We start from the raw sequence: 72,089 nt of genomic DNA on the forward strand, positions 1-72,089 counted from the left end.
TTCATGAGTTAATGCTTGGAGTCTTCACAGACCGTGTGACAAAACACTGCCTTTCCTTCCTTACATTTAAGGACATTTATGACAGTGTTGAATTAGAACATTGAACTTAAACCCTGTACAAATCCTGGATCTTGGAGATCTCTGAAAATGCATTGGAATAAAGGCACAGGCTATTTTTATCAAGGACGCATGGCAAACAAATGGCGAAAGTTAGAAAGTACAAAATAAAATCTATGCATAAAGGACCTAAACTGAGGCCGAAATTCTATGTGGACAGTGCTGCCAAATAGAAATAAATAGTTTAAACCATGACAGTGAGGTGGGGGTGTTTGTTTAATTTGGAAGCTTTTTTTTCTTCATATTTACCACTGTAAAAAATATTTACCACTACATTTTAAACAAATAGGAGAATGGTTAAATTAGCATTATTTAGAGACCCACCCAAAATGTAACTTTTGTTTCATTTAGGCGAGCTAACGTCTCTTTCAGGGGAGCTGGGCGCCCCCTGGCTCCCCCGTTATTCACACCTTTCTCTTGCACCTTGCTCTCAGACCCCAATGTTGTGCATATTTAAGTCCATGTTTATATTTAAACAAAAATAAGGGCCTGCACCTTGCCTCCCTAATCCCGCACTGCACACAATTTATAGAGGGATCCGGACATATTTTAACCCAGCAGATTGTGGTCTTTTGGGGTTGGTCTACATATTTGTATTGTTTCTTTGGGATAGGAACCCTATACCAAAATAGGTATACTTTGTCATGGTCCATTGTTTTGTTCCAATTCTCTTTGTCTGTGGTTTCAGCTTCATGGCCTTCCACTGCATGGCCTTTCACGGCATTGATGAATCAACTGAAAGCCACTATTTAAAATGCATTACATTGATTAACCCATCAGAGATACAGGCCATTTTATGGCTCATTTTGTCTTCCTGTAAATAAGACTTAAACTGTTAATCCTCCCTGCCCTTTTCCTGTTTTAGTCATCATGGTTTTCCCAGAGAATGGGATACAATTCAATGATGGCAGTCTCTAATATTTAATTTCATGCTCCAAGACATCCCAATGTCTCTCCAACTGGATAGGGAAAAGGGACAGAGAATGGAATTCAGCCTTGCCTGTCTTGTTTAACCCAATCCATTAGAATTATTTTGGAGTTTTTCCCCAAATACGTTTATTTCCTTATCTGAGTCTCATGACTTTGCTCGGTTAACTTTTGGGTTGCTACCTCCATTGTTGTCTGCATTTTGTAAAAGTCAAAACATTGTGGCAATTGCCAGAAAACCACTGGGTTTATAGTTTGCTTACTGGAAGTTGATCAATGAGAGTTCGTATTGAATTATAAGTCATCAATAATAACTTAATAAATTATCATTTAAGTTGTGCCTTGAATTGTATGTACTCTTTACAAGCACCGTGTTGCTAAGACTTCACTTTGGATTCAAGGAATGTATTCTTATATGTTGTATTTCTAAGTCATTCAGAAGTCATTGCTGTTGATGCCCAGTCTTGAACAGAGCACAAGCCCTCCATTGCATGGGGTTTTAGGTCATATTACATTTCTTTTCCAGAACTCATTTAAGCAGATTTCATCCTGGCTTGGACATGGCTTCAGCATCCATCTGTCTCCTCGCTGTAGCCCTCAGGATGCCTCTCTATAATGACTCAGAGAGCTGTGCCACCTTCACTGCAGCGATCTGGCAGCCCAGGCCCCTGTCCCTCTCCTTACTGAGGCCTAGATCAGCCAGTTTCTCCATGGCATTCAAGTAGAAACAATAGGCTCCAGGCTGACCCCTACACACACATACACCACCAACAGCTTGCTCTCTTTCTCTATCTCTCTTTCTCTCTCTCCTCTCTCTCTCTCTCAAGCACAAAACACCCAAACACACACACCCATTTTCAAGGCACGTCGGCTGGGATTGATGTGGGGAATGGAAATGACAAACAGCTCAATCGTGTTTCTGCTTTTCCCCCAGAGAGAGCGGGAAGGCTTGTTGTGACCATGTAACCTGGGAAATGTGTGAATCCTTGGATCCCTCCCCAGCCGGAGCTGTGTGAAAGGGCATATTTCAAGATTCAAGGCTCCACTGTCAACTTGTGTTGATGGAGGACGGGCTAAGGACATCAGAGCGATGGGCCCGTTAGTGCCTTTAAGAGGGCCACTGGACTGGCTTTGGAAATCACAATTTTTCACATTGTTATGGAATCTCAAACTACTCCTTCCTGGGGGGAAGATTCAACAGCCATGGGTGTCATGGAACATGAACCGGCAACGGAAATAATGGCTTTTTCAAAGTCACTCTTGTGCTGTAAATGTCGGCCAAGTTTACACCTGCCAGTAGCCGATGTTGACCAAGTCAAAACAATATAGAATCAGTTTGGAAACCAGTATGATTGTATTTTTTCAGGCTTCTGCTTATAGCTATTTATTGTTATTGTTAGATATTGTGTAAAGGATTTCTCATTGAGTGATATTCATTGTAATGATTTTTAGCAGACACTTTTATCCAAAGCTACTTACAGTCAAGCGTGCATGCATTCTACATGCAGGTGGTCCCAGGAATCGAACTGACTATCCTGACCTTGTAAGCCTCATGCTCTACCAACTGAGGATCAATCACAATTAAAGTCTGCTTTCATTTTAGAAAGTGTACACACAGCAGCAGAGTTGACTGTAAAAATATCACACAGGACTTTTTCACCTTTTATTGACGTAAATAAAAATAACCCTGTGTACGTTGCTGTTCTGTGTACAGGTGATGTATTCACCCTGGAGAAAAACATTGCCTATAGCCTAGCCAATCTTTCTCCAACCTCACCTCTAGACCAGCTTTTTTTAAACTCTCAGTCCAGGTCATTCCCTTTCAATTCCCAGACAGCATTCATATGTTTGACCTTTTCATGGCAAAAGGGCCAGTCTCCTGTCAGCTGACCTTACACCCTGCCTACATAAAAACCCAGAGACCATCACTGTTTGTCTTTTGCTCTGCTGGGTTCCAATCAGACAGCAGGTGCCGTTTCAAAAGTTTACGCTCAACACAGACTGGTGGTTGCTAGTCTTTGAGCTGGACACTCCCAGAACGCTGCCAAAACGCAAACACACATACACGTACATACACAAACACACACCACATCAGACATGCTGCACGCATAAAGTACATCTGCCCAACAAGAAGCCAGAGATGAAAAAACAATTGCTGTTTTGAAATGTGAAATGAACATAATAAAAGGCCACAACAATGTGAATATAACACGCTGTATTCAGCAGTACAGCATAGAAGAGCTAGAAGTCTTTGTCCTTGAGAAAATCTCCATATTCACTGCTGCTCTTGCCTACATAATTACCTCCCCCAATCCCTACTATCCCACACGTTGCTAAGACATCCTTCTCCTCCTTCTAACCACATCAGTGTGGGGAGAATTAACACAGTGTCTCTGGGCCTGTTGGCTTTTACAGTGATCCATGGGGCTGTCGGGGTCTCCAGCTCGATCTGAGACACTCACGGGACAGATGTTTCCTCAAAGGTCTGGCCGGTTTCGCCACCTTCTGCCAATGAGCCTGGCCTGCTTCACTCCAAGGTTCTGCAGGGCTTGCAGCTCTGTTTCCGCTGTAGCTTGCTTAGTGGGTGTGAAGGTCCCACACATACTCAATAATAAGAACATAAAAAAGAAAGCATGCACACCCTCCAGCGACAGTTACGTACTGTATGGTTGACCTTGTGCAAACACATCCAACTTTCACTTTTCTTGTGTGTGATTTTTAAAGGTGTTTGCCTATATCACGCTTAAACTATCATCCAGCATCAGCACACATTGAACAAAGACATCTACTTTTCACTTCAGTTTAAATGAACACATTGTTCTTTAATTAGGTTGTTGGATTTGAAATTGATTTATGTTATTTTGAATATGTAGCTTCGTTGCCCATTGCACTTTCCGTGACTTTCCATGATATCCTTTGTATTGGTACAACATGAAACTGGGGGCAAAGTAATGACATGAATTGCTTTTTGTAAACAGAATAACTTTTCTGAAACCGAGAGGCGACATGCAATGATTGAAGGAATTTGTGTATATGTGTTGTGGGTTTAGTGGTTGGAGGCCAGGCTGAGAGCCTTGTCATTTCCAGAGATTCGTCACTTTTGAATTTAAACTAGCAGACAACAACACCCTTGATGCCTGTTTGCCATTTATGTTGGTTTGTTGTTGCATATTGTTTTGTATGTTGGTGATATAATACAGCACTGGTAAATGTTACTCAATGTTTGAATCTAAAAGACAGCATCGACCGAGGTATTTTAATGACAAGCTCTGACCTCTTCAACAGTTCCCGGCAGAGGACGTGGTTGACCTTGTTAACATTTCTGGAGTAATTAATTAATCCACACGAGTGCTGAATCTCTGCCGATTCCTGCCAGCACACAGCCTATTGCCTCAAAGTGAGTGATATATACAGTAGATTGTCTGAGTAAAGCGGACTGCTGTCAAACTCTTAGGTCACCAGCACGGGGCCAGTCTGACTCTGACAGCAGTTGGCTTAAGGCTTAATGAGGGACATTTTTCAATTCAAGTTTCCATATGCTTCTCTAGAAGACCACCACTTTATCTTTTGCTATTTGCTGCAGGGAGAAGAAAGAGATTCAGAGCAAAGTTTGACTGTTGCTGGTCATTTAACAACGATACACTTTTACATGGCACTCAACTTCATGTTAAAATAAGAAAAAGCAGACGAAGGGGAATAAAGGGAAAAAACTACAGATTTTGATTAATTGCCACCTTTTCTGCTGGGCACAATGGTCAAGCTGTTCATTCAGCGCTTTTGCCTGTGATATTTTTGGCCTTGGATCCTTAGAACATGAATAACGAGTACTGAAAAAACGCTGCTGTAAAACCTGAGAGACTAGCAAGGCTGCTTGTCATTCTGCACCCCTCCTTCCTCTCTCCCACCGTCTCTCTCTCAGAATGCAACTTGAGTTGGGTGATCGTGAGATGTCTTGTGGGATTGTCCTTCTGATCTCCCTGGCGACAGCCTGGACCCGCAAACCCTGATTGGGCCCAGATGGACTCTGGAACCTTCACTGTGGTTCTCACTTCAAAAAGCCCCTGGTGCCCTCACAAATCTCACCCCGACATCATAATTTCTGTCGATGTCATTTCTCTCAGCTCATATGTGAATGTGTAATGTTTGTCTGTTGGAATGCTTGAATGTGTGTGTGTGTGTGTGCGTGAGTACAATGGTATAGTGTTATTTATATATGTATCACTGTTGAAAGACACTTTTTTGACACCTTGGAGAAAAATGTTGAAAGCAGAATATCTAAAGCATTGCACATTTTGGCAACACATGCTAGAGACTCTTTAAAATGTGTTTTAAAGAATACCAATGAAAAGCCCTCTCTCATCTGGTCATATTTGCTTTTTATAGGAAAACCACACGGCTTGATTGCTTTTCATTGTATGTTATTAAAGATGCATATGTGGCCAGAATAATTGCACAGCAAAGGGAACTCTGATGGTTGGATTCTGTAAAGTGCGGTATGAAAAACCAGACAGTTTTATTGCAGTAGCTGTAAGACACGAAGTAAACAACTTGTCTTTGGGTCCCTAGATGCCACTAGATTCCCAGGGAAACCAGTGTGTCAGAAATGTTTACAATGTGATGGTAAAGTGAACCACCCTGTCTGACATTTTTAATCTTCTACAAATGAGATGTCACGCACCTTTTCTCCAATTGGCTCACAGGAGAAAGGGAGATTGGAGAAAACCCTTGAACTGGAACCTCACTTCTGACCTCTGTCTTTCTGTGGTATTTTCAGTTTGCTACCTTGCTCATGTATCTTCATTTGACTAAATGGGTGCACATTGCATCCCCCAGTAAACAGCACTTATAAATTGACACTATTGTATAAACAGCTGCAGCCGTAATGTGAGTTGTTGCACCCGCACAGAGCCTTGTATAGTGATCGATTTAGACACAGACAATTTAATATACATCAAAACACTGAGTGAGGCGGTGTAATTTATGCTTATGACATTTTATGACAAGAATCTTACTGATTGCTGTCGGTCTAGGAGACACATAAGTGTACAGGCAATCTGGAATGGAACAGAATAACAAAACTAAATTGATATCTTAGATATGATACATTTATACATTTAGGCTTGAACATACTTTTTTGGATTGAGTCCTTTTCCTGTGGACCTACTTATTTAGTAACTAATCAACACCTGTAGAATAGAAGTTTGGATGTTTTCCCCCAATAATATGAAATATTATAAACAATTATTCACACTGAAAACGTGTCTGTTGTTGGTAGCAGGGAGTTGTTCTTTGAGCGATGCCCTCTGGTCTCCTAGGGGCTGACTGGCTGGGGTAGTGTATGTCAGCAGAACTGTGGGTGATTTGAGTGCAAAATGTGAAATGTCAGAGGGACAGGATAGGATGCCTTTCATATGAGCTTTGAGAGGCACTCCTATCCATCCTACTGGCCCTGCTGAACTTGCAAGAACTCCAGCTGCGGACCAATGCTTCATCCCTGACCAGCCTGCACACAGAGAATGATGGAACATTATGATAGAACTAAAACATCACTACTACGGCTGTGTCTTGATAGGTGAACGTGTGCAAAGGGACTGTAAAACACCTACCGTTATACAACAGAGCAAATCTCCACAGGACATATTTATACAGCTAACGTAGAGCCTTTAAAAAAACTTTATAGATTCTTTATAACAGGTAAAGGTTTAGCAGTTCAGGAAATCTGCCTTACCTTCAGGGGAGAATGACTTCCCCCTCTCATTGAAACCACGGAAGTTCAAGGACCGACCGCAGTACTGCATGCATTGTTAAGAGGAAACAGGATCCCCCATTATAGTGAATGGAACAATGGCAATCTTCATGTAAAACTAATAAAAAATTCTAAGACAATCATTGTACCAATAATTGCTTCTAATACACCAGATGTATGTCCTTGAATTGATTATTTTAAAATCACACACAGAAGATGTTATAAGGATTGTGCTGCCATCCTGTTAGAAGGTAACAGATTATTTTATTACAATAGTTAAAATGGATTTTCATTGTGTTCCATGATGTTATTTGCCCCCTAGTGGAGCTTTCTGGTACTTAGAGTGTACACAAACAGGAAGTAGAGAATTCGTTCTGCACGCTTAGAAGCAGCTAAAAACAACGCTACGGTGCAGGTCTTTCAGTGTAGTTATTTCTTGTCACGCTTCAGCCTTGGAAAATATTTGTTTGTAAGTTCGATTCAAGCATTTAGCTAATGATGATAATCTTGTTATTGATAGAGTTTCTTACATATCAATGTTGGTTGGTTGCATTTACTCACAAATTGCAATGCCTTTCATGTATGATGTTAGCTGTATTACTTTGCTCGTGCGTCATGCAAACGAATTGGAAAATATACAATACTGTATTTTTGTTACTGTTTCTAGTGTAATATGCCTTGTTATTCTACATAGATGGTTGTACATTATTAGAGTAATGAAAGGAGTTAGTCAATTACCATATGAGAAAGCAATTAGCTATATGGTTTGGCATCATGCCAGATGCATGGTACCGTAGCACGTGCTTTGTATTCATGCAACTTCAAATGTATAATGTACAGCTACAGTATGTTGGTGTGAATTGAATACTAAAGTATATTCTTTTCTGTGTTTTGCAGTTTTACAACATAAACGTTTACAATATATTCATTCAAGAAAAGTTACGCCTTGGGAGTTTTATTGAAGACTTAGTTGTTAGCTATCTGTCTAGTTTTGCATGGGAACGCAACTCAAGGGCAGAATAGTAAAAAAACATCATCACGGCGGGCTCAAGCTCAAGAATAACCACACACGGTGGTTTTGTTTCTACATTCATCAGCCAACAAAGCCTCTGTTCCTATGGAAGACCAGCAGTCTACGGTACAACAACCAGAGCCAAGAGTTCGACAGAGAGAGATGGAGGAGCCTCTTCAGCACATTGGGACCAAGTCTCAATCTACAAGATCAAGGTCATCAAAACAGTCAAGCAGATCCTCAACGGCGAGTTCTGCAGCCATCAAAGCACGCGCCAAGGCAGACGCAGCGCGTGCACAAGTCTCCTATGCTGAGAAGGAAGCTTCTGTGATGAAACAAAAGGCAGAAATAGAGGCCAGCTTGTTGAAGCAAAAAGCTGACCTCGAGGCAAGTTTATATGTTCTCCAAGTTGAGAGAACAGCTGCTGCTGCGTTGGCTGAAGCTGCAGCCTTTGAAGAAGCTGTAGGATCAGAACGCAGAGAACTTCACAAAGAACTAGACACAGGGACACAGCCCTTAAGTCCAGTTCAGCGTACCTGTGAGTATGTGCAACAACATGCTAGGCCCTACTTTGCTGAACTTCCATTTGAAGTGGAGAAACAAGAGCTTAGTGTTGACCCAGCTACATACTATAATCCAGAAAGTAGCAAACAACAGAACATGAGCAGAGACTCTCCGTTCAAAAGAAATGAACAGCAGCATGGTGTAAATGGAAAACAAGCCCACTTCCAGTCACACACACAAAGCGTCCCTGAGTCACAAGTGGCACCAGACCTCATCAAGTACCTCCTACGCCGTGAGATGGTGAGTTCCGGACTCCTGAAGTTTGATGATCGCCCTGAAAATTATTGGGCATGGAAAGCATCCTTTCTCAATGCGACCAGAGACTTGAATTTATCAGCCAGGGAAGAGTTAGATCTAATTACCAAGTGGCTAGGGGCAGAGTCGTCTGAGCAAGCAAACAGAATTAGATCTGTCCATATTTTCAACGCAACAGCAGGGCTTAACATGGTCTGGCAACGACTAGAAGAGTGCTATGGTACACCTGAAGTGATCGAGAATGCACTGTTGAAGAAAATTGATGATTTTCCAAAACTGGCTAACAAAGACAATCACAAACTAAGAGAACTAGGTGACATTCTTCTCGAACTGGAGTGTGCTAAAGTAGAAGGGTACCTTCCAGGCCTCGCTTATCTGGACACATCTCGGGGGGTAAACCCTATAGTAGAGAAACTTCCATTCAGTTTACAAGAAAAATGGATTGCACAGGGATCCAAATACAAGGAGGACTATCGGGTAGCATTCCCACCATTCTCGTTCTTCTCGAGATTCATCAGGAACCAGGCGAAAACTAGAAACGACCCCAGTTTCACCCTCTACACCTCAACTAACCAGGTGTCTATGAAAAGTGAGAAACCTGCCAGGTACAGCAGCAAGACACCTGTGACTGTATACAAAACCGATGTGTCATCTGAGCCCTCAGACCACCAAACCAAACCCAGTAAGACAAAGATTGAAAACCCTGACCATCACTGCCCGATACATAACAAACCTCATCCTCTTAAAAAGTGTCGTGGGTTTAGGTACAAAACTCTAGATGAGCGCAAATCATATCTCAAAGAGAATGGAATTTGTTTCCGATGTTGTGGGTCAACTCAGCACAGAGCTAAAGACTGTAAGGTGTCAATCAAGTGCTCAGAGTGCGACAGCGACAGACATCTTGCTGCTCTGCATCCAGGTCCAGCCCCTTCAAATACAGACACTGCTACAGCAGAGAAAGAGCATGGCGGGGAGCAAGGTGACGATGCTCTTCTATCTGTCACCTCAAAGTGTACGGAGATCTGTGGTGAGGCAGTTAATCCAAGATCATGTTCAAAAATATGCCTAGTTAAAGCTTATCCGGCTGGGAAAAGAGAGAAAGCTGTCAAAATGTATGTAGTGCTTGATGAACAGAGTAACAAATCTCTGGCCAAGACAGAGTTTTTCAATCTCTTCAACATCAATGACAACTCTGCTCCATACACCATGAAGACCTGTTCTGGGGTAACAGAGACTTCAGGCAGGAGAGCCGTCAACTTCATGGTGGAGTCTATAGACGGACACATGCAGCTATCTCTCCCTACTCTGATAGAGTGTGATATGATGCCAGACGATAGGACGGAGATTCCCTCCCCCGACATTGCGTATCATCATCCCCATCTGCAACCAGTTATGGACAAAATTCCAGCTGTGGACCCAGACGCTCCCATCCTCCTGCTCTTAGGACGAGACATCTTAAGGGTACACAAGGTACGAGAGCAAATCAATGGGCCCCACGACACTCCTTATGCACAGCGACTCGACCTCGGGTGGGTCATCGTGGGTGAGGTCTGTCTGGGAACGGCTCACCGACCAGCCAATGTTAACGTGTTCAGGACAAACATACTTCAGAATGGTCGCACATCCTATCTGAGCCCTTGCCCTGACATCATCCAGGTAAAAGAGAACTACAACAGTGTAGCTCAGAAACACATCTCTCCCTCTACAATGCACTCGAGAGATCCAAACACAACTGTGAACACAGACAACCTGGGATGTTCCGTGTTCGACAAAACACAAGACGATGATAAACCAGCACCATCAGTGGAGGACAAAGCCTTTTTGGACATTATGGACAAACAGGTTTTCCAGGATGATGGAAACAACTGGGTGGCTCCACTACCTTTTCGCCCCACTCGACGTCGCCTTCCTAATAACAGGGAGCAGGCCATAAACCGTCTCACATCACTTCGCAGGACTTTAGACAAAAAGCCTGACATGAAGCGTCATTTTATTGACTTCATGCAAAAGATGCTGGATAACGACCAAGCCGAACCTTCACCGCCACTAGAGGGAGACAAAGAATGTTGGTATCTACCCATATTTGGTGTTTACCATCCACAAAAGCCTGAACAAATAAGAGTAGTATTTGACTCCAGTGCTAAGTGTCAAGGCGTGTCACTTAACGATGTTCTGCTCAGTGGTCCAGACTTAAACAACACACTCTTGGGTGTCCTAATGCGCTTCCGCAAGGATTGCATTGCACTAACAGCAGATGTGCAACAAATGTTTTACTGTTTTGGTGTACGTGAGGATCACAGAGATTACTTAAGGTTTCTCTGGTATGAAGACAACAATCCAGATAGAAACATAACTGAGTACAGGATGAAAGTCCATGTATTTGGGAACAGCCCTTCACCAGCCGTAGCCATCTACTGCATGAGACGAGCAGCGCTACAGGGTGAGAAGGAACATGGATCAGAACCCAAGCAATATGTAGTGAGGAACTTCTACGTCGATGATGGGCTGACATCAGTAGCTACAACAGAAGAAGCTATCAACATTCTAAGAAAAACACAAGCAATGTTGGCGGAGTCCAACATGAAACTACACAAGATTGCATCCAATAGCAAAACAGTTATGGAAGCCTTCCCTATGGAGGACCGTGCAAAAGACTTAAAAGATCTGGACCTAGGAGTGGATCCTCTCCCCTTTCAACGGAGTCTGGGACTTTCCTGGAACCTGGAAACAGACAGCTTCTCATTCCAGGTGTCCCACAATGAGAAGCCTTTTACGAGGAGAGGCATCCTGTCCACAGTGAATAGTCTTTATGACCCCCTTGGGTTCGTGGCTCCAATAACAATGCAAGGTAAAGCCTTAATCAGAGAACTCTCTTCTGATCAGAGTGAGTGGGATGCCCCTCTTCCCCCAGAAAAAGAAGAGAAATGGAAAATGTGGAAGGATTCTTTGATGGAGTTGGAACATATGTATATTCAGCGGACCTACATCCCAGTCTCCTTGTCTACCACTCAAAGAAGAGAGCTACACATCTTCTCGGATGCCTCTACAGTAGCCATAGGAGCGGTAGCCTACCTGAGAGTTATTGACTCGGAAGGTCAATGCCATGTTGGATTTGTCATGGGGAAATCAAAATTGGCCCCTCGTCCGGCCCACACTATCCCACGCCTAGAACTGTGTGCGGCTTTGCTAGCTGTTGAGATGTATGAACTGATCAGAGACGAAATTGACATTGATGTAAATGTGGCCAAGTTCTACACAGACAGTAAGATAGTTCTCGGTTACATCCGCAATGTCACCAAAAGATTCTATGTGTATGTTGCCAATAGGGTAACTCGCATCAGGAAGTCTACCCATCCAGATCAGTGGTGTTATGTAAACACTGACAGCAATCCAGCAGACCATGCAACCAGGCCTATACTTGCTGCGCTCTTAAAGTACACCAGTTGGTTCTCAGGTCCACCTTTCCTGACCCAAACAAACTCAAGTGAGCCTGAGAACATAAATTTTGACCTTGTAGAGCCTCACGCAGACGCAGAGATTCGACCAGACGTCACTGTCTTCGCCTCTAAGGTTTCTGGAGCTCAACTCGGCTCTCATCGCTTTGAGAGGTTCTCAAGCTGGAAAGCTCTCAATCGAGCCACAGCACGACTCATTCATGTTGCCAGATCCTTCCATGAAGGTGCGGACAACACCAGCTGCAGAGGCTGGCATGACTGTAATAAACCATGCGGTACAAGTGAGTTGTCACAAGCCAAAACAGCAATCATTCACTGTGTGCAACATTTACATTTACATTACATTTACATTTAAGTCATTTAGCAGACGCTCTTATCCAGAGCGACTTACAAATTGGTGCATTCACCTTATGATATCCAGTGGAACAACCACTTTACAATAGTGCATCTAACTCTTTTAAGGGGGGGGGGGTTAGAAGGATTACTTTATCCTATCCTAGGTATTCCTTAAAGAGGTGAGGTTTCAGGTGTCTCCGGAAGGTGGTGATTGACTCCGCTGACCTGGCGTCGTGAGGGAGTTTGTTCCACCATTGGGGTGCCAGATGAACTTCCAACATGAAGCCTTCAGAGAAGAATTCAAATGCCTTGAAAAAGGAAAAGAGTTCCCAAAACAAAGTACACTCAAAAAACCTTTCCCAGTACTGACAAAAAGGTTAGGAAAGTAGAACTAAACATTGTCAAGCAAGGAGCTGCTAAGGTGTTTCTGAGACCAATCTCAGAGATTGTTGTTCTTCTTTCTGAAGCATCCTAGAGACAAAAGATAATAATAGAAAGGACATTATTTGTTTCTTGATATGTTTTATTTCATAGTGGCACAATTTCATTATACCAGGCGGGGAGTGTGCTGCCATCCTGTTAGAAGGTAACAGATTATTTTATTACAATAGTTAAAATGGATTTTCATTGTGTTCCATGATGTTATTTGCCCCCTAGTGGAGCTTTCTGGTACTTAGAGTGTACACAAACAGGAAGTAGAGAATTCGTTCTGCACGCTTAGAAGCAGCTAAAAACAACGCTACGGTGCAGGTCTTTCAGTGTAGTTATTTCTTGTCACGCTTCAGCCTTGGAAAATATTTGTTTGTAAGTTCGATTCAAGCATTTAGCTAATGATGATAATCTTGTTATTGATAGAGTTTCTTACATATCAATGTTGGTTGGTTGCATTTACTCACAAATTGCAATGCCTTTCATGTATGATGTTAGCTGTATTACTTTGCTCGTGCGTCATGCAAACGAATTGTAAAATATACAATACTGTATTTTTGTTACTGTTTCTAGTGTAATATGCCTTGTTATTCTACATAGATGGTTGTACATTATTAGAGTAATGAAAGGAGTTAGTCAATTACCATATGAGAAAGCAATTAGCTATATGGTTTGGCATCATGCCAGATGCATGGTACCGTAGCACGTGCTTTGTATTCATGCAACTTCAAATGTATAATGTACAGCTACAGTATGTTGGTGTGAATTGAATACTAAAGTATATTCTTTTCTGTGTTTTGCAGTTTTACAACATAAACGTTTACAATATATTCATTCAAGAAAAGTTACGCCTTGGGAGTTTTATTGAAGACTTAGTTGTTAGCTATCTGTCTAGTTTTGCATGGGAACGCAACTCAAGGGCAGAATAAGGATCATTTTGTTGCTAATCGCAGCCTGCAGAACCCCGGTCGGCAGTAAGTTTCAAGTTTCATGTATTAATGTCACGTGCAGAAGTACAGTGAAATGTCTTTCTTGGATGCTCTAAACCCCAAAATGCAGTAATCAATAACAATGTACTACTAAAAATAACACAAGGTAGAGCAATAACACATGAGATATAAAAGTAGGAAATGAGAAGAACACGAGGAAGTAAGTAAGTAAGCATACCATATACAGGGTCAGTCAGTACTAGTACCATATTTACAATGTGCAGGGATACTGGTTCTATCGGTAAATATATATATATGGGTAAGGTAACTAGGCATCAGGATATATGATAAACAGAGTAGCAGCAGCGTATATGATGATTGTATGTGAGTGGGTGTGCGTGTGTAGAGTCAGTATAAATGTATGTGCATATTATGTGAGTGAGCAAATTAAGAATTGAGTGTCAGTGTGCGTGAGTGTGTAGCAACCTGTAAATGTGCAAAAAATAAATAAATTACAAGGGTCAACTCAGATAGTCCGTGTAGCCATTTTGTTAGCTATTTAGTTATCTATTTAACAGTCTTATGGCTTGGGGATAGAAGCTGTTCAGGCGCCTGTTGGTGTCAGACTTGATGCACAGGTATCGCTTGCCGTGTGGAAGCAGAGTGAACAGTCTATGGCTTGGGTGGCTGGAGTCTTTAACGATTTTCCGGGACTTCCTATCACACCGCCTGATATAGAGGTCCTGGATGGCAGGGAGCTCGGCCCCAGTGATGTACTGGGCTGTCCACACCACCCTCTGTAGCATAATGCGATCGCGAGTGGTGCTATTGCCATACCAAGCAGTGATGCAGCCAGTCAAAATGCTCTCAATGGTACAGCTGTAGAACATTTTGAGGATTTGAGGGCCCATGCCAAACCTTTTCAACCTCCTGAGAGATTATTCACGATTGTGCGCATGTGTGTGGACCATTTTAAGTCCTTAGTGATTTGGACACAGAGGAAGCTCTCGACCCGCTCCACTGCAGCTCCGTTGATGTGGGCGTGCTCACCGTCTCATTGTCTCATCATCAAAGCACTTCATGATTACACATGTGAGTGCTACAGGGCAGTAGTCATTGTGGCATGAAGCCTTAAGAGTTATTGGGAAAAGGAATGATGATGGGCATCTTAAAATGTGGGGATTACAGACTGTGGCAAGGTGAGGTTGAAAAAGAATGTGAATATGCCTGGAATACCGTTGGGCCTCGCGGTCTTGCCGGTGTTGACCTGATTAAAGACCTTACTCACGTCGGCCTCGGAGAGCGAGATCACTGAGTCCTCTGGGTCGGTGGCAGGCCCTCACACCCGGTATGATGTTGTTATTGTCGAAGCGTGAATAAAATGCATTTGATTTCGTCTGGTAGAGAGGCATCATTGGGCAGATCACGGCTGGGTCTTCCAATACGTAATGGACTGTAGCCCCTGCCACATGCTACGGGCGTTGGAGCCTGTGTAATATGATTCCACCTTGTTCCTATATTGTCCTTTTGCTCGTTTGATGACTCTGCGGAGGTCATAACGGGACTTATTGTATTTCTTCCTGGCTCCAGCTGTAGCCCTCTGTGTGGTAGCCCTGTACTTTAGTTTAGCCGGTGACGGAGGTGGTTATCTAGTGGCGAAGGAGATGTGTTATTGAAGTTGGGCATCACATGTCTTAATGACGTTGAATTAAAATTGCCGGAAACTAGAAAAGCAGCCTCCAGATGTAAGTTTTCCTGCTTGTTTATAGCCTTGTACAGTTCATTAAATGCCAGTTTGTTATTTTTCTTGGCGTGAGGTGGAATGTATACAACAGTCACAATAATAGCTGAAAACTCACTGAGCCAGCCTGCAATGTCACTTCCTGGAGTAGCTCAAACTGCGCATGTGGTGTCTTCATGAAACGCCATCTTAACCGACTTCATTTGGCTTCAATGCGCTATTGAGTCTTCAAATAGGAATGAATAGTGTCACGTGATCGAAGGCTTTGTCCATTCATATATACAGCCATTGCTTACCTAACATGCAGCTGGCAGTAATGACTAAAGGACATAGACAGTGCGATACCGTCAAGTTATTTAAAGAGCCCTCAGGCATGCCATTTACAACAACAATCATCGTCATACTTAATTGTCGTAATTGGTGCACTTTCCTATACAGTATGTTCTGAACTGATTTGAATACATGTAATGGTTAACATGCTCACATGCAACATCGTGTGTAAGGGGCTAAGGGGCGAGGCCTGTAAAAATACATGCTACTGTAAAATGACAGTAATAGGTCAGTAGAGGTCAACATGGTGTGTGTACAGCCTCTTCATTAGCTTTGAATAGTGCTGGACCCAATTGATTTTGTGCTTTTGTTGGTTGTAGCATAACAAATGGTACCTGTCCAATCTAACACGGTCCATGCCAATTTCACAGTTATTCTGCTTGTTAGACAGCACAACTGGCAAACAAAAGACAAACAACAGGCATTTAGTTCTAGAGGGCTCGCCGTTGCTGATCGTGCACAAAGCTTTTGCTTCTAACTGAGTAAAGCAAACCATTGATTTACTCTAAAACTCTTCCCTAAAATATGTAATGCAACTTCAGTGTTTATACTACCCACTACTCAGTTATGGATACTTACTTGTGACAAAAGAACAGCATTAGCCATGCAAGTTGCTGAGGTCAATACAATAGACATGACTTAGTATACTTTTGAAAGCAAGTGTTTAGTGAAAGGGAAGAGGAAAAAGTGAAAAGTTGTCTTACAAAAGAAGAAAGAAAAATATCCTACGATTAATGGGAGGTCTGTGGATAAAAGCTGCGGGGAAAAAAGGTTTTGATTGATTGGAACATAGTTGGAAAATGTCCATGATATTAATGGTCCCCCACTGGCATAAGAATCACAACCCCTCAAAGCTACAATACTGTTAGCGCTCACCTTTCTATTGCATTGCCCCAGTATTGCATTTTAAGCCATCATTGCAGTGTACATTTGTACAATTCCATTTGGACCCCCTTTACAAACTAACAAACACATAAAAGTAATGCCCAGTGCTTGAAGGAGACCTTCAATTGCTTTTCCCCTTCTCTCGGCCATGTGTTGAGGAGGATGTCAAAAATACTGCCTTGCTTTTCTGACAGAAGTAGAAAAACTCAATAGCACACATCGATCTTTCAGTTCCCCTACTGCTTTTTCTCTTTGCACTTACAGGCAGTTTATGATAACCTTTTCCTTGTTACCTGCTGGGGGAACATATAGTTTTATCAAAACCCACAGTGCAAACTGAATAGGTGGGTGTATGCATTTAGCCTTTTCATTCTACAAGTTTACTAAAGAAGAGTTGACTAGCAACACTTCTGAGTGTTCATCCTAGCTATGATACTGACTGGATACTGAAACCAGCAGATCGAAAAGCAAATTATACGTTTCTGACCATTTTCATGGGAATTCATTATCATCCAATTAATATCAAGTTAACTAATATCACATCAACTAGATGATGTGGAACTGACCTACTAAACGACTTACTCAATTGGGTGAATTAGATCATCTTTCATTATTGTTGTTATTTGCATGCAACATTTCATACAGAGCTGTAACAACAAATGCAAAAGTTAACTTCTTTTCATTTTAACCTTGTGAGGACCTGAGTGGTGTGGGCGAATGCAGTTTTCTTCAGCCTGTGCCTGATTCTATTAACGTTCTGGCCTCAAACTGTGCTGCCCTCTTGTTTGGAGGCAGCGTTGGGAGGAAAGGTGTGGGGGAAAGGTCACATTGAGGTGCAAATAATGTCTCTCCACATGCAGGCCAAAAGTTTGCCTTTCAGACTCAGAAACCATCAACCTGATTGGAGGGAAGCTGGCGAACCAGATGAGAGGTTCAATGACCTGAGCATGTACGTAGCAATTATAACATGCATTCAAATAATATTTTATTCTTCTCCATGGCTTTTGCCCTTTGTCTGGCTCTTTTCCCATTCTGATAAATGCAACTGACAATAACACACACAAAGAACCGCACCAAAGTAAAAATTGAGAATTCAGTATGGGTAACACGTGTAATGTGAGTAATATGGCTTGTCATTTTCAGTGCAAAACACTGTTGCCTGATTTTAGAACATCAAACAACAGCGTATAGTCTACATCTGAATGGGAGAAAAATGCCCTATCTTTGCGCCATGTGAGGTACCAAATACACAAGGACATTATCCTAAATGATTCCTCAATAATTATGTTCTAAAAAAGGACATTGACATATCATTGTTAATGGTATGAATTGGGCCACGACAGTCAGAGTATCTGCAACCCAATTATCTAACATGTTTGATCATAGACTCTGGCGTCTCTTTTAATTCTGAACTTTTTGCATGACCCTAGGCCTAAGGCAAGGTTTGCTGTAACTAACAGTATGAGTAAGTCTGTTGATCTCCCCAATATGCTGCTGTATTAGGGCTTGTGGCAACTCATTTCCGTGAAGGATGTAAGTAATTACTTTGCAAATGCTTCATTCTGTCAAATACTAAATACACTTAAAGCCACACTGGCAAACAGAATAGGATCCACTGGACAGCAGTTCAAATGCTAATCATCCGGACTGTCTCTGGTTGGGAAAATGTGAGTGGATAAAGCTAAAATTAAATGCATTTGATTCATTTTTATCTTAAGGCTTTTCACAAAGCGACAGATTAGAGGCCGATCTGCCACTTGAAATCAGGCCAACTCATAATCGCTCTGATCTGTGACCGTATGAGTCGCCACAAGACAACAGCCAACCAGAATGCTGCATGACTCATATCTGACTAAGACAGGACACAAAGACCCAGGACCTCTGAACAGTGTTGGACTATATGATGAGAGATAATGAAGCACCTTATTACCTTCCTGCAGGATTAAAGATGACTGATGAGATTATGAACAGGGTCATTATGAGAGTATAAAGTAGAAGCGTGGTTAGGAGCCAAAGTGTTTCCGTGCTTTCCAAGCACGGCCAATGTTATCAACTCCGGAAAAAAACTGTGAAGAAAACAATGCAGACTTTCAGAATGTTTCGTTTCAGGTTTGGGGTAACTCATTTTCACTGTGAATTCATGTATTGGACATTGAATTCATGAATTGCAAAAAATCCACATGGAAAGTAATGGGCATTGGGCACTGATTGATGGTGATAAAATTCTACGCCAGAGTTGTGATGGAATTGTCTCCTGAAATTATGTAGTTTATAACACTTAATGATTATTGAATTGGCCATATAGGGATTTAGATTTCTGTGGTACAGAGTGGGAAAAGCAAACCAAAGTGGCATAGCTGCACCCCTCTTATCCCCAGTGCGATCAAATCAGTGAAGACTCTTTCAGGGATGTCAGCTGAGGCTTCTGACCTGCCCATTGTGAGCATTCTCCACCATGTGGACTTGTAGGCATGGAGAAACACTCAAAATGCATTAAGCGGCCCAGTTCACAAAAGGGCAGCTGGGGATTTGGCTTTTACAGCTTCAGTGGAGAGCCCCCTCCTCCTCCTCTCACTCCGTCTCTGTGTCCTCAACGCTAGGCAAGGTTATAGTGGCATTGGAGCACTGCTACAGTACACTGGTGCATGATGGCTGGGCGCTGTTTGAGGAATATAAATAATGCAGAATGGATAATGTATGAAAAGATAAACAGCCACACAGTGGCGGCAGAGGAGGTGTTGGGGGAGGTGATGTCATTACAAGTGACCTTAATCATACATGTGCCTGTCTGTGGAGAACAACACACAAACAATAACAAAGCACCGCTCGTTTCATGCAAGTCTCTTTCATTACTTTCATTCATGATGTTTATGTTGTGTAATGGGATTGTCAATGCCGTTTGTGTGATTATCTTGTTCCCCAGCCTATGGCATATACTTTATGTGTAGTAAATGTTATGTTTAGGTTTTCAATATATTACAAACTCTCACTATATTTATATATATACAGTGGGGAGAACAAGTATTTGATACACTGCCGATTTTGCAGGTTTTCCTACTTACAAAGCATGTAGAGGTCTGTAATTTTTATCATAGGTACACTTCAACTGTGAGAGACGGAATCTAAAACAAAAATCCAGAAAATCACATTGTATGATTTTTAAGTAATTAATTTGCATTTTATTGCATGACATAAGTATTTGATCACCTACCAACCAGTAAGAATTCCGGCTCTCACAGACCTGTTAGTTTTTCTTTAAGAAGCCCTCCTGTTCTCCACTCATTACCTGTATTAACTGCACCTGTTTGAACTCGTTACCTGTATAAAAGACACCTGTCCACACACTCAATCAAACAGACTCCAACCTCTCCACAATGGCCAAGACCAGAGAGCTGTATAAGGACATCAGGGATAAAATTGTAGACATGCAACAGGCTGGGATGGGCTACAGGACAATAGGCAAGCAGCTTGGTGAGAAGGCAACAACTGTTGGCGCAATTATTAGAAAATGGAAGAAGTTCAAGATGACGGTCAATCACCCTCGGTCTGGGGCTCCATGCAAGATCTCACCTCGTGGGGCATCAATGATCATGAGGAAGGTGAGTTATCAGCCCAGAACTACACGGCAGGACCTGGTCAATGACCTGAAGAGAGCTGGGACCACAGTCTCAAAGAAAACCATTAGTAACACACTACGCCGTCATGGATTAAAATCCTGCAGCGCACGCAAGGTCCCCCTGCTCAAGCCAGCGCATGTCCAGGCCCGTCTGAAGTTTGCCAATGACCATCTGGATGATCCAGAGGAGGAATGGGAGAAGGTCATGTGGTCTGATGAGACAAAAATAGAGCTTTTTGCTCTAAACTCCACTCGCCGTGTTTGGAGGAATAGAAGGATGAGTACAACCCCAAGAACACCATCCCAACCGTGAAGCATGGAGGTGGAAACATCATTCTTTGGGGATGCTTTTCTGCAAAGGGGACAGGACGACTGCACCGTATTGAGGGGAGGATGGATGGGGCCATGTATCGCGAGATCTTGACCAACAACCTCCTTCCCTCAGTAAGAGCATTGAATATGGGTCGTGGCTGGGTCTTCCAGCATGACAACGACCCGAAACACACAGCCAGGGCAACTAAGGAGTGGCGCCGTAAGAAGCATCTCAAGGTCCTGGAGTGGCCTAGCCAGTCTCCAGACCTGAACCCAATAGAAAATCTTTGGAGGGAGCTGAAAGTCCGTATTGCCCAGCGACAGCCCCGAAACCTGAAGGATCTGGAGAAGATCTGTATGGAGGAGTGGGCCAAAATCCCTGCTGCAGTGTGTGCAAACCTGGTCAAGAACTACAGGAAACGTATGATCTCTGTAATTGCAAACAAAGGTTTCTGTACCAAATATTAAGATTGCTTTTCTGATGTATCAAATACTTATGTCATGCAATAAAATGCAAATTAATTACTTAAAAATCATACAATGTGATTTTCTGGATTTTTGTTTTAGATTCCGCCTCTCATAGTTGAAGTGTACCCATGATAGAAATTACAGACCTCTACATGCTTTGTAAGTAGGAAAACCTGCAAAATCGGCAGTGTATCAAATACTTGTTCTCCCCACTGTATATATATATATATATATATATATACAGTATATATACAGTCTTATCTTTAGCTCTGCATTGTTGGAAATGGACCCGTAAATAAGCATTTCACCGTTAGTCTATACCTGTTGTCTACAAAGCATGATTTGATAAAATGTTCTGAATATTGATTATTGATTTGGACATTTTTAAACTGTGTTTTGACATTGAGCTATTTATCAAAAGTTTTTTCAACAGCATCATTTTCAACTTATGTTTTAGGAGTAAAAATGGAACTTTCAACATTCATTTCCAATAGTATTCTAATTAATCAGGTCAAAACTGTTGAATGAGTCCAAAAACGTGCTGGAATTTATTTATTTTGATGATATATCAGAAATTGTGAAAATGGGTTTGTCCTGTCTAATCAAAGGTTAATTAATTTGGAATTCAACACCTGAGGAAGTGGAAACGGAAAATACAACTAGATGGCTAACTCTAAATATAATACCCGCTGCTGGTAGCCATGTATTCATCCAACAGTACATTTAATGTCCTAAAAAATGTACTGTTGTACTACCCATAGGCCTATGCCCTCAAAATGGCCGTTGCGAATTTTATTGAGCGTAATATTGAGAGTTGAGAAATACAAATTATACCTACAGAAAGCTGAAACCATCCTCTATTTTACAGGGAAAAGGGAATGAAGCATCCAAAGCTGTGTTTTTCCCACAATTGCATTTTGAAATGTTATACTATCAGAACACATTTTTCTCTCAAGTGCATGGGGGAGAGGAGAGTGGCTCCCTCATCACAGCAGCAGGCCCCAGCAAAAGAGGCACAGGGGCAGGGCAGACACTTTCATTACAGGAATCATGAGAATAATGCAATTTACTGTTTGACTAAATCATGGTTTTAGCCGCCCCAAAAATACGTTTTGAGTGAGGTGACAATGTAGAATATGCTATTTCTACGTTTATAGGCACTCTTTCCGTTTTTACGATCCATGATCTTGGCTGTCTAATTGATGACGGAGTCAGAGCAGGTCTCTTTGCTGATGCCACATTTGACTTTGAGTGCGAGTTTGTGTGACCTCAGCTGAGGCTATCAGAAAACCTGGCCTTCCCATCTTGTTAGGGGGGGCGGCAAAAGCTCAATACAGATTAGTATAAAAGACAAATTGCACAAATATCTTTAAAAAATATAATCTTAACAGGCCTTTTTAATAAAAAAAAGTATTTTTGTGTATGCCAATTTCGACCAACCCAACCAACAAAGAAATGGTCCAGCCCATCTGGTATCTGCCAGAATTGCCAGGTGGCCAATACGTCCCGGAAGCCAAGTACCTGCTGATTTGTTGATGGATTGACTTGTTCTGAATGTATGTTATTTGTGTGGAGAAAGGAGCAAATAGTTTGCTGTCAGTGTAGAGAGGCCATCCCTGGTCAACAAGCCTTACTGTGAATGACTCTCCATCTGATGAGACTGCTGCAGGAGATGTTTTGTTACTATTGCGAGCAGCTCCTCCCAACCTATCACTACCAGCCATCAGGATGACACGTTATCACTTGGAACACGGAGTTTCTCATTTGAACAGAGCAGCAAGGAGCTCCTCACCCTGTTGCCTGTTTCCTTGGTGCGATGCCACTAACACAATCTGACACAGGGAATCTAATTGCTGCCTCCCTCCAGCTGTGAGTGGAGAACACCTTTCTGATTTTCCTCTCCTCAGCCACCGGCATACAGGTTCATTAAAACAGATGATCTCCCTTACATTAAACCCAACCGGTAGACCATTTGAGTTAGGCCAGCTAATGAGATAGGTGCCAAAGATCTAATGATTGATGCTGCACATTATTAACATAGGGACTGTGTAAAGGTAGACATTTCAATTAAGTCCAATTGAAAAAGCTGTCCATAATGTAAATCTGATCACTGTTTACTAATCCCAAGAGCTCATGTTGAATTAACCTTTTAGTGATGCACAGCGTTGATTGACATGGTCTTTATAAGATTTGTATGTCCCTGTCTTTTTCAAATATGTCCGATATATTATTTATCGCACAGTGACAATCTGTTTCAGTGGTCTGTGTTTAAGTGCACTTAAATGTGTCAAATCGGCAGATGTGTAAAAAGAAGAGAGATCAGAAATAAAGCCAGCCGGAGTGGAACAAGGCCCTCGCCTCGTAGGCTGACCATCATTAAAGTGCACTAAAGTGTGACTGACAAAAGTGTGTTTCTCTCATTGGGCTGTGTATCTTTGTGTGGCAGGGGTATGGAAGGTGACCCAGACTCTATTTGGGTTATTCAAACCCCAGTGAACCTATTCTCTTGCCATGGCCCCACAGTAATGCAACATTTGCCTTTGTTTTCCAATAGATAGAGGGAGAGGTAGACTACAGTACAGTGGGAGTAGGGAGAAACTCCTGAGGGACCCATCCTTTGCCTGGCACCTCCTCCATACAATGTATTTATGGTTGTTATTGCTATGCCATATCACCCTCTGGGAGCTGTAGATACTAAGAGCCAGAAACCTGTCAGTCATCTTTCATGCTTCAACTCTCTGAGAGAGATAGCATCCCCTGTCTGCTCAGCCCTTTGCTGTCTGCTCATAACCAGTTATTATTGACATGTTTCTAGAGGTTTAAATGTGACGGCAGAGACTACACCATTTCCTGCAGTTTGATACTTAGAGCAGTTGAAACCCACAGCCAATTAGATGATTCACAACACAAGACCATGCTTTTCTTTCACTTGTTCTTTTTCATACACCGACAAGGCCTTCAGTAAAATATCTATTGACGTTATGAGAAAGGGCCCTTTCCTTAGTAAGTCCTAATAATTGTTGACACAGTTGAATGTGCTGGTGGAACGAGGTCCTGTGCGGTGTTCTCTCTCTACATAGCGGTGCTGTGATATTTAATGGATAGTTGGTAAATGGAATTCCACGTGGGGAAGGTGATACAGAGTGGGAGGACGTCAGCGAGGGGATTGGGCCTGCGTTGAAATAACAACCCCCAGGGCAGTCCTCTGAACACACACACTTTCTTATTTCTTGTTCTGAGGGAAATGAATGAAAGAGCAAACTGATGTTGGACCTGGGTGGGGTAAGACTGCAGTGAGAGTTCGATTCAAATGTAAACTAGCACAAGTAAGCCTGCTAGATGCACAGGTGGAGACTTGGAGAATGCCCTATGTGGTCTATCCAAGGGTAAGATATTTGTTTGTTAGGGCCTTCTTCTTTTTTCTGTTGCATATGCATATGTCATTTGCATTTTATAACATGAATGCATGTGGCGTGTTCTCATGTTTGTTCCTTTATCTGTTTCTGTGTCTGTGCGTTTTATGTGTGTGCATGTGTGTTTAATCCAAGCAGTGTGTGCTTTGGGTCTGACCTGAGTCACAGACAGCAGATGGATTTGTCTGAATTGCCACCTAATTTATTTGTGTAGGTAGCGAGAGCTGTAGGAACAAAGCAGCTCTCTTACGTTCTGATCTCATGACTCACAATCCCTCAGATGCAATGCAAAACAGTCCTTTAGCCCCCTACCCACTCACCTCCAGGATTCATAAATCATGGGTCCTGTGTGGCTCATTTGGTAGAGCAAGGCGCCTGCAACGCCAGGGTTGTGGGTTTGTTTCTTACATGGGGCAAAAAAAGTATGAAAATGTATGTGCTCACTACTGCAAGTTGCTCTGGATAAGAGCGTCTGCTAAATTTCTAGAATGTAAGTGTCCCATGGTACTACAATCTCTAACAGTTGAATTTACATCTTGAGCTTGGAGGAGGCCATGAAGCACAGCCGCAGATGGTTTGAAAACAGGATGTAGCCAGAATAGGCACAGAATTTTTTTTTTATCCTGAAGCATGTATTTAGTTAGGGCAATTTTTCTTCATTTTCCTCCTTAGGTGATGACATGTTGGCGAATGAAGCCAAGAGCTCAATCCGTCTGACCTATTTTTCCCACTGTCCTTTTTATGGCATTTCATCATGTGCCTGCACAATCCGCACAACTGAAATAGGATGACAGGCATTTTTCAGCCTTTGGGTATCTCTCTCTCTCTCTCTCTCTCTCTCTCTCTCTCTCTCTCTCTCTCTCTCTCTCTCTCTCTCTCTCTCTCTCTCTCTCTCTCTCTCTCTCTCTCTCTCTCTCTCTCTCTCTCTCTCTCTCTCTCTCTCTCTCTCTCTCTCTCTCTCTCTCTCTCTCTCTCTCTCTCTCTCTCTCTCTCTCTCTCTCTCTCTCTCTCTCTCTCTCTCTCTCTCTCTCTCTCTCTCTCTCTCTCTCTCTCTCTCTAACTCTCAATCTCAATCTCAAGCGCGCGCTCTCTATCTCGCGCACTCGCGCGAACACACTCGCTCGCTCTAACACTCTCGCTCAAACGCAAGCTCGAGCGCTAGCGCTAACTATCACAAAAGCTCAAACTCACACACAATCACTCACACAATCGAACACGCTAACACACTCTCACACACTCACACGAACGCTCTCTCAAACACAATAACACGCACTCTCTCTCTCTCTCTCTCTCTCTCTCTCTCTCTCTCTCTCTCTCTCTCTCTCTCTCTCTCTCTCTCTCTCTCTCTCTCTCTCTCTCTCTCTCTCTCTCTCTCTCTCTCTCTCTCTCTCTCTCTCTCTCTCTCTCTCTCTCTCTCTCAACACAGAGAATATATTGGCACGGGTATTGTTAGGTCCGAGATGAAGTCGGGGCCTAACAACACCCAGGCCAATATATTCTCCAAACACCGGCTTCTCTGTGTTGAGAGAGAGAGAGGGATATGGCAAACCGTGCCAATATATTCTCCAAACACCGGCTTCTCTGTGTTGAGAGAGAGAGAGGGATATGGCAAACCGTGCCAATATATTCTTCAAACACCGGCTTCTCGGTGTTGAGAGAGAGAGAGGGGTATGGCAAACCGTGCCAATATGTTCTCCAAACACCGGCTTCTCGTGTTGAGAGAGGGATATGGCAAACCGTGCCAATATATTCTCCAAACACCGGCTTCTCGGTGTTGAGAGAGAGAGAGGGGTATGGCAAACCGTGCCAATATGTTCTCCAAACACCGGCTTCTCGGTGTTGAGAGAGAGAGGGGATATGGCAAACCGTGCCAATATATTCTCCAAACACCGGCTTCTCGGTGTTGAGAGAGAGAGAGGGATATGGCAAACCGTGCCAATATGTTCTCCAAACACCGGCTTCTCGGTGTTGAGAGAGAGAGAGGGATATGGCAAACCGTGCCAATATATTCTCCAAACACCGGCTTCTCGGTGTTGAGAGAGAGAGAGGGATATGGCAAACCGTGCCAATATGTTCTCCAAACACCGGCTTCTCGGTGTTGAGAGAGAGAGAGAGGGATATGGCAAACCGTGCCAATATGTTCTCCAAACACCGGCTTCTCGGTGTTGAGAGAGAGAGAGGGATATGGCAAACCGTGCCAATATGTTCTCCAAACACCGGCTTCTCGGTGTTGAGAGAGAGAGAGAGAGGGATATGGCAAACCGTGCCAATATATCCTCCAAACACAGGCATCGGGGGGATTCAAATAATGAGTGACATATTTTGATTAAAAAACATTATTTTGACGAATGTATTCATGCTATTTCATCCTTCCACGTTTGTTTAAGCGGTTTTCTAGTGACATTTATTTGGATACATCCATAACAATGAGCTAATGATGCACTATTTCGCCAGGTATAGAAAATGTGCTCTCTCGATTGGACACTGTTGTCCAGAGGAGTTAGCCAACAACACAGCTAACACAATCACTTCAAACTGAAGCTGGAAAGACTGCAAGCTAGCTGCATTTCATTTCGTTTTACCTGTTTTCTATTGACATTACTTTGTATATATATCCATAAAAATTATTTCAGCTGATTCATGATTTCGACTGGCTGAGAAAAGCTGTCTGCCTGTCTGTCTTATCCCAACTCCCAACACGTTCATTACTACGGGACAGCTGGAGATCGAATTTCAATATTGAAACAGTGTTGCAAATGTCGGAGAGACAGACAGCAAATCTCCGCTGTTGAAAACCAAATACTAGTGTAAAAGAAATAAGAGATAATGTCTAGATGCTTTTTATAGTGGAGATCAGGTTTATAAATTGCCTGGCTAGGCTGATGAGACAGTGGATTGCGCAGTCAGATGGAACAGAGTAAATAGGCATTTCAATAGCATAGCTTTAGCCGGTGGTAACTTGTGGAATAGACACTGGCTGAAATGCAGTTTTAACCAATCAGCATCCAGGATAAGACCCACCTGTTGTATAATCATCCACACGCCCCATCTCCTCTGGTTGTTATCATTTAAATTGGTATTCCTATAAACCTTAAACCCAGTGCCTTGGTTCTCCTGATGGCTATCGTGAGATGCATGGCTTGGTGGACTTCATCACTGTCAACTTCTGGCATCTGACTGAGAGAGATGATTAATCATATGTTGAATACTTCTGTCATAACTGTTTGAGTCACCTATGTAAACACACACTTCTGTTAAGTTTATTCTAGTGGTATAAATCAAATCAAATCAAATTTTATTAGTCACATACACATGGTTAGCAGATGTTAATGCGAGTGTAGCGAAATGCTTGTGCTTCTAGTTCCGACAATGCAGTAATAACCAACAAGTAATCTAACCTAACAATTCCACAACTACTACCTTACACACACACACAAGTGTAAAGGGATAAAGAATATGTACATAAAGATATATGAATGAGTGGTGGTACAGAACGGCATGGCAGATGCAGTAGATGGTATAGAGTACGGTATATACATATGAGATGAGTACTGTAGGGTATGTAAACATAAAGTGGCATAGTTTAAAGTGGCTAGTGGTACATGTATTACATAAAGATGGCAAGATGCAGTAGATGATATAGAGTACAGTATATACATATGAGATGGGTAATGTAGGGTATGTAAACATTATATTAAGTGGCATTGTTTAAAGTGGCTAGTGGTACATTTTTACATAATTTCCATCAATTCCCATTTTTAAAGTGGCTGGAGTTGAGTCAGTATGTTGGCAGCGGCCGCTAAATGTTAGTGGTGGCTGTTTAACAGTCTGATGGCCTTGAGATAGAAGCTGTTTTTCAGTCTCTCGGTCCCTGCTTTGATGCACCTGTACTGACCTCGCCTTCTGGATGATAGCGGGGTGAACAGGCAGTGGCTTGGGTGGTTGTTGTCCTTGATGATCTTTATGGCCTTCCTGTGACATCGGGTGGTGTAGGTGTCCTGGAGGGCAGGTAGTTTGCCCCCGGTGATGCGTTCTGCAGACCTCACTACCCTCTGGAGAGCCTTACGGTTGTGGGCGGAGCAGTTGCCGTACCAGGCGGTGATACAGCCCGACAGGATGCTCTCGATTGTGCATCTGTAGAAGTTTGTGAGTGCTTTTGGTGACAAGCCGAATTTCTTCAGCCTCCTGAGGTTGAAGAGGCGCTGCTGCGCCTTCTTCACAACGCTGTCTGTGTGGGTGGACCAATTCAGTTTGTCCGTGATGTGTACACCGAGGAACTTAAAACTTTCCACCTTCTCCACTACTGACCCGTCGATGTGGATAGGGGGGTGCTCCCTCTGCTGTTTCCTGAAGTCCACAATCATCTCCTTTGTTTTGTTGACGTTGAGTGTGAGGTTATTTTCCTGACACCACACTCCGAGGGCCCTCACCTCCTCCCTGTAGGCCGTCTCGTCGTTGTTGGTAATCAAGCCTACCACTGTAGTGTCATCCGCAAACTTGATGATTGAGTTGGAGGCGTGCATGGCCACGCAGTCGTGGGTGAACAGGGAGTACAGGAGAGGGCTCAGAACGCACCCTTGTGGGGCCCCAGTGTTGAGGATCAGCGGGGTGGAGATGTTGTTACCTACCCTCACCACCTGGGGGCGGCCCGTCAGGAAGTCCAGGACCCAGTTGCACAGGGCGGGGTCGAGACCCAGGGTCTCGAGCTTGATGACGAGTTTGGAGGGTACTATGGTGTTGAATGCTGAGCTGTAATCGATGAACAGCATTCTCACATGGGTATTCCTCTTGTCCAGATGGGTTAGGGCAGTGTGCAGTGTGGTTGCGATTGCGTCGTCTGTGGACCTATTGGGTCGGTAAGCAAATTGGAGTGGGTCTAGGGTGTCCGGTAGGGTGGAGGTGATATGGTCCTTGACTAGTCTCTCAAAGCACTTCATGATGACGGAAGTGAGTGCTACGGGGCGGTAGTCGTTTAGCTCAGTTACCTTAGCTTTCTTGGGAACAGGAACAATGGTGGCCCTCTTGAAGCATGTGGGAACAGCAGACTGGGATAAGGATTGATTGAATATGTCCGTAAACACACCAGCCAGCTGGTCTGCGCATGCTCTGAGGACGCGGCTGGGAATGCCGTCTGGGCCTGCAGCCTTGCGAGGGTTAACACGTTTAAATGTTTTACTCACCTCGGCTGCAGTGAAGGAGAGCCCGCAGGTTTTGGTAGGGGGCCGTGTCAGTGGCACTGTATTGTCCTCAAAGCGGGCAAAAAAGTTGTTTAGCCTGTCTGGGAGCAAGACATCCTGGTCCGCGACGGGGCTGGTTTTCTTTTTGTAATCCGTGATTGACTGTAGACCCTGCCACATACCTCTTGTGTCTGAGCTGTTGAATTGCGACTCGATTTTGTCTCTGTACTGGGACTTAGCCTGTTTGATTGCCTTGCGGAGAGAATAGCTACACTGTTTGTATTCGGTCATGCTTCCGGTCACCTTGCCCTGGTTAAAAGCAGTGGTTCGCGCTTTCAGTTTCACGCGAATGCTGCCGTCAATCCACGGTTTCTGGTTTGGGAATGTTTTAATCGTTGCTGTGGGTACGACATCGTCAATGCACTTCCTAATGAACTCGCTCACCGAATCAGCATATTCGTCAATATTGTTGTTGGACGCGATGCGGAACATATTCCAATCCGCGTGATCGAAGCAGTCTTGAAGCGTGGATTCAGATTGGTCGGACCAGCGTTGAACAGACCTGAGCGCGGGAGCTTGTTGTTTGAGTTTCTGTTTGTAGGCTGGAATCAACAAAATGGAGTCGTGGTCAGCTTTTCCGAAAGGGGGGCGGGGGAGGGCCTTATATGCGTCGCGGAAATTAGTATAACAATGATCTAGGGTTTTTCCAGCCCTGGTAGCACAATCGATATGCTGATTGAATTTAGGGAGTTTTGTTTTTAGATTAGCCTTGTTAAAATCCCCAGCTACGATGAATGCAGCCTCAGGGTGTGTGGTTTCCAGTTTACAAAGAGTCTGTTGTATACTGTTGTATCTAAATATGACTACATACCTGTTCTATTTGCAGCGAAGTAGCATGTGTAAGTGAGTGGGACAAGAATACAGGAGGTAAATCTATAATTTCATCCATGTTTTCCTTTTCCTACTGTAAGTGAAAAAGCTGAATTCAGTCGATTACATAACTCCCATTGGTACCTTCTCAATAAAATTCACTCCTTGGCTGATAGCCTTTTGGATTACAATACGCACGCCACTATTGGCTCAGCATTATTTGATACTCTTGGGGAATACCTGTACTCATCAGTTCCTTGTGTATTCAAAAGCAATCACTATCTTATTGGATTACATGTAGCTCTGAATCCCCCTTCATAAGCATTTCGTCTAGGCTTGGATTGGTCTGCTGAGGTCAGTGTAGTGTACCTGAAGGCCACTAACCCTCATCTCCTTTATAGATGTGCTGTGAAATTGTGGTTCCACATAAAAGAGAAAAACAATTTCACTCTCCACAACTTGCAGAGGATTTTGCATGTTGTAAGTCCCCATCAGACAACTCAATTGCTTACTATCATTCTCTCTAATAGCCACCTGTCCCATAGGAAGACAATTTCATTTTTTATTTCACTCATTATTTTCCTCTCTCTTTTCAATACATGAAGTGTTTAATTTAGGAAATAAAAACCTCTACTCCAAAAGAGAATTATTTGTGGGTGGCATGAACCTGCAATGCACAGTGGACATTGTAAGTAGATTTAAGGATGCGCTGTAATCGAGAGCGAGCGAGAAATGTGTCCAGACAAGAATGAATTAGCCAATTTCTGTATACCAAATCAACATGTTGTAAGCTGTAATTGAGTTTTTCTTCCTGGCTGTTAACTTGAGTATACAACAGGACATTGGCTAAACAGGTTGGTTAATTGAAATTAAAACTTAAAAACATAAATCATTTTGGCCCGGGTGTAATTGAAAGGTAACTTCATTTGTTCATGAAGCTAGCAGGCTAGGCTCCGTATCTGAATATGTCAGAGTGATCTATAGCCTGCTAGTCACTCACCATAGTTCCCCCTCCCTTTCTGTCGCCTCTGAAAGGATATTGAAACACAAACCTGCACCTGCTTTGAGCCTTTTCTTCATAATGATTGGACAGCACACTTTAAGGACAAGGTTTTGTTGGGTAAAGGAATAGCAAAATGAATAAAGACGTTACACATCTGTACAGTACTGAGTACTAATGCAGTTGTAAAAAATAACACTTCAGTCTTACTGGGAATGTGAAGAATGTTGTTTTTCTGAGAACAAGAGGTTATATGGATCTCAGTTAACCGTTGTGACAGTTGTCTTTTGAGCATCTTTTGTCAAGCCTCTTTCTGATGAGCACTGAGCCTTAACTGTAGTGTTGAACAGAATCAGAGAACATACTGTATAACTCCTACAGATGGAGAACCATATGTGTTTAGATTTTTAATTTTTTAATAGACTTCATGAATATTTATTAAAAAGTATTGAATATAACTATGAAATCAAAAGCGAGCAAGTATAATTGTGAAGTGTGAAGGCATGATCTTTTAAAATAGGACACTAGTGATGTGGTATACACATTCCAAAAGTAAAATATATATATTTGACAATATCATAACTTTTCTAAACGCACACATGTATATGGTTCTTCATTGCAAGGATTCATATGTTGGCAGGTATTGCCTGGACTAAACTAATTATCTTTCATTTATCAGTAAGGAGGCAATTACCAAAAAGTAACACACATTTGTTGTCCTGTCAGAGGGGGTATTTCAAATAGATTTCCTCCCGGTCATAGAGCAGCACAGATTTGCCTGAGTTACAAATCAACGTAATAAATGAAGGCAGTTTAAGCCTGATCAATATCCCACTATACTGTTTACCAATTAGAATGTGACACAAAATGAAGTGTGCCTTGAGGTGGCTAAGCCACACATAGGTTCTGCATCTAATACTACATTTCTCTCAGACCTCCACCAAGGCATGGAGGAGGTTAAGCAAAAATCAAAGGCCATTTGTGTTTTTCTTTCCTATTTATTTTGTTGTCAGCATTCACTAAACAAGTCAGACAAGCTGTAGCATCCAATTTGTGGTTTAATGGATACAACCAGTCCTAAAATTATGGATTCTTACTATTTAATTTCTCATGGCTGTTTTGCCCTTCCCTCCTCTGACACAGCCCTAATCAGAGGTGTTGGCCTTCCCACTGAGCCTTCCATAGAGATGACCCGTCGACAGGCCCTGCATGTCGCCCTGCCTGATTGGAAGGCTGTCACACTTCAATAGCTCCCTTCTCCCTATGCCTTCAACACATGGACATACACATGCACACACACGTACACACACACGTACACACGTACACACACACATGCACACACACATGCACACACACACACACACACGTACACACACACACACACACACACGCACGCACACACACACACACACACACACACACACACACACACACACACACACACACACACACACACACACACACACACACACACACACACACACACACACACACACACACACACACACACACACACACACACACACACACACACACACACACACACACACACACACACACACACACCCTTATCAATACTGACATTAATTAATTTCTTATGTTGTGCTTCTGTTGAATACACAGGGACGTGTGTGAACCGCTAAACATGCGCAACTATATACTCAAATTGCAGCCTACCTAGACTACCGTTTAGAAGTTTGGGGTCACTTAGAAATGTCCTTGTTTTTGAAAGAATAAAAAGAATTTGGGCCATGGAAATATCATCAAATTGATCAGAAATACAGTGTAGACATTGTTAATGTGGTAAATTACTATTGTAGTTGGAAACGGCGGATTTTTAATGGAATATCTACATAGGCGTACAGAGGCCCATTATCAGCAACCATCTGTGTTCCAATGGCACGTTGTGTTAGCTAATCCAATTTTATCATTTTAAAAGGCTAATTGATCATTAGAAAAGCCTTTTGCAATTATATTAGCACAGCTGAAAACTGTTGTCCTGATTACAGAAGCAATAAAACTGGCCTTCTTTAGACTAGTTGAGTATCTGGAGCATCAGCATTTGTGGGTTCGATTACAGGCTCAAAATGGCCAGAAACAAAGAACTTTCTTCTGAAACTCGTCAGTCTATTCTTGTTCTGGGAAATGAAGGCTATTCCATGCGAGAAATTGCCAAGAAACTGAATATCTCATACAACGCTGTGTACTCCCACTCCTCTCTCTATTATGGTTAGAGCCAGTGTATGCTGTTCTGTGAAGGGAGTAGTACACAGTGTTGTACGAGATCTTCATTACATTGCCCTATTTCTCCACAGCAAAATAACTGTGCAGTGAGAAACTTTTCCATTTCATTCAATAGATGGAAAATCAACACAAGCAGAGGTGAATTCACTATATAGAATGTTGGAATTAAATTGTCCGAAAAGTGTGTAGTGATGTGAATCCCTCCACCTGTTAATACCAGGCTTATAAAGGAGTCCAAATCTGAAAATGACAGCCAGGGTGGAGAAATAAAGTGATAATTGGAATGAGCCACAGCGCTCTGAATCTCTAACAGAACTTATAATGATTCACCTGAAATTTCTGATCTCCTCTGATAAGAGTGTGAAGGGTGCTCTGTGCTTGAGGTGATTAGGCCTGTACAGCTGGGGGAAAGAGGGAGGCCACAGGGGCTATGGACCATTATCTGTCCCCATGCATACTCTGGTTTCTTGCCCTCTCGTGTGTGTGTGTGTGTGTGTGTGTGTGTGTGTGTGTGTGTGTGTGTGTGTGTGTGTGTGTGTGTGTGTGTGTGTGTGTGTGTGTGTGTGTGTGTGTGTGTGTGTGTGTGTGTGCGTGTGCGTGCGTGCGTGCGTGCGTGTGTGGAGTTAGAGCAGCTGTCTACTACTAATGAATGCGTTAAGGGGTGTATTTAATCTACCCCTGACAGAAAGAGATTAGATTAAACGCAATTGATGGATCCTCTGGAATACTTTTGTGATCAATGTCATTTAAATACAGGATTTGTATTGGACTTCAGTTTCCTCGTCTAGCTCACCCCAAAGTGTTTGTTTAACCAGTATGTATTTTTGGGTTCATCCACAAACCACAGAGTTTATCAAAATAAATCAAATAATAATAATAATAATGGTGTGCCCATAAAAACTGCACAGTCAATTGCCTGTATTGTCAATTTGCATACTTATCTAGGAAAACATTATCATTGGTGTCCCACTGGGAGGAAAATAGTAGAGATTAAACTATTTGGTAAGGAGCGCAGGAAATGAGTAAACAAAATATTAAAGTATTAAAAATAAATCATGTGAATTTCAAAGAATGTCTTTGAATACATGTCTTTAGAATTGAATAAATTATGCACATTGTGTCCTTCATGCTTATGTAACATATTACTGTGATGTATGATTGATGAAGACAGCATAAAATGTATTCATCTGCATTTAGGGGCATTATGGGGAATAGTAGGATATTAAGGTCCCAGAATTATACTAATAAAGAACACATCTCACACAAACAGCAGCTTGTAACCAATATTATCTATCTGTAAAGTCCTTCAGCCTTGGTGACTCAAACACACACTGCGTGAACCCATAATATTCACACAATCTTTAGCTCAGTGGGAATTTAGCTTATTATCACACACACACATGCAATATTAACCTAACAAAACACATTTGTCAACCTGTGAGGTGCAATAGCAAAGGAAATAATAGAAATTAAACAAATACCCTGAAGTATCATCACGTAAACTGTACAATTCAACACAATTAGCCTCGTACATAATGAGGTGAGGCTGTTAAATGATACAGGTTCTCACGTGTGGTGGTTAGATTCTGTGACAGGCATTGAATTAGATTACCAATCTTTACCACTAATACAGCATAGACACAGCATCATAAATACTGAGCATAGAGAACAGTGCTTTCCTCCTTATAAACACATTATCCAACTGTATTGCACAAAGTCAGCCTTAAAGTAGAAGATGAATTAAGAATTTTAATGTCCAAGGGATGATGCTATCTTTTCAGTGGATAATATTTAAAAGTTTTCAAATGTAATCCATTGACTGAACCCATGGCCCCATTAGTGATGGAGATAAAGCACAAAGTTGGGCTCCATCAGAAAAAGTTCATATCTTTACTTTTCAGAGGCAACTCTAATGGACTTTGGAATGTGCTGATTCTGGCAGAAAGGGGGAAATGTGTAGCTGACATTCTTTGGACCCTCTCTTTCGTGAATGCCACACTTGTTGGAGTCCCTGTGACTGCATCTTACGTTCCGCTTTTACACGAGGTAAAGATGGGAACAAGAGGGGGGAAAGAAGACATTCACTTTGTTCCATTACACTAAGTACATATGGCTGAATAATGTATATCATTTTATGTCACCTTGTTAGTTTTGCAGGGGAGGAAAATAACAAAACAACCTTAAAAGCTGGCTTAACGGTGACTTTCCCCTCGCCTGGACTGCTGACGTGACAGGTCTTTGGATGAGCAAAGGGGCTTGTTATACGTTGTGCAATGATTTAGAAGTGGCACTTTATCTTTTTTAGATATATAATGAAATAGCGGCAATCCCCTATGGACCAAGGGAAGAATGTTTCAGGCCATTTTGTATTTAATATTTAATCTGTTTTCAGTATTGTCACAGAGAGTGACAATTCACATGCAGTAGCCTCTACTTGGCTATCTTCACAGATGCTTTAGTGGAGAGGAGCGATGCCTATCTTAGCCTCAAGGCACTTGTTGCACTTCAATCACGACAGGCTAAAGGCAAGGGTCCAGTACTATAAAAGGACATGCACACGTAACGTTTTCCTTTCATCGTCCTATAGGAACACACATCCATATTTCATCAGGCATTGAAAACTGCTGATAACTAGAAAGATGGTGGTACAAAATATTTGTGAACAAGCATTGGGTTGGATGCACAGTGTCCCAATGACCGTCTTGTCCTCAAATCCCAAAGCCTCTAAAACTAAAAACTTTGGACAACATTTTAAAAAGATATGGAGGCAATGAGGAACATATGATTTAGAAGGACATAAAGGTATTAAGCCATTTTAAAGAAACACATGGTAGCAGCTGTTTAATCATTAAAACTGAAGCCCGCATCATGTCAAAGGATGAAGAGCAAGATTTCCCTTGATGCCTTTAATGTTGGGATGGTAGAGCCAAGTGATGGTTGTCTTAAGCTTTCTATCTGACATCACTCTCATAACAGAACACACATGCTTGGATCTGGGCCAGAAAGGCTCAAAGCAGTTATTCATCTTGTGTTTTTTTTGGTACAAATTCACACTCTCATACTAACAATACATATAGTAGGACGCATTGTGTTTCCCCATGAAAATATTGCAATTGTGTAGTTGATGCTTTATTTACATCCGTTGCTTAAAGGGATACTGTGAGATTCTGTCAATTAAGCCATTTTTCTACATACTGTACTCTGAGTCAGATGAACTTGTGGATAGTAACATACGCTAGCGTACCTTTAGACTTCATTGCACTAATGCTACTCAACATCGGGTTGCGAGACTACCTCAAACTTCCTTCATACTGCACGCAGAGACATACAAATGGTATCCATAATTGCCAGAATCTCGCAGGATCACTGTAATATCACTGTAGCCATATTTACCTTTTCAGATACTGAAAAGAAAATGTGACAAAACATTATCAAGGGCATCTCACAATGAACAATGCTTTTAAGAACTCTGCCAGTTAAAAAGAAAGAAAATAAACCATGTTCTATTGTGAAAGGATGTAGTGATGATCCTGACGTAACAAATGTTTCAGTAGACAGCCACATACTCTAGTCTAATGTGGCATAATCTCGGAACACTACGATAAGAGGCTGCTGTAGAATGTAGGAGTGGACTAATGGGGGCTGTTGCTGAAGATTTATAGGTTGTTTAGCTAAATTGAACATGATTCCACGTTTTATAGACTGTCGACAAAGAATGGAGAGGGATTTCGTCCCGGGACAGTAATGTCATACCATTAAACGTCTAAAATATTAAAATGCAGGGCCAAGGCCCTTTGTTGGGATTGCCTTTTTATACATACAGTAGAGAGGATGTGTTGTAACTCTGAGGCTAACTAATTGCTTTGCCATACATCTTCCCGGCAGACCCTTCTCCCCGCTCCGGTATTAGTTTATCATTGAGGGGAAATGAGAGCTCCTTATTTGAGATGACAGGGTAATGAGCTGAAGAAAGTGATGAGTTTTATGTATGGGGCTCTACACTGAGCCTCAGTGGCCTTCTCTGTCTTAGAAGGAAGGGCCTCTCAGAAAATCCACTGCTAGTACAATAACCATTCATCGGCTTCTGGAGAGTCAACCGTTACTCGGCCAATTTTTGAGATGTCTTGTGACAAAATAATTGGATACCATGGCATTTCAATTCACTCTTGGTAAATTGCCCTCAGCGAAAGCATTATTTACTCTGTATCAGAGGACAGAAAATAAATGTAGAGGACAATGGTATCTCATAACTGTAAGAAGCATTTAAAACATATTATTTTGTGGGGATCGTTAAACCACTTCCCCCTTGCTAAACAAATGGTGTATGATCGAGCAGCTGATCCCATCCATGTATACCGAGGCTCCCATTTTAAAATAGCTGACGCAGACCCCCTTTAACTTGGCCCTACTCTGTTATCAGAATGGCCCGGCCGAGGTTGAGTCAGTGCCCCTTTGGAAAGTGCCTGTCTGAGCAGAGGTGTTGAATACACTAGAGGATAAATAGCACTCTCATGAAGCAGGAAGAAGCTCTTGAGCCATATCACACCATGGCACCAGTCCAGCAACACCCCTACATAGCCCTCCCACGTCCCCACCTATATTCAAGCTCTGCTTCAGATTTGATTTGAGCAACGATTAGAACATACCACTCCCTGGTAAGCAGAGGCTATTGTTATGGTTCCCGACAATAAGGTGAAAGCAGGCTGTCTTACAGATCTGTGTCTCCATCTCCACTGATCTGCAATGTAGCCATCAACACTAGCCTCTCTGCCTCCCCATCTGCGTCACCAGCCTCTTATCTTAATGATGCTGTTTACTCTGCACCTTTCTCTATTCTAAAAGTACTGCTTACTTCCCAGCATGATTCTGGCACCATCATTGCAGTCCTTAGAGTTTTCAGACCGGCTTTCTTCAATGCAACGTCAGAAGCCCAACACTGAATTCAAGCTTTGTTCACCTTCCTTAATGCAGTCTCAAGTTAGCTTGCATTTTGGGGATTTGTTCAACACTGAAGAAAAATCTCTCATAACACATATTGGCAAAGTAGACTTGGATGCATATGCTCTCACAGCTCATAGTGCAGGGTGTAGTGTTGACTGAGGTTGTGACTGCAGTCACATGCACTTGCTATGTTTTAATGACTCCAGGAGAGAAGGCGGCAAAAAGTGGGATGGAACAGGATGTTGTGTGTATTCAGCCGGAACCTGTGTACTCTCAAAGTCCTGTAATATTCATCCATTTGTGTTTTGTACATGGGCAGACCTTTCCCCCAAGACGCATGCTCGCTCCTCAATTATGTACATCTGAAATTGAGCATGAATATGAAACGACCATCAAGGCTGGAGCTGGAGAGAAATGGAGAGAGAAGAGGGCGCACTCAGACATTCAACAGGATTCTCATGTGACTTGTAGAAGGGAGATTTTATACAACAGTTTCAAATGCTACAAGGCTTTTCTCCCATATGGTTCTTCTGGCACTTATCTTCACTCTGTCAAAGCAAGGATAAGGAAATAATGTGAACCAAATTGAACATGTGCTATTTGTTCATACAAATATCAAATGGGTTTTCATATAATAGAGATGGGTCCATATAAAATAATACTGTTTAGTACAGTAGATACCTAAGTAGGCCTAGATAAAAACACACTGGAAAACCACTGTCTCCACAATACTCCTTCTATACTCCATTGTCCCTGATTATAGTAACTCTTACACTTATGTGTTGGAGTGTGTAGACTATCTGGGCTACATGTGTTATACAAGCTGCTGTGTGGAACTAGCTGGTATGTGAGTTAAACCAACTGTGTCTGTTTTGGGGGTAAGGTCATACTATTTCTCACACAGCTATTTGGAGGAAAATAACAAAAACAACGAGAAAATAACCTATTTTGCATGAGCAAAATATAAAGTTGTGGTCAAAAGTGGACACCTTGTCTCATAGAAGGAATCATTTATACATTAAATGATGAACTTATGGAACCTATGGTGTTTATTTCCTAGGTAGAATGAGCGATAGCTAGGTTTTCAGTTAGGTCTCCTGAGAGGCAAGCAAAGTAGAATCAGAACCACTAGCTGTAAACTAGCTTAATACAGCTTTGGTTAGCTATAACCTCAGCGTCAATGCTATATTTGATACGTTTCTGAAGATGGATTGAAGACAGAGATTGACTTAAATGAACTTGAAGAATCCCTGTACTCTTTATTTTTGCCTATTTGAGATCAATCTGTATATTAACTCATCTTGTTGGGGATCAAGTTTTAGAACACTGGACTTTTCCTGTCATCTTTTACTATTCCGTAAGCTCCAATAGTGATATGTATAGAACCCCAGTAACCAGTATCTAACACTGCCTCCCTGTGTGATGTACTGTAAAGGATGGCTGTTGTCACAGGAGCTTGATCCTGGATCCCAGATGAACTCTTAACGTCCCACCAAGGACAACACCACTGACAGCATTATGACTTTGTGGGCTGTAAGCCCCCCCACAAAGCACAAAGCCCAGAGCATCAATAATGTCCACGTCCACACTGGGCACATCACAAAGACACTGCATCGCCATTGTTGGGAGAAAGAAAATAAATTGAACAAGGCACTAGGTGATCTACCACCCAGTTGTTTAAAATATTGGCGGAGCCCAACTCTGGCGGTATATTTACTAATGTGACCGGTCAGGCGGAAAGGTGACAGAGGGACCGGCGAGAGAGCCTGGGTGCGGGCCCATTGGTCCCCTGTGAAGGACATGCCCGCTGACGGAATCAGATCAGACCATGTAAAACCAACATATGGGGTGTAGGAGCCCGTAGGGCTCACTTCAGCCTTCTCCACTGCTGATACCAGACAGAGTTCATAGCACTGTGCTGGGGGAGAGAATACATTGTGGTGAGAGAAGAGAAACGGGTTCATTATAGCTCAGGAAATAAACAGCATATTATCTAGAGGAATAAAGGTCTGGGAACCGTTTCAACAAATTTAACAAGCAACATCGGGTGATAATAACATCTCATAAACACAGCAACAGCTCGGTTGTGAACCCAGCATTTCATTGAGATGGTTTCCTTGTGACTGTATATATGTATATATACAACTTGATTGGATTGCATCTGATACATTAGTGACTTGGTTGTCTGTTGGCCTGAGCAACAGAGCATGTAATTTTGCATTGAAGGCACTGCTATCTAGGTGAAGTGATAGAGGAAGACAAGAAGTCATTTGCAAAGTCCCACTGAGAATAAACAAGATGATAATAAGGCCTTTGCCTCGGAAGCACAGTGTATCCTCTGACTACTTTCAGGCGCTAATTAGTTATAACTAAGGTGGTCTCATTCCACATTGCAACTGAAATGTCACTGACAACGTGGCTACGCCTGAGTCACTGATTAACAAAAGACTCTAAAACCCAAATTAATTATCCTTTCATTGAACTAAGGAGGTGGTGTGTGATGTGAATGTAAACAAATAAAGTCTATTTTATTCTGAATCTGATTTAAATGTTTTTGTGCTCTTATTCCTCACAGGGTAATACAGCATTACCCTCCCACAATGACAGCCATTTTGGTCCTCTTTAAAGATACTTTGGTGGAACTTTTCTGTTGTTGTTCTTCAGTGTCAGTGAGTCACAGATCAGTTCAGCTACAGTATAGAGACAGAGAAGGTTGTGGGTGTTTGGGTTGGCCTGCTCTGAGGCTGCAGTGCCTGTGGCTCCAGGATCATGGCACCAGGTCCCACTTCTGAGAGGTTCCGTCACAGCTGGGCAACGACGTGGAAGCTTTGATGCCTGTGAACACAGGAGTGAGGCGGTGGGGGATATCAAAGGTGAGCAGACAGCCAGAGAAGTGAGAGCAGGCATGGCTGGGAGGAACAGTGACCCACAGAGGAGCAGCTAGAGACAGGGAGAGGTCATCTGATAAATGGAGGAGGAGAAATTACCACAACTCCTCAGGAATCACACCTCTGGTTAGTCAGGCTGAGAATCAATCTTGAGTTTAGGGTAGGGAAGACCACGCTGTAGATATAGTGGGTCACTAACACATCTAACAAATTAAAACAGACAGCTTTGAACCAACAAACATCCCCACACCAAAAAAATAAGTGAAACAAGGCACAGTCTATATAAAAGTGTTGATGATTTAATTTGACTAAATACTGGAAATATAAGAAAATGAATAATCTATCTGCCTGTCTTGCATATTTGATTTCCCCCTCTATTTTCTAATTATCTAGATATATTCTAATTAATAGGTTGAAGTACAATAGAAAAAACATAATTTGCATTTGGATCTTGAGTCTATACGGACATGATATTATTATGTTTATCTAAGGTTCTCGTTAATATGGGGGATTGTCACGTTCCTGACCTTATTTTCCTTTGTTTTGTCTTTTTTTAGTTGGTCAGGACGTGAGCTGGGTGGGTATAGTCTATGTTCTGTGTTTCTATGTTTAGGTGTGTCATGTTGGCCTGATATGGTTCTCAATCAGAGGCAGGTGTTTTGCGTTGTATCTGATTGGGAACCATATTTAGGTAGCCTGTTTTTCACTGTTGGTTTGTGGGTGATTGTTTCCTGTGTCAGTGTTTGTGCCACATGGGACTGTTTTGGTTAGATTTACTTTTGTTATTTTGTATTGTGTCTTGTTCAGTTTATTATATTAAAACCATGGACACTTACTACGCTGCGTCTTGGTCCGATCCCTGCTACACCTCCTCTTCAGACGAAGAGGAGGAAATCTGCCGTTACAGGGATACATTTTTCTGTCAGCTAAATTGCCTTAATTTATTCTGTATAATTATTATAGTGTATCTCTCTTCTTGTTTGACATCAAAGACAGTCACAGCCAAATATATTGTCACCCTTGCACTTTTCTTAAATAATTCCTTATGTTTCTAAAATACATAGAAACATTTAAAAAAATTATTGATCTCCACATCTTGTTATTGGATTTTTAAAATTGCCGAAACAATTTATATGGGGGAAACTTAAGTAAAAATATATTTATATTTAGAAAATAAAAACAATGACAACATTATTGGCACCCCCGGAGCTAGTACTTGGTTTGCTGAGCCTTTGGCCAAGATAACTGCAGACAAATGCTTCTTCTAGCCATCAATGAGCTTGCTGCACCTTTCTACTGGCAGTTTGGCACATTCTTCAGCTGCAAATTGCTTCAATTCTTCAATGTTTAGGGGATGCCTTCGACCAACATCTGTTTTAAGATCTTGTCATACAGTAGGTTTTCGATGGGATTCAAATCTGGACTCATTGCTGGCCACTCCAGAACAGTACAGCGTTTCTTCTTGAATAATTCCTGGGATGAAAATTTGGGGTTGTTATCCTGCTTGAAGAACCATGAACTTCAACAGAGACCCAGTTTTTGGACATGGTTGAATATTGGACTCCAAAACACGTTGATAATCTGCTGATTTAATGATGCCTTACACACGTTAAAGTACCAGAGGCAGCAAAACAATCTCACAACATTATCAAACCTCCTTCATGTTTGATTGCAGGGAAAATGTCATTTTCTTTTCATGTTTAATTTGGTTGTTGGTGAACATAGCACTGATCATTTCCCCAGGATTTAGGCTTGTTTAGGTGGGTTTTTGCGTTCAAGGTTCAATCAGGCTTTCTTGTGTCTCTCTCAGCAGTGGGGGAAAGAACAACCTTGTTATGTTTCAGGGCAGCTAAGTCTTGATTAAATGGCAAGATGTGTTCTTATTTCACAAATTAATTCTGTGCTGAGAAGCACATGCCACGTGCAATAGGTTTATCTTTTTAAGATCTGACATTTGAGGCTGCAATTAAATATCACTTCCTGTAGGTAACCTTACAGTTCACCAAACTGAACATTGTACACATGCTGTGCGACGTTCCCTCCCTCATACAGTGAAGCACATTCTTATGGCCTAAACTCATCAAAGTTTAGGTGGGTGGAATTAAATGGATAAACTACTGTATTGATGTGTGTCCATTGCCAACAAATGTGGGAACAATCAATATTGAATAATGGAATGATAAGGAATATGTGGAAGTGCATTCTGGCAGCTTTATATTGAGAGAAATGAGTTGTATATTTTACCTGGAAGTATTGATCATTTGGAATCTGCAGTTTGGAAGGGCAATATCTGCACAGTATCTGTAACAGCTTCCTCTTGCTTTCACTGCTATGATGGAGAAGACAGTGGCAGGTGAATGTTGAGGTGGAAAGCTTGATGGAACGCTGTCTGCCCTTTGATCAGAAAGGATCTGCTCCCTGTTGTCTTTCTATAACAGCTTCTATGGGGAGAGGAAGTATTTATGCCAGTTGCCTGGTTGTCAGAAATGACACTCACTGTCAGCCATCAGCATTTCATTTAAAGACTGCAAACTTCTTCAATGAGGATTCAAAAGATGGATTGATGGGAATCGTACGTAAACAGCAACTATTAAATTGCATTTAATCGGCAAGATATTCCAATAGTGTATGTGCAATAATTGTGTATGTAAACTGAGTCGGTACTGACCAACATTTAGTGGGTGACAAAGCCTCCGTGTTTCACACACCAATTGACCAATGAGTAGACCAGTTGTCATGTCAAGACTCAAGTGGACTAAATACAGACACTGGCAACAACACTCATTTTATTTAGCTAAATGCCAGCTATGGTTCCTGTCCAGCTCGACTCCGTCCTAAGTCCTGTGCGCCCAGCAGCAGTTGTGCTGAGACAAGACGGGCACCTTCGTGGGCACACCACGCATTAGAGGAGCACTGATGCTTCTTCCAGCTGAGCCTCGGCCACGATGAAAGCAGCTTACAGGAGCGGCTCAGTATAATGCCCGAAACAGAACACATCCAACCATATGTTTCTCCCTGCTCTGGAAATCCTCTAATACCTCCCTGTCCCTACTGGGACATCAGACACAGTGCTCAGGGAGAAAGACAATAGGAAGAGTGATCTATAGATATACAGTACTAGAATATATGAAAGCCCAGAACTGATACGATCATGTAAGATATATTGGAAAAAAACAACAGTGAGAGGCTGACATGATTAATGCGCATTAATTTACATTCTAAAGTGCTGATCAGAACTTCACTCATGTATATTATGGGTTAATGGCAGATTTTTCAATGTCAGCTGGTGTGCAGCAAGGCAATCTCCACGCATATCAGTGTCAAACCTGCAGTGAATTAAATGGATTCTGAAGAGTCATAGACACCACATACACATTATTCAACTGTGCTTATCAGGGCTGACACCTCAGCTTTGGCACGATATAATATTGTTTTGACATTGACCCAACTAGATCATTTCAACTCTAAAACATAGTCCAAAACTAATTGGACTCAATGGATTTTCACTGAAAGCTAAAAACAAGTGCATTCAAATAGTCTTACTTGTGCAAAAGTTCTGACTATTGCATCAGGCAGATATACAATAACTGGCCCAAAGAAAGAATCAACCCAATCTGCAGATTGTTGAATAATGTGTATGTGGTGTCTATGATTTTTCAGAATACATTTAGTTAACTGCAGTTTTGACACTGGTAGAATCTTTTTGAGTTCCATGTAGAACCCTTTCCTGAGAAGGAATAGCTCTACACTCTTAGAAAAAAGGGTTCCGAAAGGGTCCTTCGGCTATCCCCATAAGATAACTATTTCTGGTTCCAGGTAAAACCCTTTTTGGTTCCAGGTAGAACTATTTTCGGTTCCATGTAGACACTCTGTGGCAAGGGTTCTACGTAGACTAGCCATGCACCAACGGACAGAGTGAAAGAGCGGGAAATATCCTTAGTGAGATGCAATAATAGCCTGACAGATTCAGTTTGGACAGTGAAGGCATTCCATACAAAGGAGGCCGGGTCTGGCACGTGAGCTATGCAGTTCCGGCGCTAGGTTTGTCCACGGCTGAGGTGATGAGAGTGAGAGAGCTTTGATGGGTAGGTTGACTATGGCATCACAGCGTGTGGTCCTTTGTAGCACAGTTGGTAGAGCATGGCACTTGTAACGCCAGGGTAGTGGGTTCAATTCCTGGTACCACCCATATGTAAAATGTATGCACGTTTGACTGTAAGTCGCTTTGGCTAAAAGCGTCTGCTAAATGGCATATATTACAGCTTACTACCCTTATAAATGGAGCTGAGCTCAGTTGGCAGTATAGTGGTCAGGGTCAGATGAAACACACTTGGCGAGAAGGCCACTCTACCTCTTACATTCTCTCTCTTTTCTCCAATAAATAAATATTCTGCTGACCCTGAATTTCCAGTCAGAGTAGAGAGTTATTCTGACATTGGTAGCTCATTTAAGTCCTTAAGATGAATGGAGAGCATTTCGATGCATCTAGAATAATTTAAGCCTTACATTCTCTATGCCATTGTAGAGATGCATGTGGGTAATAGTTGTCTACAAACCTTTATATCGAGTTCTCCTTTTCTTTCCCGCTCTGCTCCTTCCACCATTATTTATTCCAATTATCTTGTTTACCTTTTCATTGGTTTCAATTCTGACATGAGTGGGAGGACCGAACCATGCCAATCTGTCATATCTTTTGGTAATTGTGACTTTACATACTCTCAAGACTCTCACTTTCACTCAAGGATCTTTATTTATTACTTTGAATCCCCTCTTGTCACGTTGATGCAGGCAGAGCAAACGAGACAGTGTGCAGATTGTCTGCATACAAGGTTTCCTCCATATACTGTCTCTTAACATCACATTTTTTGTTGTTGTTGTGTGGATATTATCCATAGTGTTATGGGTAAGTCGCAAACTCAAGCAACCGTCAAATTATTTGGCATAAACATGCCATTTTCAATGGCTGTGCATCTTTGCAGTATGACAACCCCAGATGTCTTCTAATTAAGTGTTGTTCTGGATGCTAGCAGCGAACAGAGAGCAAATAATCTATAAAACGAAGAAGAATACATTGAATATCAACTAAAACAGAAGCTAGGGTTTGTTTTGGTTCAGAATGTCAACCCTATGTTGGGCCAGTTCCAGGATATTGTTAAATAATTGCACAGCAACAAATACTGTATAAAACAAGTTCACTACATAGATAAATAATCATCCTCTGTTTTCTTCAGTTTCCTTCTCCTGCCTATGACACTTTGAGACGTGGGCGTCTAATAGAGGCAAAGGAGCCACACACTGAAACGAAAGTAGAGGGGTTGAATAGAGCATTGACTGAGAGACCATAGCAAAGGATGATAAACTCATCCCTCTTTAAACACCCAGGCAGCGTTCTCCTCTCCTGCACCCCCCTCCCACTGTCCTTTCATCTACCGTCCATTGGCTTTGACATGGCCTGTATGTCATAGCTGACGAGCCTGATGAGCACAATATTATATCTGGGAGAGACATTAATGGTCCTCAGTCTGTGTGCCTGGTGAGCACTTTGATCCGACACAGCTGGCCACGTAGGTAATCCGGGGGAATAAGAGAAAGGAAGATGAAAGTAAAACCACGCCAAGCGTCTAAACAGCGTAAATACGAAGGAACAAGAGAGCCAGGCAGTAGTTAAATCAACAGTGGATAAATAAAAGGTCTTTCTTTGCTTTGATTGTGTTTTGCATTTGCACATCTTACTATGTATTGTCAAGCTGATTATTCATGAATGGCCACTTGTCATTGTTCGAGAGGGGCGTGTGTCTATGTGGTCAGAGTGTCAGTTTCTTATGAGTAGTACTAGGAGAAAGTGAATGACGTACAGGAAAGAGACATTTTCAGTGAGACAGTTCATCTGGGTGTCATTTGAGAGCATAAAGGTGCCCATAATGGAACGACATACAGATAGACTTATGACAAGGTGTAAGTGTGACATCTCTCACCAATTATAATCTTGTCACTGTCTCAACTTTCCTGTCACCTTGAATAGTTAAAGATTGGAATCTCTTGTAAAATACGTGTGGAACTTCTGTTGATGACTTTACACTGCAATTTAAAATGTTGCTTTAACAAGACACCTATAGTAGTACACTTTACGGAATAGCTACGGATACGGAATTTCTGTATCCCATTTTGCCCAGACAAAAAAATCGTAATATTTCTGAGCATGTGCAGGATTTTCTTTTATGTAGCTGAGTGCCCACTCAGTTGCCTACAGTAGCTGCTGTGCTGAGTGCTCCGCTGCAGCTCCCTCTCCTTGACGCTTTTGTCAGATCAATGTTGTAGCCTACAAACTTCATGTTGTACACAAAACTGTTCAAACTATTGCATTCTATGCCTCAGGAGGTTATTGAGCATAAGCTTGATTTCATGTTATTTTTCAGGAGGCTAGTTAGGGTACATTCAGCTATTAACATGTTTTACACAAAATGCAGTACTGCCATGTTCGTACAAACTTTGATGTCAATATTGCAAACATAAGCACGACACAAACAGGCAGTCAAGTGATTTCATGTTCTTCATAGCTGCTGCATGCAGCTATTTACTCTTGGCACAATATCAGCATACAGTATACAGTGCCTTTTCCACATTTTATTGTGTTATAGCCTGAATTTCAAATGGATTAAATTGAGATTGTCACTGGCCTACACACAATACCCCATAATGTCAAAGTGGAATTTGTGGACATTTGTACAAATTTTAAAGAAATTAAAAGCTGGAATGTTTCAGTTAATAAGTATTCAACCCTTTTGTTAAGGCAAGCCTAAATTAGTTCAGGAGGAAAAATTTGCTTAACACAAAGCTTGCATGGACTCTGTGTGCAATAAAAGTGTTTATGACTACCTCATCTCTGTACCCCACACATACAATTATCTGTGAGGTTCCTAAGTCGAGCAGTGAAATTCAAACACAGACTCAACCGCAAAGACCTGGGAGGTTTTCCAATGCCTCGCAATGATGGGCACCTATTGGTAGTTGGCAAAAAAACAAAAAAAACAGACATTGAATATCCCTTTGAGCATGGTGAAGTTATTCATTACACTTTGGATGGTGTATCAATACACCCAGTCAATACTCAATACACCAGAGAGGAAGAAAACCGCTCACAGAGTTTAATGGCTGTGATAGGAGAAAACTGAGCATGGATCAACAACATTGTAGTTACTCCACAATACTAACCTAACTGACAGAGTGAAAAGAAGGAAGCCTGTACAGCAGGGAGCATCAACTACACTGCTCAAAAAAATTAAGGGAACACTTAAACAACACAATGTAACTCCAAGTCAATCACACTTCTATGAAATCAAACTGTCCACTTAGGAAGCAACACTGATTGACAATAAATTTCACATGCTGTTGTGCAAATGGAATAGACAAAAGGTGGAAGTTATAGGCAATTAGCAAGACACCCCCAAAAAAGGAGTGATTCTGCAGGTGGTGACCACAGACCACTTCTCAATTCCTATGCTTCCTGGCTGATGTTTTGGTCACTTTTGAATGCTGGCGGTGCTCTCACTCTAGTGGTAGCATGAGACGGAGTCTACAACCCACACAAGTGGCTCAGGTAGTGCAGTTCATCCAGGATGGCACATCAATGCGAGCTGTGGCAAAAAGGTTTGCTGTGTCTGTCAGCGTAGTGTCCAGAGCATGGAGGCGCTACCAGGAGACAGGCCAGTACATCAGGAGACGTGGAGGAGGCCGTAGGAGGGCAACAACCCAGCAGCAGGACCGCTACCTCCGCCTTTGAGCAGGAGGAGCACTGCCAGAGCCCTGCAAAATGACCTCCAGCAGGCCACAAATGTGCATGTGTCTGCTCAAACGGTCAGAAACAGACTCCATGAGGGTGGTATGAGGGCCCGACGTCCACAGGTGGGGGTTGTGCTTACAGCCCAGCACCGTGCAGGACGTTTGGCATTTGCCAGAGAACACCAAGATTGGCAAATTCGCCACTGGCGCCCTGTGCTCTTCACAGATGAAAGCAGGTTCACACTGAGCACATGAGCACATGTGACAGACGTGACAGAGTCTGGAGACGCCGTGGAGAATGTTCTGTTGCCTGCAACATCCTCCAGCATGACCGGTTTGGCGGTTGGTCAGTCATGGTGTGGGGTGGCATTTCTTTGTGGGGCCGCACAGCCCTCCATGTGCTCGCCAGAGGTAGCCTGACTGCCATTAGGTACCGAGATGAGATCCTCAGACCCCTTGTGAGACCATATGCTGACACATGCACATTTGTGGCCTGCTGGAGGTCATTTTGCAGGGCTCTGGCAGTGCTCCTCCTGCTCAAAGGCGGAGGTAGCAGTCCTGCTGCTGGGTTGTTGCCCTCCTACGGCCTCCTCCACGTCTCCTGATGTACTGGCCTGTCTCCTGGTAGCGCCTCCATGCTCTGGACACTACGCTGACAGACACAGCAAACCTTTTTGCCACAGCTCGCGTTGATGTGCCATCCTGGATGAACTGCACTACCTGAGCCACTTGTGTGGGTTGTAGACTCCGTCTCATGCTACCACTAGAGTGAGAGCACCGCCAGCATTCAAAAGTGACCAAAACATCAGCCAGGAAGCATAGGAATTGAGAAGTGGTCTGTGGTCACCACCTGCAGAATCACTCCTTTTTTGGGGGTGTCTTGCTAATTGCCTATAATTTCCACCTTTTGTCTATTCCATTTGCACAACAGCATGTGAAATTTATTGTCAATCAGTGTTGCTTCCTAAGTGGACAGTTTGATTTCACAGAAGTGTGATTGACTTGGAGTTACATTGTGTTGTTTAAGTGTTCCCTTTATTTTTTTGAGCAGTGTATATTCAGCCGCAGGCCAATTTTTTTATTGAGCGTATGATCGGGTGGCCAGAACATAATAAATAAATACAAATATTTTTTTTACTGCAAATTGACCGCAAGAAGCCTAAACAGATATAATATTTGACTAAAACAATGATTTCAAACCTTGATTACGTTTGGTAACATTGTCCTGCGTAGGGTGCCGTCTTTCGGATGGGTCGTTAAAACGGGTGTCCTGACTCTCTGTGGTCGTTCTAAATCTCATGGCGCTTATTAAAAGTAGGGATGTTTACCCTGGGGTAATGGCTAAATTCCCAACCTGGCCACATTCCATCATGGCCACCTAATCATCTCCCTCATTCCTAATTGGCACACAGTATAGTGTATATTTTGGGGTGTGAATTTTGGAGAGGGAGGCTCATGTGCGTATCGATAGGATGCATCGGGTGTGAGTAGCTCCGTTTTGTATCGACAAAACTGTGGTTATGTGTAGAAACCAGACAACAAAGTTTAATCTAAGCCTCTAATCGATAAGGAGACTGTGAGTGACCAGTTATGTACAACAGCGAACCAATCAGGTGGTAAAGCGACGTGGGGCCACGTATCCAATAAGCCGTGGCTTCCCCCAGAGGAAAAGACAAGAAGCAACTTGGAGATGCAAACAAGAGTAATGAAAAGTTAAAGGCTATCCAGGTGTGTGTGTGTGTGTGTGTGTGTGTGTGTGTGTGTGTGTGTGTGTGTGTGTGTGTGTGTGTGTGTGTGTGTGTGTGTGTGTGTGTGTGTGTGTGTGTGTGTGTGTGTGTGTGTGTGTGTACATCAATGGGAGTGTGAGTAAGAGTATAAGGAGGGTGGGAGAGAATGGGTGTGTGGATGCATATGTTGTGTGGGAAAACATTGAGAATTAATGAATAAGTCCATGGATGGCTGGGTGTAAGTGTGTCAGAGGAAGGGAGGTAGGGACAAGCTTAGCTTGGGTGTGGTAAACGGGGGAGGAAAACTGATAGGGGGAGGTGGAGAGGGATATGTTTGGCTTGAGAGAGGGAAGGAAGCATTTATCTATACTACAATGTATTTTTATTTATTTTTGAGACTTGCAAACCTGCTGTAAAATGAATAAGAATTCTGGACAGATTAGGAGAGGATTTAAAGTCATTATTATTCCGTGTTTGCCATTACACCTAAGATTATATCGTTGTTATAATTAAAAGTCCTAAAAAGGCACAGCGCCTTAATGTACATAGAATTACTTTTCTTAGTTTTTTGTCTGTTCTCTGTTAAATGTCTGCTCAACCTACATGTTCACATGTTCTATATATTCAATGTATATAATAACTATGTATTCATACTATGACTCTCCCATTCCATGGAGTGTCCACCGCCCTCATATAACATGTCTGCAAAATGTTGTTATCTGGTTCTTCAATGATAAACGGATCAGACAAAATCCAATTTATCAACAAAATCCAACGTATTACATGGAATGTTCATGGGCTCCATGATGGCAAAAAAAGCATAACGTTCTTGAACATTTATTGTCAGCAGATGTGGTTTTCCAGCAAGAGTTACATTTAAAAAAAAAAGAAGAGAAAAAAAAGGAGAAATGTAATATTTAAAGAGGAGCTGGATTGGAGAGGCCTATGCTGCCACCTACCGTAGTAACAGCAGAGGTGTAGGCATCCTGATAAATAAGAAAACTCCCCTTTCCCTTATATGACAGCTAGTTTTACTGGGGTCCGACATATAATGAAAAATACATTACAGACAAAATACTTTACAATTTACATACATTTCAAAACATTAACATGTATTGTGTGTGTGTGTGTGTGTGTGCATCTATCAGTTAAACATACATGTCAGTACATACACACAAGTAGGTCACATAGGGGAGAGGCGTTGTGCCGTGAGGTGTTGCTTGTTTTTTGAAACCAGGTTTGCTGTTCACTTGCGCTGTACAGTATAAGATGGAAGGGAATTTCATGCACTCATGGCTCTGTATAATACTGTACGTTTTCTCCCCCAAACATTCTGGACCTGGGGACTGTGAAAAGACCCCTGGTGGCATGTCTGGTGGGGTAAGTGTATGTGTGTCAGTGCTGTGTGTAAGTTGACTATGCAAACAATTTCCAACACATTGTTTCTTATAAAAGCAGTCAGTCTTTCCTTAACTCTTAGCCAAGAGAGACTGGCATGCATAGTATTCATATCAGCCCTCTGTTTACAATGAAGAGCAAGACGTGCTGCTCTGTTCTGGGCCAGCTGCAGCTTAACTAGGTCTTTCTTTGCAGCCCTTGACCATATGACAGGGCAATAATCAAGATAAGATCAAACTAGAGCCTGCAGGACTTGCTTTGTGGAGTGTGGTGTCCAAAAACAGACAGACCTCTCCCCATCTTTACAACCATTGAATCAATATGTTTTGACCAAGACAGTTTACAATCTAAGGTAACACCAAGTAATTTAGTCTCCGCAACTAGTTCAACAGCCACACCAGATTCAGCTGAGGTCTAGAGTTTGGAATGATTTGTACCAAATACAATGCTCTTAGATTAGAGATGTTCAGGACCAGTTTATTACTGGCCACCCATTCCAAAACAGACTGCAACTTTTTGTTAAGGGTTTCAGTGACTTCATTAGCTGTGGTTGCTGATGCGTATATGGTTGAATCATCAGCATACATGGACACACATGCTTTGTTTAATGCCAGTGGCATGGGCATTGGTCAAAATAGAAAAGAGTAGAGGGCCTAGAGAACTGCCCTGCGGTACACCACATTTTACATGTTTGACATTAGAGAAGCTTCTTTTAAAGAAAACCCTCTGAGTTCTATTAGATAGATAGCTCTGAATCCATGATATGGCAGAGGTTGAAAAGCCATAATACATACTTTTTCTCAACAACAGGTAATGGTCAATAATATCAAAGGCTGCACTGAAATCTAACAGTACAGCTCCCACAATCTTCTTATTATCAATATCTTTCAACCAATCATTAGTCATTTGTGTCAGAGCAGTACATGTTGAGTTCCCTTCTCTATAAGCATGCTGAAAGTCTGTTGTTCATTTGTTTACAGCGAAGTAGCATTTTATTTGATCAAACACAATTTTTGCTTAGAGCTGGCAGCAAGCTGATAGGTCTGCTGTTAGAACCAGTAATGGCCGCTTCACCGCTCTTAGGTAGCGGAATGAGTTTGCCTTCCCTCCAGGTCTGAGGATGAAGACTTTCCTCTAGGTTCAGATTAAAGATATGACAGGAGTGGCTATACAGTTAGCTAACATCCTCAGCAGTTTTCCATCTTATCAACGCCAGAAAGTTTGTCATTATTGATTAATAACAATAATATTCCACCTCTTCCACACTAACTTTACATAATTCAAACTTGCAATGCTTTTCTTTCATTATTTGTTTTCATACATTAATATGATGGCTCACTGTTCGTTGTTGGCATTTCCTACCTAAGTTTGCCCACTTTGCCAATGAAGTAATCATTAAAATAATTGGCAACATCAAATGTGATGAATAAGTAATCTGATTCGATGAAAGATGGAGTTATAAGGGCACAGGGCGAGACCCAGATGCAGACACGGGAGGCAGATGGTTCGAGTCTCTGATATTTATTAGTATCCAAGGTGCAGGCAAGAGAACGGTCGTGCACAGGCAAAAGATCATAACAAGGTCAGACTCCAGGAGGTACAGAGTGGCAGGCAGGCTCGAGGTCAGGGCAGGTAGTATGGTCAGGCAGGGGGGTTCAGTGTCAGGGCAGGCAAAGGTCAGAACTGGGAGGACTAGAAGAACAGAGACTTGATAAAAGCAGGAGCATGGTAAAAACACGCTGGTTGACTTGACAAGACGAACTGGCAACAGACAGACAGAGAACATAGGAATAAATACTCTGGGAATAATGGGGAAAATGGGTGACACCTGGAGGTGGGTGGAGACAATCACAAAGACAGGTGAAACAGATCAGGGTGTGACAGGACATGCTGGGGTAATAAATACATAACCAACGTTCTATAGTCATACTAGTCCCATACGAATAGGGCTTTATCTAAACTTATTTGCCCATGATCTCCTGATATACCTGACCAATATTGAAAACTCCATGCACCCCTTGTTAAAAAGATATTCTGAATACTCTAAAATCTCATGATTTAAAATGAACGTGGAAAAATATAAAATTATGGCAATAGGAAAAATAATAACTCCTCTACAGCAATCCTTTAAGTGGACCACAAAAAAATATAGGTTGCTTTAATAAGTGACAACAAACAACACATTTATAAAGATAACTTTATCCCATTACTCAAAAATATGAAAGACGATCTAATTAAATGGAACAATCTTCCCTTAAATCTTACAGGTTGAATAAACCTCTTCAGAATGGCATGGCTCCGAAAGTGTTTATATTTATTCTCGGTAATACCAATAATCCCACCGAAAACATTCTTTAAAAAAGTATACTTGGCCACAACAGACTTTATATGGGCAAATAAAACACATAGAATAAAAGGAAAGTTTTACATCTCCATAAGTCTGAGAGTAGTTTTAACCTTCCAGACTTGAGACATATTGTTAAATACACTAAAGAGGAACATTGGGTACATATTGAAGATGCGCATGCTCATCCCACAAAGCTTTTCACGTGGCTATTTTCAAAGGATAAAGCTAAGAACATGAACAACTTCATAGTTAAGAACACTATAACAATATGGCAGAAAATCAAACGGATTCTACAAAAACCAATATCTCTTCCAAAAACACACCCCAATGGAACAATCCTTGGATAGCGTTTCAGAATTCACCGATAAATTGGTCCACATGGGAAACTAAAGGCATAGATGACTTGGTAATAGGAAATACAATTATTTCCATGACAGAATTAAAAAGCAATTTTGGACTGACAAATGTAGATATTTTCATATACATGCAACTTAAAAGTTCCATATCACGAAATTTCGATTAATGAAAAATGATGCTTAGTCCAGTATAATCTAATGTATGAAATGAATTATACAAAATACACAATTCAGAATTTCTACCGCACAATGGCAGAGTCATGTGCGTAAACTAACGACGACTCAATAATTTATGCCTTTCTGGGAGTGCTTTGAAGTCCAAAAGTCTGTCAGAAGTTTTCCAATTTAAGATGACTTTTAATCCATCTATCTACATATTTCAAGACATTTCATATGGGGGTGCGGTGAGATACCCAATGGAGTGTTACAACTACAAGCACTGGAAACTCCCAAGGAATGAAAAATGAGAGGGGATGTTGGAGTGAGGCAAACAGGGTGGGTATGGATGCGGTGGAAACATGTGTGTTTAAGTAGGTGTGATGTCATTGATTTTTGTTGGAATTTGTGTGCACCTCTCTATTGTATTCTGTCTATGTATGTTTTCTGTTGTTTGAAAATGAAATCTTAATTAAAAAAAGCAAATATGTTTTGGAATGTTCGTTCAAATCGCAGCAGGGTTTTTATTTCAGCTGTTCAGAAATATGAGGCTGAGACATAGGCTACATCATTGTGGCTCAAAAGAGGTTGAGTAAGGAGAGAAACATGAAGGGACGGGGTTTGTGAGCAGCAGCTACGTTAGAAAAATGAATGCGTACGTAAAATAACACCTGCACAGAACGTGATCAGGATCCTTAACTTTAAGAAATCGGTTTCCGTAGGAGCGGCCAGGGGCGGGGCATAGACGAAAACTCTGTATCTGTAGCCATGGCCTATACTTTAAATGCCTGCTTGCTAGTAGTGCTCTAGGGATTTGATGGTAAAAATAAGATGGAATGGAAACCAATTATGATGGCTACAGTATGAGGCTTGGGGAGGTTGATCAGGACAGGGTGGATTGGAGAGAATCAATATATGTTCTACACAAAGTGATTTCCATGGAAATCCTGAGGAAAAGTGAAAAGACCCTGGATCTGCTGAGGCTTGGACTGTTGGTCAGAAATACTTTTAATTAATGCCAATTTTCTAAACAAGTCTATACACCTCTTGGGTAATTCATTTTTACTTTTAAATTCCACTGACAAAAACGTATCTCAGATGCCTGATTCAGCAGTTTGTTCCCACCAATGTACAGTTGACTAGATTTTTGCATGTCATGGACAAAGCTTGTAGCTTAAAACAGTGGATGTATACTGTAGGGCAGGGCTCCGCAACTGGCAGCGTGCAGGTGATTTTATTTGGCCCACTAAGTTTTCTGAGTAAAAAATGTAATACCTGTTTTGACTTTTGTATTGTTGGACATTAAAAAACTGTAAAAATACAAGCAAATCAGCTTCAAGTGATTTATTTTTTGAAATCTGTTCCAAAGTATTCCCATACATAATAGAGAGAAACTGTATGTTTTTGTAAACAATTGTAATCAAGGTTTGAAATGATTATGTTTTAGTCAAATATTTGGGCTTTTTATGGTCAATTTGAGGTCTACAAATGATTTGTAATTATGTTCCCGGGCCCCTCACCATCCGCTCAAGAAAGAAATTGGCCCGCGGCTGAATCTAATTGATGATCCCTGCTGTAGGGCAATAGCGCTACGATCAACAACCCCAGTTAACTTATCGTAGCAATGCCAATGCCACAACCAGTTCAATACTGCCAACACATTAGAAATAGCAACTCAGTTGGAAATCAGAATTTCAGATGATAATTACCTATACTGTTTTAAAGTCATTATTTTTGTATGATGCATGTAAATGATGAATAGTGCCCCAGAGACAATTCCAACACAGTCCAGTATTACAGCTATAGTCCTATCATTACCTGTATGTTCTGAAAGAGTGCAGAATGTTCTGTCCATGAGGCAGCGACAATCATGTACTGTACAGTATAAAGAATCATGCTGAAGATATCGTCTCTGTTTCCCTTTTTCCAACATAAGCATTCACTCGTAGCATTACCACGGTTGCTTCACAATTGTAATTGAGCCTGCCGTAAAGGTCTGGTTAAATGTCGTGATGACATAAGATCTATGGGTGACTCAGGTCAAGTCCTCTTTGATGCAGAGAGATCCTAGAAGCTCCTCATTTCATTCCTCTTCCTGTGCATACAAATACAGCTTGTTAGCATAGTTCCTATGAGACCTTTTAACAAGTCATGTAAAATATGTTAATAGTAAAAACAAGATATATGCAAATAAATACAGAATTTAAAAAATGGTAATAACACTTCATCAGGAAATGTGCGGAATTGCAATATGGAGGGGGAGGGATAAAAAACAATTACGAGGACATTAAGTGGTAATGACTGCTCTAGAGACAGGAGAAAGGACGGCTTCTCCCCTCACCTCATCCCCACCACAGCACGCAATCTCCCAGAAGAAGCACACAATTAATTTACCATGGAAAGTTGAGGCTTGAGCAAGCGTGAATTTGAACATTTACTGTAATCCTGGAAGAGGTGTGCTGGAAAGGTGGGCATGCTCATGAATGCAAATGTAGGACAGGTTCTGCAGGTCCTTGGCAGAGGCTTCTGTTAAAGTTTGCGCTTAATGACAGATTGGTATCCCTGCTAAAAATCACACATTCAAATTCTAATCCTATACAATTCTGGGTCACAAATATAATAGCCATTTTAGCTCACATTGAGTCATGGTTGCTGATTGACTGGGTTAGGTTAACTTTCAACAGACTATCAATTTGGACGTTCTAGCATTATACCATTTGAGTTTTTCCTCACATTTTCATAAGCCCCGAGGGCTTTTTAATACAAGGTATCTATTTAATACCTATACCTTATCTGGTTTCCTTTGCTGTTCTGTAGAAATCTAGCTTTTTAAATGTCCCAATAACTTCCTCCAAAGGCAAACATCTTTTATAGTTTAATAGTATCTGCAGGCCCATATTGGCAAAAGAAACAGCATGTCACCCCTTGTAATATTTTACGCTAAACTTGGATTGAATGTTTTTTTATTGATCATTTTGACATTGCACAGTAATTGTACACTCTCTAGAATGTCAGCCAATGTTGTTTTCTTCCTGTTTGCAACAACAGTGTTTACTCATGCAATACGGTGACAACTGTCTCAATGAAAACATTATTCTGATCTCATGTCTTACTGATTATTTCCTTTGGGGAGGCCTTCTACGTGAAAATGTCTGAATGAAGGTCATAGTCAGAAAAAGAAACCCTGATATCATTATTGAAAAATGGAGGTTGATGTAGAATGGGAACAGAAAAGGGAAAATATAGCTAACCCTCTTGGGGGTGATCTTAATCAGCACGATTCCAACTGTAATTCTGCCAAAAGAATTGCAGAAGAACAATTAACATTTATTCTGGCAGAGGAGGAATGGGAGAACAGATTCTGATTTTGTCTTGCGTTCATAGCTAAGAGCACTGGCATACAAGTGATCCTATAACCTCATTTAGGGATGTGCCCCCTGTCTGACGTACAGTATCTGTCTGACACATATAGGATCCCCACTGCCTGACACCAAGAGCTCTTACCGTAACATCATAAAGTACTGTTTTCACGTTTTCAACGTGTCCTTGATTTTTCAATGTAAGTAATGAGATGGATTATATCTGTGTAAGTTTGTATGCCCTTTTCTGGATATCAGATATTTTCTTGTTCTGAATGATGCTCATGTGTATGACGTTTGTCTAATGTTGGTCGTCAGTGTTTCTCATGATTGGCTGTTGTCACACCATGTAGTTCCACCTAGTTTAGGTGACGAGCCCGTTCATGACATGAATGGCTTCTTTCTACGTCAGTACTGTTCACCAGGGGCTTACTGTGATCTTACAAAAGATGATGTAACGGAGCCTCTACTCCAGGGCATGTTTAATTCATCAAGTTTACACAGCTTGCAGACAAGAAGCATTCCTGGTTTTTATGCATGGCTTGTGGTGCCGCCACCCTCCATCATGATTACTGTGTTTCCAGATTAACCAGCCTGGCTGCCTCCCTGCGGGCCAGTCCAGTGCAGGCCCCTCCGATTGGCATGGCTCTATCCCTCTGGACCAAAAGGGATACAAAACCTGGCCCCTTGCTGCTAGGCGCCTTATTAAAAATCTATTTCATATTTATTAGCAACCTGCCAAAAGGGTGATTTGTTGCTTGTGTTGTGAAACAATATGCTTCTTAGAGGAATATACTTATTCCAGATTACACAGCCCATTGAAAATAATTCAGCTGGGAATTTCATGTAAAACGCATGTAATATGTATGTTAATAGACTGTGGAGAGTGAATTTCATTTGATGGAGTTTTGGAAGCGAGGGATTGTAGTTTTGCTTCAGTGATTCCCAGTCTTAATTTGCGGCCTGTTCGGGATTCTAAATGCATCTTTGAATGACAACAGAGTTGTTGAGGAGCATTAGGATTATAGATGTAAAGTTTGGCAGCTGGGTGTTTTAATTTTCCTGGATGCCATATATGACAGGGTAAATGAGTTACAGCGCAAGAGGATAGGGTATGACTGGAGTGACATGAAAGATCTGAGTAATCTGTCTTCAAAGATTACCCAACGGAAGGGCATTTAGACAGGCGCTGTTGTCAAGGCAGAGGCGCTAACGTACACAGCCGGGTTGTTTGTTTACCTGGGTGTCTTGTTTGTATTCTCAACAGCAATCTCTCTTCAAAGACGATCGCTTCGCAGAATGGTGTGAGCCAAACTAGTTAATTGAAATATGCTTCACCAGAATTCTATGCTGTGGGCTGACAAAATGACTAGAGCCAAGCTCTGGTGTCAGGCACTTATCTTGCATGCTTGCATCACACCGCTCCCCTACTTCTGGGGTTATTTATCCACTGATCTGGTCTGTTCTTTTTGTCTCATCTGAGAGCCACACCGCAGGACAGAAAGGGAGCTTAATAAACAGGTCACTGTCTGGGCAGGAGGTCCATACTGAGCCATACATTCTCAGAGAGATTGAGAGATGAGAGAGGTGAGGGAGGACATAGAACAAGTAGGGGAGAGAGTGTAAGACACAGGAGAGAGAGACAAAGAAACATACTGAAATATACTGAGGGAGCCAGACAGCCACCACCACCACCACACCAACTTCAGCTTAATCCTGGGTAGCTGGAATGGGATAGAATTAGACAGATTGACAGCTCTGTCCCTGTGCCTCCTCTCTCCAAGTTCTCTACAATGACACCTGCGAGATAAGCCTGGGATCTTCCCCACCCCACCCCTCCCCTCCGCCCACCCCTCCTGCCACTCTGTCCAGTCACAGGGGCAATATCGCTATCCACTATCCTCCTCTCGGCTCTATTCAGAATACATTTCCCTTTACCCTGTCAATGAGCACACATCACTCCTAACAGCAACCGTCTAAAGCATTTCCCCCTGGCATGTATAGATTAAAACAAAAGTTCAAAAATAATTGAGCCTGTCCCATTGGGTGTCATTCATTCTATGAGGTTCCATCTGCAGTCCTGGCAGGTGCCTTGTGATGAGAGACACAAACCACCAGCTGTTATCTCTCAATGATGTGCTGGAATTACCCAGCAATAAGACCCTGATCACCACAGCTAAAATAGTATTTTTATATATATATGGTCGACCTTCTATGGGAATATTCGGAGGTTGTATTGTGCTGCATGCTGTTTTAGTGAATGTATCAAAAGCCTTGTCTCATTGGAGAACAGGTAATGGATGGTTATTTACATTGCATTATGCCCAACGTGATGTAAAACACTCAGGCTACAGGATAAATTATGTTAATGTGACATAGCAGTACATTATAGGAATATTGAATAATTTAACATAGGAAAGTATGTCAGTACAATTTGCACAGACCTGCAGGTACTGAGTGGAAGGAGTTAAGAATAGGCTAAATAAACTTAATATTTGTCTGAATAAATAGTGTGCGTGATGTCTGATGGGAAATCTCATTATTCTTCTGTAGATGTGATGTCTTAGCATATTGCTGTTAATTGCTCTGTCTAATACATAACTCAAATATGAATAATAAAATATAGAAAACCAACTAACAACAGCCATCTCAATCAGACACCATCAGCTATGAAATGAAAATACTTTCAGATCTAAATCTCTTAATGCCGATGACAAATCGAGTGACAGCCTAATATGCTTTGGTAATACGCGGATCAATTGATTGTGTGTTAAAGATTCATGCTGAAGCCATTGTTGAAGATCTTAGCTCTCATTGTAATGCTTTACTCCATTAGCACTTTAAACATTGATAGAAGAACAGCCCTGCTTTGATCTAACAGTTCTGGCCTGATGTTTCATCGATAACTGGCGTTTTGTGAACTAGGTTAGGTGAGGCAACCAAGGTTGAACTTTGACAAACATCTGAAATAACTCTTCTTTCATATGAAAGCAATTTAAATGGAGATCATTGGCCTCTGAAGAAAAAAAAAGTTTCATAATATTTCTTCAAGTAAAGAAAAGTGGATTGTCTTCACAACTCAAAAATAATCAACGTATTTTCACCAAGGTTAGCATTTTTCCACGGCTGCTGCAAATGTTACCATAAATACACATTTCTCGCATTCCTAGGGAAGCAATTCTACAGTAGATATCCATACCTACATTTCAAGCTGGACATGAAATCTAGATGCATGATGACTGCAGAGAGAATATTCTCCCTGCTAAGGCTAATGTGGTTGTCTGTGGTGTAACATTCATCTAGGTGTTGTCATTGCCTGAGGCTCTGTTTGTATTTATTCCGCTGCCTCTACAACAATAGGAAGGATACCACTGCAGCATAATGCCACACAGATTGCACATACTCCCCTCACTGATAGGAAAACTAAGTGAGAGAGGCGGTCGGTGACAGCTGTAATCTGTTTAAACCTACGGTCAGCAGCTCCCCTGCTCATGTGCTGTGAAGGGCCTTGCCACATCTCTAATGTGGGCCATAGCATCCACAGACATACGCTGTACACACACACACACACACACACACACACACACACACACACACACACACACACACACACACACACACACACACACACACACACACACACACACACACACACACACACACACACACACACACACACACACACACACACACACACACACACACACACACACACACACACACACATTTAAATAGGCAGTGGGAGATACTCAGTGCCTGGTCTACAGCCCTCTCGTGAACATACTTTTCTTCCCCCACCTGCCAGACCACATCCATATAAACAAGGGGCTTATGTTTAGGATCACCATTAGAGCATGACATACCCCAGCTGATAAAAGTTGGATAAGGGGGATTTCTAACAGAGGGATTGTGACAAAACAAATCCTTTAACATCTAAAAGGGAACTACCCATGTCATCTGTCTCACTCATCAACTGTCACATTGATTTACTCACCCAGTGCCCCCCACTACTGGCCACATTCTATGTTCTGAATCTTAAACAGAACCAGTGCTCTTTGAATATCAGCCTACTGTTACCTATCTTTAGGCGAAGCAATGGGCTCTGTGACACTCTGAGTGATGTAATGCCATTCAGTACCTGTGCATGTCTATAACACATCATGTGTTTACATATTTAACTCCTGCATCTGTCATGGAACGTGTTATTCAAAAAGGCCGTATTACAAACTGGTTGAGGTACTTAGTTTGTGAATAGTTTTTATAGGCCTTGTGCTCTTAGATCAATTACTGATGGAATTTTACGCCCAGGCCTTTTTAGGATGTGTGCTTGATTTACCCTACAGGGTAAACCTATTAAAGACAGATAATGACTAATAATAAATATTTCATGAATCATGTAACTGATACCGCAGAACACCCTTCCTAAAGCAATCCTATCTGATCTCCACACGAGAAGGGGCCATTTCATCTGTGGTTTTAGTTACGTTGGAATGTGGTTTCTCTCAAACTCTCAAAACGGTCCTCGAATGAGCAAGCCAGCTAGGTTGGAAAATGACCTATCAGAGGGAGGCCAATGTTTGGGCCCAATTCAGAGGCAGATTTGCACTTATTTGGTTGCCTTTCAATAGCTGGTGACTTTTGCCACAGATTACCAATTCGCCCGCCCATAATCTGATGCGCTGGACTGAATCGAAATGGCCAGCAATCCTTTTTACAGCAAACAATTTTGCCTCCCTCTTTCCCTTAACAGGGTCAGATGAAGAGGAAAAGTATAAAGATGAATGAGTGGTGCAATATTTTTGAAGCAGCAGGAATCAAGAAAGAGAGATAGGTCATGTTGGCCAGTCGCTGGAGGAAGAAGAGCATAAATCAGAAACAGTTCAGCTTCACCATAGAGTTCCCTAATAATATAGTATTACTCTCATTGAAATGTATTATATGGATTTCTAAATATACTTCTATCCCCTTATAAGTGCACACATATGGCATGATAGAACTGCAGTAAATCCATGTACTGGGTACTTCAATAAATCTCTCCAACACATTTTTGATTGGAACGTTATGAGGAGAAGAGATATCATGGAGATGTTCTTGAAGGGACCTTTCCTTGATGAGAAAAGGCTTGTTGTTGCAAACTGTGAGACAAAGCCACCTGCCATTCCACTGGGAGAGACCATCTAATGATCAATACACTCGATTATTGGATCAGACAATGTAATTACCTGCTAGGGATCAATATATGGTGAGTAAATATCCTTTCCCTTTGCTGTTTTCATATGAATACGGAAAGCATCTCTGTGACAATGGTGCTATTGAGCTGTATTGAAAGAATAAAATATATAATTACCACAGCAGGAGGTTGGTGGCACCTTAATTGGGGAGGACGGCTCGTGATAATGGCTGGAGCGGTATAGGTGGAATGGTATCAAATACATCAAATGCGTGGTTTCCATGTGTTTGATGCCATTCCATTCACTCCGTTCCAGCTATTATTATGAGCTGACCTCCCCTCAGCAGCCTCAAAGCCCCTCAAAGAATCATGGTTGATAATTTTCCCATTAGTTGAAATAATAGCAGCTAGCACAAAATACTGTATATAATACGTCTACATTTTTGTGCTTAACATCACTTAACTGCTTGATGTAGGTTCATTTTCAAAAATGTTATCATAACTTTATACACCAAGTAAAATAATTTAAAGAAACTACAACATAAACTTCTCCCTCTTTTATTTCTTTCTCCAGAAAAAATATTGTCTCTTGAAAGGAACAAAATAATGTTTATTTTCACAACAGCCCAGCGATCTAACAAAGCCACTCATTAGTGATTCTTCATGCACGTTCATGCATGTGAATTATTAATATTCCAATTTATGGCAATATATTGAAATGCATGCCTGGGAGATCACAACTGAGAGTGTGACCGGGTGTGATTCATGGCTGTGAGTTCTGGGTCTGATCTGAGCTATACTGCAGTTCAACTAAATTATTATCAACTAAACTGCAGGCGACCGACCATTCATGGCCTGCCTTGCATTTACAACAAATAGTTTGGCCCTCTCATGCCCTTAGTTTTCTTTTTTGTAACAAAGTACGCTAGAACCTTAACTATGCTTTATTGCCCTTTTTGATAACTGAAGCAGTTGCATTGGATTTGATAATACCTGCTTGCTTGTGTGCGTCAGGCAGGCCTGTGCAATAGCAGTCCCCACATCTCTTGCTTATTATCACCAGGCTGCTAGAGAACTGACAGGAAGTATATGCACACAGCAGGGAAACTCATGCTCTGTGAGAAACGCCTATAAGCAGTACCTTTTCCCAAAGGCATCTGAGGATTACTCAGATACTGGGAGGAACACATCCCACTGGATGATAAAGAGGGGTTTTGATCCTGTGTGTAAATGTCTGCATTTGCACTTTTAGACAGAGAGAGAGAAAGAGGGTGATAGCCTGAGAAAGAGAGAGAGAGATTTCTTGTTGTAAGCACACGCTTAAGTAGGGATATTTGAATAAGCAAATACGCAGGTTTTATTTTTTAATTTAATGGTATCACAAGAAATAGCAAAACACACATGCAAAGGAACGCAGGGACGCACATACCCCCACACACACTACTAACAGTACACAGCATTGTGAATATAAAATGAAAATGTTCTCGTTTTAGAAGCCTAGAGGTGCTCGATTTCCCTAAACTCCTCATCCCGAGCAGAGGTATGTCTTTACAGAAACCCAATTAAAGGAAATGAGGATTTAGGGAAAAGCATCCCCATAAAACGCTTTATGGGTATTTTTCTGATGGCTGTTGCCAACAAATTTAAACAGACTTTATGGAAATGGTCCTGTCGATCTCTGACCTTGAGAGTGGCAGTAAACTGCAGGGTGAATTACAACCAGGTCACGTTTTTTATGAAAAAGTAAATTGCGTATTATCATTGCTTTACCAAAACCTTAATTTGCTTACCATTTTACAATAAGTGTCCCTAATTGTTGCATAGCACTTGCAATTGTTGTAACTGTGAGCAGTTTGGGTAATTATACCTCAACTTTTTTATATGCATTCAATTTGTGGAACAAACTCAAATCAGTTGTGACTAAACCTCTTTCACTCTGTACTTATCGTTTTAGATTGCTCAGTTATCTCAATTGTGAGTTAATTTGCAAGTCCTTGAAATGGTGTATGCCACAAACATTTCTATCATGTGAATGTACTAGGTAACAATGTGTACCCACACTGTGTAGCTAAATACATAAAGGTGTTAGGGACACATATTACCTGTCAACTTCAGCACCCCGTGTTTACCATATCTCTATTAATTACATAGCAATTTCTACCAAACCACATTTTTGATTTGATTATATTTTCTGTCCCTTGCTCATGCCTAGTGTTTAGCTGGGTCTGACATGGACATAGCTTATACACTCTTGGCACCCTGTGGGCCTACTGACGCTGACTACACCAGAAGCAGGAAGGTTAATTTGCTGGCCAAGTTATCTGGAAGGCTACAGGCCAAGTATTAATTATGTATAGAGAGAGAGGTAGAGAGATATATACACAACATAAGCTTCAAAGAAAATGCAACAGAGATGGCTGGCTGCTTTAATTATGATGTGTGGGTCCATCTGTGGTGCTGGTTGTAGTTTATGGAGTGTGTTGCAGTTTTAAGCAGGATATATTTTGCCATATGTTAGCTCTCAGTCAAACTGCGCAAAAGTGAAACCGAAACTAACCTCTACATTTAAGGTTAGGTATTCATTTTCAGTTGTTAATGTAAGGGTTAAAGGCCCAGTGCAGTGATTTTCCTGTGTTTTAAAAATATTTCTACACTATGAGGTTGGAATAATACTGTGAAATTGTGAAAATTATGATAGTGTCCTTCTAGAATAAGAGCTGTTTGAAAAGAATGCCTGAAATATCAGCCAGGTTTGGTGGGATGGAGTTTTGGCCTGCCTAGTTGACATCACCGGATGGTAAATTAGGTGATAGACAAATAAGAAAGCGAGTTCCAAACCTCTCTGCCAATAACAACATGTTTTCAGTTTCCCCCTCGCCACTCAGACCACTCCAGGACATTACTAGCAACATTTTTGCTTGAGAAATTGCTCTTTGCCGAGAAGCTATTTTTGATTATTTTCTTTACCATTTTAATTTAAAACAGTAACAGATTATTGTACTTAATTGTTTTCCAGAAATGATTTGATATTGAGATAAAAATGTCTGCATTGGACCTTTAAGGTTTGGGATAGTGTTAACCTCAAAGGTTAAGTTTAGGTATTAATTCCGAGTGGTTAAGGTAAGGGTTGAGGATTGGGATAAGGTTAAAACCAAAATTATTACAAAACAATTGCCTAGAACTGTGATTGAACCTGCAATCCTCGGAGCTGAAGCTTGCGGTTTAAACCCATCCTCAACTCCATCCATAATAATATAAACTCAACATGCATCAATTTTAAATATTTTACAAATAAGAACATCAGTCAATTGAAATGAATAAATTAGGCCCTAATCTATGGAGTTCACATGACTTGGCAGGGGCACAGCCACAGGAGAGCCAAGCCCAGCTAATCAGAATGAGTTTTCCTCCACAAAAGGGGTTTATTACAGACAGAAATTATCCTCAGCCTCATCAAGCAGAAGAGAATGGTCCGGAGAGATTTATCAGAACAAGAAGTTAACTGGCTACAGAATCATATTAGACATCAACTCACAATTCATAAACATTGAAGGGTGACATTGCCTTTTACCACCAGCTCGATACAGACACCAACCCCCGGACCTTCTGGCAAAAAATCTAAAACATTTTCCCCTACCTTGGAAATTTGCAGTTGTTACAGTGATTCACAAACCCGGTAAAGACCCATACAATGTCACAAGCTACAGAGCAGCCACACTGAGGAAATGGGCCTTATTGGAGTCCTTCAGGCTGGCTTCAGAAAAACAAGATCAACTACCAATAACATTCTAAAACTTTCAGAGGACATTCTCAGAAATTTCAAGAAAAAATATCTTACCCTGTCCGTCTTCTTTGATATAGAAAAGGCATTTGACAAGATGTGGCACAATGGGTTGTGTTATCGACTTGCAGACTCCAATCTTAAACTTCCACCTTCCATCAGAAACATCATCACCAGCTTCCTCCATAACTGCACAAAAAAGTAAAGGTCTCCAAAGCAATATCCCCACCATTTACCCCTGAAGCAGGCATCCCACAGGGGGCAGTCCTAAGGCCATTACTACACATGTGCTATACATATATACTATACATATCAGACATCTATTACCCTCCACCCACCATAGGTCAAGTCTCACAGTTTGCGACGACCTCTACTACTGGTCCAGCTCCAAATGTCCTCAACTAGCTGCAAAATCTCCAGCAGTCTATTCAAGAGATTGAGACATGGTCTAACATGTGGCGCGTAAATCTGAACCCACCAAAGACTAAATGGGTCCTCTTTACAAGAAACACCAGCCAAAAAACAAAGAAACCCATAGATCTCAAGCTTCATGGCAAAATAATACCATTAGAAAAATAAGCGAAATTCCTTGGAGTCACCTTTCAAAAGAACATGCACTGGACAACACGTATAGCGAACACTTAAAAACGCTGTGCGGAAGAATATACAGAGCCTCACCTCCCTCAGACAGTTGAAAGTCTATATCAGCTACACCCAATCTCTCTTTGAATACGCCCTACTAGCCTGGATAACAGCCTCACCACGGCAGATGAATCGGCTACAGACAATCCAAAACATAGCAATAAAAATGGCCTCCAAACTACCAAGATACATCAGTAATCATTCAACACACAGCATATCTGGACTCACATAACTCAAAAACAGTCAATCATTGGTCAGAAGTTCATCAATAGAGCCATCCATAACCCATCATTAAAGGAAGCTGTGGAAGAGGCCAAATGGACCACAGACACACCCATGTCCATAAAGCTGAAATATAATCTCTTAATGAAGTTTGTTTTCAATAAAATCATGTCGGGAAAGAAAACAGTTGAAGGTATTGTTTTATGCCTGCTACAACAGCACCTTTAAATCCATTTAGAGTGGGCGGATGCCTTGCTTTGACCACACCCTCCTTCCTTGCTCCTGGCCTGCCTTTTCCACCCATCCATGTGTTTTTATGGACAAAAAAGAGCAGAAGCTCTGAGCTGTCCGATCAGGCTATTGTCTATTGTCTCAGTTGTGTTAACTGTCCGGGTGTCCTGGTCTCAGATGATCTCGCAGCTGAAGAAGCCGGATGTGGAGGTCCTGGGCTGGCGTGGTTACACGTGGTCTGCGGTTGTGAGGCTGGTTGGACGTTCTGCCAAATTCTCTGAAACAACATTGGAGGAGGCTTATGGTAGAGAACTTAACATTGAATCCTCTGGCAACAGTTCTGGTGGACATTTCTGCAGTCAGCATGCCAATTGCACGCTCCCTCAAAACTTGAGACATCTGTGGCTTTGTGTTGTGTGACAAAACTGAACATTTTAGAGTGTCCTTTTATTGTCTGCAGCACAAGGCGCACCTGTGTAATGATCATGCTGTTTAATCAGCTTCTTAATTTGCCACAGCTGTCAGGTGGATGGATTATCTTTGCAAAGGAGAAATGCTCACTAACAGGGATGTAAACAAATTTGTGTACAACATTTAAGAAAAATAAGCTTTTTGTGTGTATAGAACATTTCTGGGCTCTTTTATTTCAGTTCATGAAATTTGGGACCAACACTTTACAAGTTGCGTTTATATCTTTGTTCAGTAATACATACAGTACCAGTCAAAAGTAGGTGTGTTTGGACACACCTACGCATTCCAAGGTTTTTCTTTATTTGTACTGTTTTTTACATTGTAGAATAATAGTGAAGACATCAAAAATTATGTAGTAACCAAAAAAGTGTTTAAACAAATCAAAATATATTTGTGATTCTTCAAAGTAGCCACCCTTTGCCGTGACAGCTTTGAACACTCTTGGCATTCTCTCAACCAGCTTCATGAGGTAGTCACCTGCAATGCATTAACATTAACAGATGTGCCTTGTTAAAAGTTAATTTGTGGAATTGCTTTCCTTCTAAATTAATTTGAGCCAATCAGTTGTGTTGTGACAAGGTATCCCTATTTGGTAAAAGACTAGGTCCATTTTATGGCAAGAACAGCTCAAATATAAAAAGAGAAACACAGACCATCATTACTTTAAGACATGAAGGTCAGTCAATACGGAACATTTCAAGAACTTTGATAGTTTCTTCAAGTGCAGTCGCAAAAACCATCAAGCGCTATGATGAAACTGGTTCTAATGAGAACCGCCACAGGAATGTAAGACCCATAGTATCCTCTGCTGCACAGGATAAGTTCATTAGAGTTACCAGCTTCAGAAATTGCAGCCCAAATAAATGATTCACAGATTTCAAGTAACCGACACATTTCAACATCAACTGTTAGGAGGAGACTGTGTGAATCAGGCCTTCATGGTTGAATTGCTGCAAAGAAACCACTACTAAAGGACGCCAATTAGTAGAAGAGACTTGCTTGGGCCAAGAAACACGAGCAATGGACATTAGACCGGTGGAAGTCTGTCCTTGGTCTGATGAGTCCACATTTGAGATTTTTGGTTCCAAACGCTGTGTCTTTGTGAGACACAGAGTAGGTGAATGGATGATCTTCGCATGTGTGGTTCCCACCGTGAAGAATGGAAGAAGAGGTGTGATGGTGTGGGGGTGCTTTGCTGGTGACACTGTCAGTGATTTATTTAGAATTCAAAGCACACTTAACCAGAACGGCTACCACTGCATTCTTTAGCGATACGCCATCCCATCTGGTTTGCTCTTAGTGGGACTCTCATTGGTTTCTCAACAAGACATGGACTGTTATTTCATAGTTTTGATGTCTTCACTATTATTCTACAATGTAGAACATAGTAAAAAAAAAAAGGAATGAGGAGGTATGTCCAAACCTTTGACTGGTACTGTATATGTATATATAAACTCAGCAAAAAAAGAAACTTCCCTTTTTCAGGACCCTGTCTTTCAAAGATAATTTTTAAAAATCCAAATAACTTCACAGATCTCATTGTAAAGGGTTTAAAAACTGTTTCCCATGCTTGTTCAATGAATCATAAACAATTAACGAACATGTACCTGTGGAACGGTCGTTAAGACACTAGCAGCTTACAGACGGTAGGCAATTAAGGTCACAGTTATGAACACTTAGGACACTAAAGAGGCCTTTCTACTGACTCTGAAAAACACCAAAAGAAAGATGCCCAGGGTCCCTGCTTATCTGCGTGAATGTGCCTTAGGCATGCTGCAAGGATGCATGAGGACTGCAGATGTGGCCATGTCCGTACTGTGAGACGCCTAATACAGCGCTACAGGGAGACAGGACCAACAGCTGATCGTGCTCGCATTGGCAGACCACGTGTAACAACACCTGCACAGGATCGGTACATCCGAACATCGGAATGAGCGTTACACCGAGGCCTGTACTCAGGTGTGGGATCGATTTGGAGGTGGAGGGTCCGTCATGGTCTGGGGCGGTGTGTCACAGCATCATCGGATTGAGCTTGTTGTCATTGCAGGCAATCTCAACGCTGTGTGTTACAGGGAAGACATCCTCCTCCCTTTCTGCAGGCTCATCCTGACATGACCATCCTGCATGACAATGCCACCAGCCATACTGCTTGTTCTGTGCGTGATTTCCTGCAAGACAGGAATGTCAGTGTTCTGCCATGGCCAGTGAAGAACCCGGATCTCAATTCCATTGAGCACGTCTGGGACCTGTTGAATTGGAGGGTGAGGGCTAGGGCCATTCCACCCAGAAATGTCCGGGAACTTGCAGGTGCCTTGGTGGAAGAGTGGGGTACCATCTCACAGCAAGAATTGGCAAATCTGGTGCAGTCCATGAGGAGGAGATGCACTGCTGTACTTAATGCAGCTGGTGGCCACACCAGATACTGACTGTTACTTTTGATTTTGACCTCCCCTTTGTTCTGGGACACATTATTCCATTGCTGTTAGGTACATGTATGTGGAACTTGTTCAGTTTATGTCTCAGTTGTTGAATCTTGTTTTGTTCACACAAATATTTGCACATGTAAATATGTGAGAAATAAACATTTATTTTTTTGCTGAGTTTACACACACACACACACACACACACACACACACACACACACACACACACACACACACACACACACACACACACACACACACACACACACACAAATTCACACACTTACACACACACACACACACACACCAAATAATATTAGTAATGAAATTGCCTGAAATATATGTTGTGCTTTCCCCAAAGTGCATATTTCT

General features: G+C 41.8%; 1 protein-coding gene and 1 long non-coding RNA gene across 2 annotated transcripts; both read left to right on the forward strand.

Moving 5' to 3' along the window:
• The first annotated feature begins 7,023 nt into the window (after nt 1-7,023).
• On the forward strand, nt 7,024-12,431 carry LOC139575297 (uncharacterized). Its single transcript, XM_071400247.1, has 2 exons — nt 7,024-7,259; nt 7,688-12,431. Exon 2 carries the CDS (start codon nt 7,908-7,910, stop codon nt 12,429-12,431), a length of 4,524 nt encoding a protein of 1,507 aa, XP_071256348.1. The 5' UTR covers nt 7,024-7,259; nt 7,688-7,907.
• Nucleotides 12,432-12,693: 262 nt separating this feature from the next.
• On the forward strand, nt 12,694-13,685 carry LOC139576195 (uncharacterized). Its single transcript, XR_011675075.1, has 2 exons — nt 12,694-13,216; nt 13,645-13,685. It is a non-coding gene; the product is annotated as an uncharacterized lncRNA (long non-coding RNA).
• Nucleotides 13,686-72,089: the final 58,404 nt, after the last annotated feature.

Source organism: Salvelinus alpinus, chromosome 5, assembly GCF_045679555.1.
Source record: "Salvelinus alpinus chromosome 5, SLU_Salpinus.1, whole genome shotgun sequence".
NCBI classification, from domain to species: Eukaryota; Metazoa; Chordata; class Actinopteri; order Salmoniformes; family Salmonidae; genus Salvelinus; species Salvelinus alpinus.

Bases quoted from the DNA above. Each gene is read 5' to 3' on its own strand.
- LOC139575297 (XM_071400247.1), top strand. From the start codon at position 7,908: ATGGAAGACCAGCAGTCTACGGTACAACAACCAGAGCCAAGAGTTCGA.